At 43.7% G+C, this 68,839-nt stretch overlaps 1 protein-coding gene across 1 annotated transcript; it reads left to right on the top strand.

The window, feature by feature from the left end:
* Positions 1 to 18,187: 18,187 nt before the first annotated feature.
* SERPINC1 (serpin family C member 1) lies at positions 18,188 to 50,823 on the top strand. Its single transcript, XM_082265124.1, has 7 exons — positions 18,188 to 18,339; positions 27,376 to 27,749; positions 35,348 to 35,563; positions 38,583 to 38,720; positions 42,673 to 43,069; positions 44,316 to 44,380; positions 50,505 to 50,823. Exons 2-7 carry the CDS (start codon positions 27,378 to 27,380, stop codon positions 50,679 to 50,681), a joined length of 1,365 nt encoding a protein of 454 aa, XP_082121250.1. The 5' UTR covers positions 18,188 to 18,339; positions 27,376 to 27,377; the 3' UTR covers positions 50,682 to 50,823.
* The last annotated feature ends 18,016 nt before the right edge of the window (positions 50,824 to 68,839 follow it).

Below are 68,839 nucleotides of genomic sequence, written 5' to 3'. Positions count from 1 at the left end.
TGAATATGGCCAACCCGGGGCCTATATAAAAGGTAGGGGCCTGGAGCTGCAGCTCCAATAGCCCCTACGTTAATCTGGCCCTGAGGAGGAGGACGAGGTAGCCAACACTGCTTCTTTTCACAAATTTTAAATGAGGGTACACCCCAAAAGAGTGAGAGAGAGCAAAAATGGAACAATGGGTGGGTAAGGTCGGTATCCATTGCTATTCTGCACAAGGTACGGAAAAGTCCTGTGGGATCCATGCCTGGTTCATTTTAATGAACGTGAGCTTGTCCACATTGTCTCTGGACAGGCGGCTGCGCTTGTCTGTTATAACGCCCCCAGCCGTGCTAAATACCCGTTCAGATAATACACTGGCTGCAGGGCACGCCAGCACCTCCAAGGCGTAAAGGGCAAGCTCAGGCCATGTGCCCAATTTGGAGACCCAGAAGTTGAAGGGGGCAGACCCCTCATTCACTACATGTAGGCGTGTGCACACATACTGCTCCACCATGTTGGTAAAATGCTGCCTCCTGCTAAGACGTTCCATCTGAGCTGCTGGTGCTGCTGTTTGTTGTGGCGTGCTGACAAAGCTTTTCCACATTTCGGCCATGCTAACCCTGCCTTCTGAGGTGCTGGCGGTGCCCTGGTTGCGTTGGCGACCTCCTCCTCCTCTGCCTTGTGCTTCCACTGCGGCCCCGCTGTCAGATGGGAATGCCAGCAGCATGGCGTCTACCAGCGTGCGCATGTACTCGCGCATCTTGCGATCGCGCTCCAGTGAGTGAATTAAGGACGGTACGTTGTCCTTGTAACGGGGATCCAGCAGCGTGGCCACCCAGTAATCAGCACAAGTTAGAATGTGGGCAACTCGGCGGTCGTTGTGGAGACACTGCAGCATGTAATCGCTCATGTGTGCCAGGCTGCCCAGAGGCAACGAAAGGCTGTCCTCTGTGGGAGGTGTATCGTCCGTGTCCTCTGTATCCCCCCAGCCACGCACCAGTGATGGCCATGAGCTGGCCTGGGTGCCACCCTGCTGTGAACATGGTTCCATCTCCTCCTCCAGCTCCTCCTCCTCCTCATCCTCCTCATCCTCCAGAACTGTGCCCCTGCTGGACAATTGTGTCCCTGGCGTTTGTGTGTGTAGGAACCCACCCTCGGAGCCCCTTGCGAATGACTGCCCTGAAAGCCTTGGAAATGTTACCTCTTCATCCTCCTCCTCCTCCTCATCCTGTGCCACATCCTCTTCCATCATCGCCCGAATTGTTTTTTCAAGGAGGCATAGAAGTGGGATAGTTAAGCTGAGAACGGCGTCATTGCCACTGGCCATGTTGGTGGAGTACTCAAAACAGCGCAACAAGGCACACAGGTCTCGCATGGAGGCCCAGTTATTGGTGGTGAAGTGGTGCTGTTCCGCAGAGCTACTCACGCATGCGTGCTGCAGCTGAAACTCCACTATGGCCTGCTGCTGCTCGCACAGTCTTTCCAGCATGTGCAAGGTGGAGTTCCACCTTGTGGGCACGTCACATATGAGGCGGTGAGCGGGAAGGCCGAAGTTACGCTGCAGCGCTGCCAGGCGAGCAGCAGCAGGGTGAGAACGCCGAAAGTGCGCACAAACGGCCCGCACTTTCTGCAGCAGCTCTGACATATCGGGGTTAGTTTTTAAGGAACCTCTGCACCACCAAATTCAGCACATGCGCCAGGCAAGGGATGTGCGTCAAACCGGCTAGGCCCAGAGCTGCTATGAGATTTCTCCCGTTATCGCACACCACCAGGCCGGGCTTGAGGCTCGCTGGCAGCAACCACTCATTTGTCTGCTGTTCCATGCTCCTCCACAACTCCTGCGCGGTGTGTGGTTTGTCCCCCAAACAGGCAAGTTGTAAAACTGCCTGCTGTCGTTTACCCCTGGCCGTGCTGAAGTTGGTGGTGAAGGTGTTACGCTGTCCGGATGAGGAGGCGGTAGAGGATGAGGAAGCGGAGTAGGAGGAGTTAGGAACAGGAGGCAAACTGAAGCGCCCTGCAATCCTCGGTGGTGGAAGGACATGCGCCAAATTGCTATCCGCCTCAGGCCCATCCGCCACTGCATTTACCCAGTGTGCGGTTAGGGAGATATAACGCCCCTGACCGTGCTTAATGGTCCACGTATCGGTAGTTAGGTGGACCTTGGCACAGATGGCGTTGCGCAGTGCACACCTGATTTTTTCCCCCACTTGGTTGTGCAGGGAAGGGATGGCTTGCCTGGAAAAGTAGTGGCGGCTGGGCACGACGTACTGTGGGACAGCCACCGACATAAGGTTTTTAAAACTGTGCGTCTCCACCAGACGGAATGACAGCATTTCAAAGGCCAATAATTTTGAAATGCTGGCATTCAGGGCCAGGGATCGCGGGTGGGTAGGGGGGTACTTCCTCTTCCTCTCAAGTGTTTGGGAGATGGAAAGCTGAACGCTTCCACGGGACATTGTGGAGATGGTTGTTGGTGACTCAGGTGGTGGTGTTGCTGACAGATCGTCTGTTTGCGGGGTGGCAGGTGCCGGTATCACTACAGATGTGGCTGGAGCGGCCGAGACTGCAGCAGAAGAGGAAGCAGGATGAGCCAGAGACGTTTCTTGGTTTTGAAGGTGTGTACTCCACTGCAGCTCGTGCTTTGCACTTAGATGCCTGATCATGCAGGTTGTGCTCAGGTTGAGAAGGTTTATGCCTCGCTTCAAGCTCTGATTGCACAGGGTGCAAACCACTTGTGTCCTGTCATCAGCACATTTTCTAAAGAACTTCCACGCTAGAGAACTCCTTTGAGCTGACTTTGGTGCGCTCGTTCCCTTGCTGCGTTGGGCAGTAGCGGGCGTAGTGTCTAGGGCACGACCGCTCCGCTTCTGCACCCTGCTCCCTCTTCTGCTGTGCTGGTGGCTCTGTGCGACCACCGCCTCTTCCTCCAAACCACTCAGGTCACCTGCATGACGTTCATTCCATGTGGGGTGGAGGACCTCATCGTCCTCCACATCATCTTCCACCCAGTCTTCACCCCTGCCCTCCTTGTCGGTCTCCACAATGCTGAACGCCGCAGCAGTTGGCACCTGCGTTTTGTCATCATCAGAGACGTGCTGCGATGATCCTTGCATGTACTCATCTTGAGAAATAAGTGGTTGGGCATCGCTGCACTCAATCTCTTCCACTTCTGGGGCAGGGCTAGGTGGATGGCCCTGGGAAACCCTGCTGACAGAGTCATCAAAAAGAAGAAGAGACTGCTGTATGGCTTGGGGCTCAGACTGCTTGCCTGATTTGCAAGGGGGTGAGGTGAAAGACGGTTGGACATCGGCTGCAGGTGCCAACTGTGACCTTTCTGCAGTAGACTGGGTGGGAGACAATGTGAAGGAACTGGAGGCACTGTCAGCAGCAAACCAATCTACTATCGCCTCCACTTGTTCTGGCCTCATCACTTCTAGGGGCGTATGATGCCCTACCAAATACTGATGCAGGTTCTGTCGCCTACTCACACTTGAGGAAGGTGTTTCACTTGTGCGTGTAGCTGGCACAGATCGACCACGTCCTCTCCTTGCAACAGGAGCTCTACCAGCAGCACCACGACCCAGGCCACGGCCCTTATTTGACGGTCTCCTCATATTTCTGTAATTTAAGATCTTGCCCTAGAAAGGTTTTTATTGAATAGCGGAATAGGAAATATGATCCAAAAAAGTGTATGTATCTCGCACGTACAAAACCACACTAGGCCCCAATTCAATTAGCTGCAAGTACACCATTCAAGTACACCATTTTAAGTACATTGAAGAGATATTGCAGGAAACTGAAGAGATTGAATAGATACTGCAAGAGATTGGCTTGGAGTTTGCAACTGACTCATCTGTATTTTTTGCTGGCTATTGCTTGAGAAGGGGAAAGGAATTTGGTCAGGTGTTTGCTATTTGCATTTGCTAATGAGACTAGCCCATTAAGGTGTTAGAATTGTTGCTGGGGGAGGAGCTGTGAAGGAGTGTGTATATATAGAGAAATACTAATTAGCTGGCCTAATTCAATTAGCTGCAAGTACACCATTCAAGTACACCATTTTAAGTACATTGAAGAGATATTGCAGGAGATAGTCAGGAGGTAGGCTGGAAGGTGGAAAACTAAAAAAAAAAAAAAGGTAAGATTTGTTTGACTTAAATTTACATTTTTTTTTCTCCTCTTTAAAATGGCAGACTTGGTTCAGTGCAGGAATTGTTGTGCATTTATTTCATGTTCCACTCTTTGGAGATTCGGATGCTGTCAGATCTGTAGGCAATTCTCCTTACTGCAGCAGGAAATTGCATTTTTGAAATCAGAGATATTTAAATTATCTGTTAAACAAACTCCAGCTGGGACTGCTGCAATGCCACTGCCACAGAGGACCCCCAGAAATGGCAGATGGGTTACTGTAGGTTCTGGAAGACTTAGAGTGGTGGATAGAAGACAAGTCCCACAGTCGGTGGTTCTCCAAAATTCATTTGCAGCACTCTCAGAATGTAAGGACAACATGGATATGGACTCAAGCACAGAGGGTGAGAAACCATCGACTCCTATGTCTAATGTATGCAAGACTGCAGCCAAGGACAAAAAAGATAAAGTGAAGTCTCAAAGGAAGCAGCTGTTGCTGGGTGATTCAATCATAAGAAGTGTGGAGCTTAAAGAAAATGGTTCTGTGAGATGTCTCCCTGGTGCTACTGCTAGGCGAGATAGAAGACGTATTATTAATATTGTTAAGCAAGCAAAGCAGGAAGGGGACGTGGATGTTCTTGTCCATCTAGGGACAAATGACCTGGCTTGCAATGAAATGTCAGAGGTGAAAAAATCTTTTATCACACTTGGAAATGACATACAGCATTTTGCATCCACCATTTCATTTTCTGAAGTTCTGCCTGTGCATAATGTTCAGAATGATAGGCAGAGGCGCATAAAGGAGTTCAACATATGGCTTAGTAAATGGTGTCAAGAGCAAGGATTTGGCTTTGTTTCTCATGATAGCTCTACTTGGAATAGAAAGGAACTGTACAAAAAAGATGGTTTGCACCTTTCTCTCAAAGGAACAAATGTACTTAGTGAACAACTCCAAGAATTTGCGAAAGAGTATTTAAACTAGGAAGGGGGGGCAAAAGAGTGAAAATACAAGAGTCCAATTGCCCCCCGAAACAATGCCAGAACAGGTCAGAAGCACAGAGGTTAAGAAATGATAGGCTCAGAGTCCTGTCTACAAATGCTCGCAGTTTAGGTAAAAAAATCAATGAACTTGGGTCAATAATGGAATCTGAGAATGTAGATTTAGTGGCTGTTACGGAGACATGGTTTAATGAAAGAAATGACTGGGACAACATAGGTGAGGCCAACATAGAGTCAGTTTGGGTTACGTTGCAGTTTGCTAATCATGCAGTAACTCGTGTAGGTGTGATATATAGACCACCTGGTCAAGTTAAAGAACTAGATGATCTACTAGTTGAAGAAATAGCTAAAATGACAATGAAAGGAGAAGTTATCATTATGGGAGATTTCAATCTTCCAGATATAAACTGGAAAACCAAAATAGCAAGTTCTACCAGGAGTACAGATATTCTAAATTCCCTACTGGGGTTGTCTCTGCAACAAGTGGTTGAGGAGCCAACCTGGAGGGAGGCCATTTTGGATCTGGTATTCACAAATGGGGATTCGGTATATGATGTCATTGTAGGCGAAACCTTGGGATCTAGTGATCACCAGTCAGTGTGGTTTAATATAAGAACTGTGAAAGAGTCACACCACACAAAAACAAAAGTTTTAGATTTTAGAAAAACAGACTTTTCAAAAATGAAATTAGTCATAAATGAGTCCTTATCAGACTGGAACGGATTACATGGAGTCCAGGAGAAATGGGACTACTTAAAAGGTGCATTATTGAAGGCAACAGAAAATTGCATTAGACTTGTCAGTAAAAGCAAAAAAAGGAAGAGACCACTGTGGTACTCAGCAGAAGTGGCCCAAATCATTAAAAATAAAAAGCTAGCATTTTGTAATTATAAAAAAACCCAGAGCAATGAAGATAAGGAAATCTACAAGATTAGGCAGAAAGAGGCCAAGCAAGTTATAAGAACTTCTAAAGCGCAGGCAGAAGAAAAACTAGCTCAGTCTATGAAAAAGGGGGATAAGACATTCTTCAGATATATAAATGAAAAAAGGAAATTAAAACAAGGAATAACTAAATTAAAAACAAAGGACGGAAGGTATGTAGAAGAAAATAAAGGGCTAGCTGACTGCCTTAATGAATACTTCTGTTCAGTTTTTACAGAAGAAAAAGAAGGAGAAGGACCTCCACTTGAAAGGATGACTAATGAATCATTTGATGCATGTGTCTTTACAGAGGAAGACATTCTAAGATTGCTGTCTAAAGTGAAGACAAATAAGTCACAGGGTCCTGATGGGATACACCCAAGATTATTAAAAGAGCTTAGTGGTGAGCTGGCAAAACCATTAACAGATCTATTTAACCAATCATTAGTAACAGGAGTCGTCCCGGAAGATTGGAAATTGGCAAATGTCGTGCCCATTCACAAGAAAGGTAGTAGGGAGGAATCGAGCAACTATAGACCAGTGAGTCTGACATCAATAGTAGGCAAATTAATGGAAACCCTATTAAAGGATAGGATTGTGGAACATCTTAAATCCCATGGATTGCAAGATGAAAAACAACATGGGTTTACTTCAGGGAGATCATGTCAAACAAATCTTATAGATTTTTTTGACTGGGTGACTAAAATAATAGACGGTGGAGGTGCAGTAGACATTGCATATCTAGATTTTAGTAAGGCTTTTGACACTGTCCCACATAGAAGACTTATCAATAAACTGCAGTCATTGAGCATGGACTCCCATATTGTTGAGTGGATTAGGCAGTGGCTGAGTGACAGACAACAGAGGGTTGTAGTCAATGGAGAACATTCAGAACAAGGTCATGTTACCAGTGGGGTACCTCAGGGATCTGTACTGGGACCAATTTTGTTTAATATCTTCATAAGTGATATTGCAAAAGGCCTCGATGGTAAGGTTTGTCTTTTTGCTGATGACACAAAGATATGTAACAGGGTTGATGTTCCTGGAGGGAAACGCCAAATGGAAAAGGATTTAGGAAAACTAGAAGAATGGTCAGAACTCTGGCAACTGAAATTTAATGTGGATAAGTGCAAGATAATGCACCTGGGGCGTAAAAACCCAAGGGCAGAATATAGAATATTTGACACAGTCCTGACCTCAGTATCTGAGGAAAGGGATTTAGGAGTAATTATTTCAGAAGACTTAAAGGTGGGAAGACAATGTAATAGAGCAGCACGAAATGCCAGCAGAATGCTTGGATGTATACGGAGAGGTATAAGCAGTAGAAAGAGAGAAGTGCTTATGCCGCTGTACAGAACACTGGTGAGACCTCACTTGGAGTATTGTGCGCAGTACTGGAGGCCATATCTCCAGAAGGATATAGATACTCTAGAGAGAGTTCAGAGAAGAGCTACTAAACTAGTACATGGATTGCAGGAAAAAACTTACCAGGAAAGGATAAAGGACCTTAACATGTATAGCTTGGAAGAAAGAAGAGACAGAGGGGATATGATAGAAACATTTAAATACATAAAGGGAATCAACTCGGTAAAGGAGGAGAGCATATTTAAAAGAAGAAAAACTACCACAAGAGGACACAGTTTTAAATTAGAGGGGCAAAGGTTTAAAAGTAATATGAGGAAGTATTACTTTACTGAGAGAGTAGTGGATGCATGGAATAACCTTCCTGCAGAAGTGGTAGCTGCAAATACAGTGAAGGAGTTTAAGCATGCATGGGATAGGCATAAGGCTATCCTTCATACAAGATAGGGCCAGGGACTATTCATAGGATTCAGATATATTGGGCAGACTAGATGGGCCAAATGGTTCTTATCTGCCGACACATTCTATGTTTCTATGTTTCTATGTTTCTAATTACTATTGTTTCTACCCCTAAAAGGATGGATGAGGAGTAGGAGGAGTATGGAACAGACAGCACCCTCAAATCTTCAGAAGTATGAGATGAACCTCAAAAACTTGGAAAGGTGGATCTCACACGTACCGACACAGACTATCCCGCAATTCAATTGATCCTCAAAGGTTTTTATTGAATAGCGGAATAGGAAATATGATCAAAAAAAGTGTATGTATCTCGCACGTACACCACCACACTAGGCCCCAATTACTATTGTTTGTACCCCTAAAAGGATGGTTGAGCAGTAGGAGGAGGAGTATGGAACAGGCAGCACCCTCAAATCTTCAGAAGTATGAGATGAACCCCAAAAACTTGGAAAGGTGGATCTCACACGTACCGACACAGACTATCACGCAATTTAATTGATCCCCAAAGGTTTTAATTGAATAGCGGAATAGAAAATATGATCAAAAAGAAAGTGTATGTATCTCACACGTACACCACCACACTAGGCCCCAATTACTATTGTTTGTACCCCTAAAAGGATGGTTGAGCAGTAGGAGGAGGAGTATGGAACAGGCAGCACCCTCAAATCTTCAGAAGTATGAGATTGTGTTCACTGTACCCCACAAAGATTGTGTTCACTGCACCCCACAAAGATTGTGTTCACTGCACCTCAAAAAGGATTTTGTTCACTGCACCCCACAAAGATTGTGTTCACTGCACCCTAAAAGGATTTTGTTCACTGCACCCCAAAAAGATTGTGTTCACTGTACCCCCCAAAGATTGTGTTCACTGCACCCCACAAATATTCTGTTCCCTGTACCCCACAAAGATTGTGTTCACTGCACCCCACAAAGGATACTGTTCACTGCACCCCAAAAAGATTGTGTTCACTGCACTCCAAAAAGGATGTTCACTGCACCCCAAAAAGGATTTTGTTCACTGCACCCCAAAAAGATTGTGTTCACTGCACCCCACAAAGATTGTGTTCACTGCACCCCACAAAGGATTTTGTTCACTGCACCCCCAAACGATTGTGTTCACTGTACCCCCCCAAAGATTGTGTTCACTGCACCCCACAAAGGATTTTGTTCACTGCACCCCAAAAAGATTGTGTTCACTGTACCCCCCAAAGATTGTGTTCACTGCACCCCACAAAGATTCTGTTCACTGTACCCCACAAAGATTGTGTTCACTGCACCCCACAAAGGATTTTGTTCACTGCACCCCAAAAAGATTGTGTTCACTGCACCCCAAAAAGGATGTTGTTCACTGCACCCCAAAAAGGATTTTGTTCACTGCACCCCAAAAAGATTGTGTTCACTGCACCCCACAAAGATTGTGTTCACTGCACCCCACAAAGGATTTTGTTCACTGCACCCCAAAAAGATTGTGTTCACTGTACCCCCCAAAGATTGTGTTCACTGCACCCCACAAAGGATTTTGTTCACTGCACCCCAAAAAGATTGTGTTCACTGTACCCCCCAAAGATTGTGTTCACTGCACCCCACAAATATTCTGTTCACTGTACCCCACAAAGATTGTGTTCGCTGCACCCCACAAAGGATTTTGTTCACTGCACCCCAAAAAGATTGTGTTCACTGCACCCCAAAAAGGATGTTGTTCACTGCACCCCAAAAAGGATGTTGTTCACTGCACCCCAAAAAGGATTTTGTTCACTGCACCCCAAAAATATTGTGTTCACTGCACCCCACAAAGATTGTGTTCACTGCACCCCACAAAGGATTTTGTTCACTGCACCCCAAAAAGATTGTGTTCACTGCACCCCAAAAAGGATTTTGTTCACTGCACCCCAAAAAGGATGTTGTTCACTGCACTCCAAAAAGGATTTTGTTCACTCCACCCCAAAAAGATTGTGTTCACTGCACCCCACAAAGATTGTGTTCACTGCACCCCAAAAAGGATTTTGTTCACTGCACCCCAAAAAGATTGTGTTCACTGTACCCCCCCAAAGATTGTGTTCACTGCACCCCACAAAGATTCTGTTCACTGTACCCCACAAAGATTGTGTTCACTGTACCCCACAAAGATTGTGTTCACTGCACCCCACAAAGGATTTTGTTCACTGCACCCCAAAAAGATTGTGTTCACTGCACCCCAAAAAGGATGTTGTTCACTGCACCCCAAAAAGGATGTTCACTGCACCCCAAAAAGATTGTGTTCACTGCACCCCACAAAGATTGTGTTCACTGCACCCCACAAAGGATTTTGTTCACTGCACCCCAAAAAGATTGTGTTCACTGCACCCCAAAAAGGATTTTGTTCACTGCACCCCAAAAAGGATGTTGTTCACTGCACCCCAAAAAGGATTTTGTTCACTCCACCCCAAAAAGATTGTGTTCACTGCACCCCACAAAGATTGTGTTCACTGCACCCCAAAAAGGATTTTGTTCACTGCACCCCAAAAAGATTTTGTTCACTGCACCCCAAAAAGATTGTGTTCACTGCACCCCACAAAGATTGTGTTCACTGCACCCCACAAAGGATTTTGTTCACTGCACCCCAAAAAGATTGTGTTCACTGCACCCCAAAAAGGATGTTGTTCACTGCACCCCAAAAAGGATTTTGTTCACTGCACCCCAAAAAGATTTTGTTCACTGCACCCCAAAAAGGACGTTGTTCACTGCACCCCAAAAAGATTGTGTTCACTGCAGCCCAAAAAGATTGTGTTCACTGCAGCTCACACACAGAAAAATGGATGTGGATCACTGACACCTGCCTATCTCCTATCCCACACCACACAGCAATATCGATTGTAGTTTGTAGAACACAGTTTCCCTAAAATTCAGCAGCAGCCTCTCCCTAACAGGATTGAGAAGAGATCGTAGATCGGGACTAAGTGCAGACCCCACACAGCAATACCGATTGTAGTTTGTAGAACACTCTGACCCTAAAATTCAGCAGCAGCCTCTCCCTAACAGGATTGAGAAGAGATCGTAGATCAGGATTGAGTGCAGACCCCACCCCCCACACAGCAATATCGATTGTAGTTTGTAGAAGACACTGACCCTATAATTCAGCAGACTCTATCCCTAAAATGCCTACAACTCGCCCTGCCTAAACACTCCGACCTGTCCCTCAATTCTATCCGGACACAAATGGTTTTTTCCTGCCTGTCTTTCCCTAATCAGCAGCCAGCACGTTGATGTGTGCTCTGTCCCTGATCTAAGCAGCAGAATGAAGACGCTGCGGCTGCCTGGAACTTATAAAGACTTGGTCACATGCTTCAGACGGCCAATCACAGCTACTGAGACATTTGCAGGCATGGCTGGGATGGCTTAAGGCACACCAGTTAAACGATTGTTGATTGGCTGTTGAAAGCCCGCCATGAAAAGAGCGCCAAAGCATGCAAAACCCGGAAATAAAACGACCGAACACGGATTTTTACCCGAACATACAGTAAAGTGTCCGTGTCCGTGTTCGGGTACAAAAAATCCAATTATTCGGTACGAACACGAATAATACAGTCCGTGTTCGCTCAACACTACATATGAAGCTTCGGGCACCTCCACAATAGATGTATCAAATCCCCATGGTCCCTCAAACATCTAGTGCACAGGGCAGTGTCACGTCTGCCCATTCTATGCAATCGTGCAGGAGTATAGTGAGCCCTGTGAAGTATATACAGCTGAGACAGCCTTTGTGCCACATTCAAGGAACTCGCCTGTACCGCCTGCAAAGCTTCCTCCGACTGCTCTTCCTCAAAAGATCCAACATCCCTTTCCCAGGCGGCAATCATGTGTAAAGGGTATTAATTCAGAAACGAACCCAGTAACAATGAGTAGCAGTGTGATATAAACCCTTTAAGAGAGTCCACTTCTGACATAAAGTGAAAGACAGGGGTGGGGGACTGCACCCATATGTCCACCCCTCACTGGGCTCTAACTGCGTGCCTAAGCTGCAAATAGTAAAATTTCATATATATAGGTAAATGATACGATTCCCTCAGGTCATCAAAGGACCTGAGGGTACCGTTACAAATAATATGTCTCAGGAGGGTAACACCATGCGACTGCCATCTAGCCCCATGGGGCACCTTGGCCAGTTCAGAATACCTGGAATTATTCCAGATTGGACTGAAACTAGTAAACAATACCACCTGCTGAAGCTGCTGGGCTTTGTTCCATATTTTCTGAATGAGAGCATACGTGGGAAAGAGTTTATTAGATTTTCTGTAAATTTGGGATTCCAGAAGAACAGCCAACCCACCTGGGCCCACTGTATGTGTCATAGGTAGGGCAGCGGACTCCCCCCTCCCGCATCCCATGGACCTAGCTATATGCTGCAGCTGAGATGCCAAATAGTAAAGCCACGGATTTAAGAGTGCCAGCCCCTCAAGATCTTTTGGACACTGGAGATGCTCCAGCTTGATCCTAGGGTTCTTAGACAGCCATAAAAGGGACCTAAAAATTGAATTAATGCGAAATACTCTCAGGGGTATAACCACCGGAGAGTTGTGAAGAACATATAACAACTGTGGCATAAGAATCATTTTGATTAGATTGGCCCGGCCTCCTAATGACATGCGAAGCCTGGACCAAACCCTAACCTTTTTCCAAAATTTACCCAACAAGGGGGTCACGTTAAGACCTACAAAATCTAGCAGTTTAGGAGTAATCTGTATACCCAAATATCGTAACTCCCCCGACACGGGAATTCCCGTATCGGGTGAGGACCTGCCATCAGATGACTTCTCAATAAACATCGACTTCGTCCATTTGATCAGGAGGCCAGAATAAGAGCCAAAGTCCGTAATAACAGACATCGCCTCCACCAAGGACTGGGACATGTCTCCTAATAACAGCATGGTATCATCTGCATAAAGCAGGATCTTTTCCTCCACTGTACCATACCTAAAACCCACAATCTTCTGGTTAGTTCTAATAAGGGCGGCAAGAGGCTCTATAGCCACCGCGAATAATAATGGAGATAAGGGGCATCCTTGCCTAGTGCCCCAATATAGTGAGAATGGGGAGGACACACGCCCATTTTCCCTAATAGCTGCCTCCGGTAAATAGTTGAACTCAGGAAATGTATTCCTCCCCAAACCCAAATCTATGCATGACAACCCACAGGTAGTCCCATTCCACGCTGTCAAAAGCTTTTTGTGCGTCTAAAGACAACAAAGCATGATCGCCACCATTATCTGCCGGAGATTGCAGGTTCAGATAAAGTCTACGAAGATTAATCGAGGTAGACTTCTGGGGCATAAACCCAGCATTATCTGGAGTGGACAATGGAGGCAATCACCTTATTCAAACGTAGCGCCAGCACTTTCCCCGGGGCCCTTTACTCTCATTGCGGGGCCCTTTATTACGGTCCCGCAGCGGGACCCTTTCACATGTTCTGCAGTGGGCCCCCTTCCTGCCAACTTGGGGACTCCCCACGGTGGTGGAATGCCAGGTCCCAGTTGCAAGTGTGACCTTTGCCATCCTGGAAGTTCACCCACTGGTGTCAGTAGTTTTTTTTTTTTTGGTATTTTAATTGTATTATTTTTTTATCATTTTATTTAATTTTTCTACAATGTCACTGACTATGACTCTGTCCTTTCAGAAAAGGAAGGAGCTGGTAAATTACATACTGTATTTACCGACCCCTTCCTGGCTCTCGATTGTGACCAGTGGCGGCTGGTGCTCAAAATTTTTGGGGGGGCGCAAACAGAAAAATGTAATAGGCATTGCTTTGCGGTAAAAAACGCTGTAAAAAATTGCGTGACTTTGAGGTCACAAAAGTGTGAAAGGGGCCTTCAGTAATTAAAGTATAGCGTGCCCCCTTTCAATGCACAGAGACCACTGTGCCCCCTTTCAATGCATAGAGACCAGCGTGTCCCCTTTCAATGCACAGAGACCAGCGTGCCCCCTTTCAATGCATAGAGACCAGCGTGTCCCCTTTCAATGCACAGAGACCAGCGTGCCCCCTTTCAATGCAGTGACCAGCGTGCCCCCTTTCAATGCAGAGATGCCATCATGCCCCCTTTCAATGCAGAAATGCCATCATGCCCCCTTTCAATGCAGAGATGCCAGCATGCCCCCTTTCAATGCAGATGCCATCATGCCCCCTTTCAATGCAGATGCCATCATGCCCCCTTTCAATGCAGAGATGCCAGCATGCTACCTTTCAATGCAGAGATGCCATCATGCCCCCTTTCAATGCAGAGATGTCAGCATGACCCCTTTCAATGCAGAGTAACCAGCGTAAGCGTGCCCCCCCCCCCCGCGCAAGACCAGTGCACTTACCTCCCATCTGTGTCTGTCTCCTGCCTCGCTCTGCTCTTCTTACCGACATGGGTGATGACAGTGGCCAGCCTCTGGGTGAGCTCTTGGTGTCCAGCGGCAGATCGCGGCTTCTTCAGTTCTTCGGCGTGGCGGCTTCTCTTCAGTCCTCCTGGCTCCCGCCTCCTTCCCAGCCAATGGCACGGGGTTTGCCTTTTGGCCAATCAGGAATTGCGTATCGGACGTGCTTCCTGATTGGCCAGGAGGAGGATCCGTGTGACAATAGCGAATTTTCATTCGCTATTGTCACACAATGGGTGGGGTCGGGGCACACTGCTCTGCGCCCCGGGACCACCCTTTGCATCACCCTATTAGAGCCTCTGGCTCTAATCAGGTGATGGAAAAAAAAAGCCCCATTAAGCTTCATGCGTCCGGCGCCCCTGCATGTAGATTAGGGGGCCGGACACATGGATAGGAGGAGTGGCGCCCCCTGCGCCCCCAACACACCGGCCGCCACTGATTATGACACATTCCTTGCAGCAGCCGGCAGGAGAGGGGAGGGAGCACAGTGGGGGGGAGACCAGGGGAGCACACAGGGGCCCAGAGACAGCAGAACACAAGTTAACTGGATAGGAGGAGTGGCAGGGGCAGCATACAGAGGAACCAATCTCCTCCATTTTCCTCCTGCAGCTACAGGAGGAAAAATGAGGACAGTGATTTCTCTACATGCTGCCCCCTGCCGTCCCTCCTATCTAGGTGTACAGGGGAGCCACACAGGCCCCCTGGAGCATGGGGCCGGGTTGCAATTGCAACCCCTGTAGTTACGCCCCTGATCACAGCAGACCACCACCCTGTTGTAAATGGGCCCAAAGTATATTTGTAAAAGTAACTAAAGTACGTACCTGAATCTGACTTGGTATCTGCCCGTGCCCTTCTCTATACACTATAGCAAAGCTCATAACTAAACTGCTTTATTGGGTTGATCTGTATTATATTCATACACCCTTTATGAAATGTATGAGCACGTTTACTTTCTTTCTGCCACTAAAAAGATTGACTCTCCCTCAAAGGTCTTTTTTCCTCCAAATTTAGGACCTGATTTAAATTTGGGTGGCACAGTGGTGGTGGAGTGGTTAGCACTTTCACCTAGCAGCAAAAGGGTCACTGGTTTGAATCCCAACCACAACACTACCTGCCTGGAGTTTGCATGTTCTCCCTGTGTGGGTTTCCTCCAAAACTCCAAAGACATGCTGTGGTAGGTTAGTTGGCTCCTGTCTAAATTGGCCATGGTAGGTATATGTATAAATGTCAGGGACTTTAGATTGTAAGCTCCTTGAGGGTAGGGACTGATGTGAATGTACAATGTATATGTAAAGCGCTGCGTAAATTGATGGCGCTATATAAGTACCTGAAATAAATAAATACATTTTGTTTGGGTAGTCTCTACCTACAGTAGGTGTGATGGTATTTTCTGTAATAGCAAGTCTGGTGAGCAGTTCATTAGCCTAAACACCAAAAGCGGTAGCCTAAAAAGAAAGTATACAACTGAACGTCAGGACAAACTATGATTGGTTATTAATGTACAGGTTCACTTTAAGAAGGCAAAGGTCAAAAATGTACAGCACAGGTTTCCATTTAAACTTGATGTTGGTACCTCACACAGCTAGGTTAGGTCAGAAATAATAAGGCAGGCATAGGCTATTGGTGATCATTTATCCCCTGCAAAGCATCTGAAAAGAAGAATGCACTGACAATTCCTACCAGTCTTAGGGGACAGTTAATTGAATTTGAATAGTCTGATTTTTAGGTTATCCTGTTTACCAGCTTACGTCTGTTACTGAGTAACTAAGCTTTGCTGTTCTGCTATTTACACTGTCAGTGTCCGATGGGACATGATAATCGTGTTTAGGCAAACGTTTAGCTATGTTTTTCACTGCACACTATGAATGCAGTATCAGCATAAGGGCTCAATGTTCTATATAATTCTGAGTGGCTAATCCTGACAATTATCTGTCACTAAAGCTGGCCATAGATGGAGCGATTTTCTATCCTGCAACTTGTAAAATAATCACTTAATTACCCCATCAACACAGTCAGTTTGGATGGGGGAATCCATTTCCTTAAGCCATTGTGGTCCCCAATCCCCAGGAAAACACGATTACTGCTAGCGGCTATAATAGCCACTAGTAATAATCACATGTAAACTTCAACAGTCTGGTTGTACCCAAGTTGATCAATTAATCAACTCAACTACATTCAGCCTGCCCATACATGGTTCCAATCTTGGCCGGTCTCTGCTGAACCAATCGAGATTGGAACAGCCTATGGCCAGTTTTAGAGTACATAGGATAACCAAAAAGGTGTGATGTTTGAGATGTAGTTACTGTTAGATAATTGGATAGCATGTGTGGTACAAATAACTGAACCTCAAGCTATTCAAAAAAATATGATTTTTTTTTTTCCATATCCCACATTTGATAAGATTTTTTTCGTACCACTAGTTTAAATATTTTTTAATGACTTGCTTTTTTCATGTTTGTGGAGTTCTTTGAAGGCTTCATTCATAATACACGAATGCTGTGCCATATCAAAAAAATACCTTTTTTTTTTCTTTTTGTATCTTTTGAAGACTTCAATTTATAAAAAAAAAAAAAAGTTACCTGAAACATAATTTGTGTTTTTATGAAAAGGAAATGTACACTACAGCTACCATGGTCCCCTAGGCAAAAACACATTTTGTTATCACTTAACCTCCCTGGCAGTAATCCCGAGCGTGACTCGGGGTGGATTTTTTAGTCCAGGATCGGTATCCCCGAGTCACGCTCGGGGTAGATGTGCAGAGAGCGCAGCGGTGTCTCTTACCTTCTCCTGGCGATCCAGCGATGATCTCTCATTGCTGTGACCGCCAGCCGAGATCCCCGCCGCTCGTCCGTCTGTGTGATGACTTCCTAGTTCCGTTCCCTAGGGAGGGAAATTCAAAACGTTGCACAAAACACAAACACATTTTATATTATATATATATTATATATAATATATATATATATGTAGATATATATATATATATGCACACACACACACACATATATATATATATATATATATATACCTATATACACACGTGTATATATATATATATATATATATATATATATATATATATAAAATTATATTATTGATTCGATTATAATGAATGCGTTATATATTATATTTATATATATATATATATATATAATATATAACGCATGAATTATGATCGAATCAATAATATAATTTTATTATATATATTATATAATAAAATTATATTATTGATTCGATTATAATTCATGAGTTTGTGTTTCAAATTTATCACATCTGGGATGTCTACTAGAGTCTTGTTTTGGTCAGGTATTACTAATTACTAAGAATTGTAGGCCTATAATACATAACGCCAAATTTCCATGAAAAAAATTGTACCGCTTTTGGTATATAATTCCTGACATAATCATACCGCCAGGGAGGTTAATAAAAACCTCAGCTGTGTTAACTTATGCAAAAATAAAAAATAAATCACATAGGTTTAACCATATAGCAATAGTCCCTCCAATCCCGTTCAGTTTGTGACCAAAAAGTGGCAGCTTTATGGCTAGTGGACATTTCTGTGCTGGCTGCTATACATGCGGACATGCAAACACTATCTTTCTCAGCTTCCGGGTGGAGGCACACCTTGACACCTTTGTCTTGGTTACCAGAAGACCTTCACTCAGTGCTGCTGATAACTAGGATTTAGAATTTCTGTCTTTGCCCCTCAAAATTCACATAAAAATGCACATTGATGATCCAGACATGCATGTTTATGGAGAGATCCTTGTAAATACATTTCAGCAGTTGGATCATACCTATGTCTAAATGTCTTTGACCAGCTTCAGCCAATTGAGAGCTGTAGTGTGTGGTAAAGATAATGTGGTATACATTTTAGGAACGTATTTGTGTCTTCATTGGTGTGTTGACTGCCAGTAACATGATGGTTAAAAATAAGACCCACCTATTGCAAACAAAGCAACTCTTTGCTTACAGTTTCAACTGCCTGGTCATCCACCTTTCACCCTGTGTCCTTGTTCTTGATTTGGTGGGGGTGAGACATTCCGTACTACATGTTTAGTCTCATGTTGTACAAAGAAAAGCATTGAAGAACAGAGCTTCACGCAGGTAAGCGGATCATACTTGAGAACGTTACATTTAGTCTTAAGGTTATAGAGGGAAATTTTCATTCAGAAGAATAGCAATCCTTTGGGATCAATTTTAGCTAACAAACCAGAACTAGGACACTTATCAAAATAGTGAGTTATTTTTGGATATCTGAAAATTAGAGAACTCATTGGAGGATTACAGTTGGTTGACTATAAGATCTTATCCTTGCATCAACTATTTTTAAATTGAGTGTCTTGTCTTATAGGCTCAGCTCACACAGCTAACACACCAGGATACAAAGACAATTTTTTAATAAAGTGACAGTTATTTTCAATTCGGTCCAATGAAATGTAAAAATGACAGGTCCCATGACTAAATTGGAGATACTTATTCTTGTGTGAGTTTCAGGCTCCATTAACCTCTATGCATGTTGCTTTTGGATTGTTTCAGCAGTGCTTTTCGCTGTGCTTTTTTAATGGGGGTGTTTTAGCACAATTTTGCTGCGCTTTGCGGTTTTTTCTTTGACCTTTCTTTACCTTCATTAAAGTACACCTCATGGGAGAAATATGGGGCTGCCATTAGTGGAGACCTGCTAAAAATACTAATTGTCTGGCTTTTTTTTTTTTTTTTTTAATCAATTGCTTTAATGGTTAGTGTACTAAAGCCAGTGGGTCAGTATAATAGATCCAGTAAGCAGAGTGCAGATGGGGAAAGGTCTATAAAAGTCAGAAGTCCTTAGCAGAATACTAGTTTTGGATTAGCTATTTAGAATATTAAAAGAAGAATTAACATGACACCCAGGCCGATATTTGAAAGGCGAGGTCAGCAATGACAGCCATTATTCTCTTGGATTAATGCTGGGATGAAAGTGCCAGTCTTCAAAGACTAAGAAATGCTTCTTGTGGACATGAGTGAAGTAAAACTATGGACAGATTAAAAAAATGATGTATATTAAGGGGCACATGGTGAAGGTATAATAGGTTATACTGCTTTCTTTAGGAGATTTGAACTGGCAAACAAAGGTGCAAGGACAGCCTAGTTAAAACACTTCCCAATCCCATCCTGCCTCAGTTATGTCCTAGTCCAAAGGTCTTCAAATTATGGCCCTCCAGTTGTTCAGGAACTACAATTCCCATCATGCCAAGTCATGTCTGTGAATGTCAGAGTTTTACAATGTCTCATGTGATGTGTAGTTCTGCAACAGCTGGAGGGCCATAGTTTGAGGATCCCTGTCCTAGTCGAACAGGCAACTTTTCATCTGAGAGAAGAAAAAACTTTTCTTTTTGTATTAAGATTCTTTATCTTCTAACAAGTATCTCAACTTGCTGCCGAGCCAGAAGGGGCTCATTTTGTAGCTTTCTCAGTTAGCTGATCCCCAGAATTTCCATGGAAGCCATACTCGGACCCCACTGAGAGAAAGAAGTGGGGCCAGTTTGTAATATGTCCTTGAGCACTGGATTCTTTTGAAGGCTACTTCCTAGACACTTGTGTGTAATATATGCTTTGGCTACAGAGCTTTAGGGCTCAGCAAGTGCACATACACAGCCACTTATTTATTTTAATTTATTTTCCCTCCACTGTTTGTCACTTTTTACTTTTGTGTGTGTGTTTTTTTTCTCACTAGGATAAAGGATGTGAGTCATCGGCTTACCCTGATGTCTAGGGGGAGGGTGTGTGGCCTTCTGGTTCCTTCCTCACTGCCTTCGGACGGGGTCTCTCTTCGGGAGAGCCGCTCGATCTATATTTGATGGTCTGCTTCGGCTGACCTAGAAGAATGGGGTCTGCCGGGCCTTCTGGCAAGACAGACTATTGGAACCCTATGTCCGTGTCGGGAGCCTTGTGTCTAGGGGGATCATGGAAAGGTCCTACCCCTTCTGGGGGCGGACTAAGCATAACCTTAATGCACTTTTTAGTGTGTGTTTCACATGCACATTTTTTGCTCACTCAATGGTTTTTCAGTGTTGTTTTTTGCACCCCACCGCGGATTTAAAAAAAAAAAAACTCAGCTACAGAGGGCTTTACAGGTCCAGGGCCGCAGTGCATCTATCTGATGGAATCCTGTCCCTGAAGACTCTTCAGACTCTATGGAGTGTGCCCACCAGAGGGGCAAAGACTAGTGGAAGCAGCATGTTGTGCCTTTTTCCCCTGTGTAGGAATAATAGGGCCTCTTAGGACCTCAGCTGCTGTGAGTTTGGCCCATGTGTGTGGGGAGCTTGATGCTGCTTCTATTGCTCCAGTTTTTTCAACAAACTTGTGGGGTTCTGGCTGCAAAACCATTGGTCGGACCTGCCGGTAGTAGAAAGGGAAGCTGCATAGTCCAATTTAAAGCTTTAGCTGGCCCTCTACTCATAGGCATGCGCACAGGGTGTGCCAGGTGTGCCTGGGCACACCCTAATCACCCCATGTACATTAACATTATCACTTTTTGTGCTGGCAGGAAGATGGCAAAAATCTCTCTCTTACTAGCTCTGCCATAAGAGAAGTCTTTAGGCACTTGCCTTTCAATGTGCCGGCAGGGAGATAAATGTGCTGGGGTCATATATATGTAGACACACACAAACACGTGTGTTTGAGATTTGGGGTGCACACACTAATTTAATAGGCTGCGCACACCTATGCCTCTACTGTGGCTGCATGAGCCCTATGGCCCTACTGCTCCTGCTCAAGTTTCCTCCCAGTCTCCAATGTGTGTGCCCTCTTCACATACATGCACAGCTGTCAATGCCTGTGCACCATCTCCACAATCCTCTGGATGTTTGACCGGACTCCCTGATTCCTTATAGTGACTTTAGCCACAGATGGCAAATAACCCTTTCTGCTGAATTGTCAGTTTTTGAGTACCCTTTGTGGGTGATTCCTCACTTGTATACCTAGAGTGACAAGCTGGAATTTCAGTCTCTGCCTCCACTCTGCTTTATGTTGTCAAACTTGACAGCATCCTCGCAAAGTTTGGTAAAACTCCATGTTGCCCTGGTATTGCTCCTTTTCAAGGGGTCATAGCTATTGTCTCAGAAAGGGAACATCTCCAGAAGCCAGTGATGGAACGGTCTCATCTCTTCTATTATCTGGGTCTGGTCCTGGATATGTCCCTGTCCAAGGTTTCTCTTGTCCAGGTCAATTTCCCATGTTCAGGCTCTACAGCCAGCCAACCAACCTTCCACTTTTGCATGTGGGGTTAACTAACAAACCAGGGGAAAGATTTGTCATTTTTATTTAAATTTTTTACTAGTAATGGCGGTGATCAGTGATTTTTAGTGGGAATGTATCATTGCGGGGAACAGATCAGATATCTGACTGACATTTTTGACACTTTTGGGGGACCCGTGACATTACTACAGTAATAAGATCAAAGGTTTGAATATGTCCCCAGGGGGTGCTTTCCAACTGTGTGGGGGGGGGAGGGTTGGACTTGCTGGATGAAAACAGACTCTGTGTCTCACGAAGCAAAGTACAGGTACGTCGTTTCGAGGGACAGAGCCGACCTGCCGCAGTATAAGTATGGCAGCTTGTCAGCAAGTGGTTAAAGAGGAGCTCCAGCCACCTTTAAAAAAAAAAAAAAAAGTCAGCAGTTAAAAAAGCGTAGCTGCTGACTTTTAGAAAACAGCCACTCACCAGTCCCATTGTCCAGCTGTGAGCTCCCCCCAGCTGTCTTCATCCTCCGTCCACCCTCGACAGCGCTGGCATCTTCACTATGGGCACCCAGCTGTGACAGCTTGTGCCTTCATTGCCTGGTGCCCACTGTGCAGTCACGCCAAGCTTCTAAGAAAGCTCTCATTGATCTGCCCTTTCAAGGCGATCGCTTGTTTGAGGCTATCCTGGATGACATAATTAAGGGTATCACGGGGGGGAAGAGTACCTTGCTGCCACAGTCAAGAAAAGGAAAAGAGCCTCGCCCTGCTTCTCAGCCCATAGAAAATTATTTTGTTCTTCTGGGACGGAGAATAAGGGAAATCGATCTTTAAATCTTCCCAGGGAGGTTCCAAGCAACCTTGGTCTGGTAAGCCTCGAGCTAGCTTTGCCGGACCAGCAGACAAGACTCCTTCAGCATGAAGGTCTGCCCTCATCCATTATTGGGATGGGGGGGGGACCTTCGCTGGTTTCCAGCTTCGTGGACTTCTTTGGTGAGTTTCAAGGAGATCCGCAAAATGTTTCTTTTGGGGGTACCCAGAAAGGGGAACAAAGCTTATCCTTTTCAGGTATTTTAGGTCCTGAGTCTCCTTGTGTGGATTTAATTCCTGCAAAGGTTCAGGTGATGTCTGAACTACCTAAGGTCCCCCCTATCCCTGTCCAGGGAATTGATTTAGTTAGGTCTGATTCTATTTCTGATCAGGGTGGTCATTCCTCTGCACAAACTTAAGGGACCACTGCTTTCACACCGATAGTTCTCTCTCCCTTTTACCATACAGGTTCTGAGCCTGGGGTTTTCCTCCTTCAATACAGTTCTGTTTGCACAATATTTTATATGCAGCTCATTTAGCGGGTTCGGCTCCACAGAAGGATACCAAAGTTCCTGACGAGGTCACGGGGTCCTCTGATAGACGCCGCAGGCATCCAAGGGCTATGGTAAGGCCAGTATCATCCTCGGCTAAGGCTTCTTCTGCAGTTCCTGCGAGGATCTTCCAATCATCCTACTGGCTGTAAACTTCCCTTGGCGGCTTCCTCTCAGAGAAGACCAGTTGTCCCAAGGGCTGATCTATCATCCTGCTTTACAGTCGATGGTTTTAAGGGCATAGCTATTAAAAGCCAGGTACTGAGGGATAGAGGTCTGTCTGGATCAGTTATCCCTACTATGGTGAAGGCGAGGAAGTTGTCTTCCAGCAAGATATACCATCGTACGTGGAAAGCGTACAGTTCTTGGTGTGAGCCGATTGGCGCTCATCCTCAATCCTTTTCTGTGGCTCGGATCTTAATCTTTCTTCAACTTCATCAGAAGTTGGCCTTGAGTACCATCAAGGGCCAGGTGTCTGCCCTGGCAATCTTCTTTCCGCGAACCCTAGCCACACACTCTTTAGTTCGTACTTTCATTCAGGGGGTTCGACATGTTGCTCCACCTGTACGGTCTCTTTTGCCGACATGGGATTTAAATGTAGTACTTTTGGTTCTCCAGAAATGTCCATTTGAGAATATTTGGGAGATTCCCTTGATTATGTTATCCCAGAAGGTGACATTCTTGGTGTCTATTACCTCGGCCCGCAGGATATCGAAATTGGCAGCATTATCCTGTCTCTGTCCCTATTTACTGGTCCATAGGGATAAAGTGGTTCTTCGTCCTGTCCATCCTTCCTGCCCAAGGTTGTCTCTGACTTCCATTTGAATGAGGACATTGTGTTGCCTTCCTTGTGTCCCAAGCCAGCTCATCCCAAGGAATTTGCTTTGCATACCTTGGATGTGGTTCGTGCGATTCAGGTGTATATGGCAGCTACTGAGTCCTTTCGGAGGTCAGACTTGCTTTTTGTGGTAACGGACGGACCAAGAAAAGGGCTGGCCGCTTCTTCAGCTACCATCTCTAGATGGATCAGACAGACTGTGACTCAGGCCTATTCCATTAAAGGTCAGATTCCACCTTTCCTTGTTATGGCGCATTCTACTTGGGTACTAAGTGCTTCTTGGGCCTTCTGTCATCAGGCTTCAATATCGCAAGTTTGCAAGGTGGTCACTTGGTCGTCCGTGCATACCTTCACAAAATTCTATAAGGTAGATACTTTGGCATCTGCGGATGCTTCTTTTGGCTGCAAAGTTTTGCAGGCTGCTTTTGAAGAGGGTCTGTTCCCTCTTGAGGGGTGTTTTTCGTTAAACCTTTATTATTCAGACGGGGCTCTTGTTGTGACCCGGTTAAGGCTCCTGTGTCCTGGTTAAGAGCTCTTATGTGTAGCCTTTTGGACGTCCCACTAGTTATGATTTATGGAGCGCCCTGTCTGTCAATAAAAGGAAGAGAAAATGGGATTTTTGTACTTACTGTAAAATCCATTTCTATGAGGTCATCGACGGACACAGCACCAGCCCCTCTTTGAAGTTCTCATACTTCTAATACTGCTTGCTGCTAAACTCATTACCTAGAGCAGAGAGAAGGGTTATATACCAGCTGAGGACGACCCATGGGCGTAGCCAGGTGTTTTTTGTTCTGTCTAGTCCTACTCCTGGAGGGGGCAATATAACCCACTAGGTATGATTTATGGAGCGCTGTGTCTGTTGCTGAACTAAGAGAAATGGATTTTACGGTAAGTACAAAAATCCAATTTTCTCTGATGATCATTGATGGACACAGCACCCACCCCTCTGTGGCGTTATTATTCTCCTGACACTGCTTGTAACAAAACTGAGTGGCTATAGCAGAGATAGGGTGTATACCCCCTGGGACTGCCCATGGGTGTAGCCTGAATTATTTTCTGCCTAGTGTCCCACTCCTGTAGGGGGCAGTATAAACCAATGGTTATGATTACCAGGAGTTGTGTCCATCAATGAACATCAAAGAAATGTATTTTACGGTAAGTGAAAAATTCCATTTTTTTCCAGTCTGGTCTGGACCAAAAATTGGCTTGAATACCATTAAGGTCAATCTTGGCCCTTGGGGCTTTTTTTTTTTTTAAAGACCAATCTCTGACTCCCATGAGAAGGCCTTCATACAGGGTGTTGCTCACGTTGTTCACCCTGTATGTCCCCCATTGACCCCATAGGACCCTGGTTCTTTTGGTTCTTCAGAAACTGCCCTATCATGTACTGCTCCACGTTATGTAAAGGCAATTTCACACCATTGTCTGGATGTGGTATGAGCTGTTCAATTCTATTAACTACAGGTTCCTTTAGACAGTCTGATTCTGGCATTCCTAAAGGGCCCCATTGAGGAAGGCCTGCTTGTCACCCACATGTTCATTACCTTTTACCAGGTGGACGTTTAGGCCTCAGCTGATGCCAGCTTCTGTTTCAAGGTTTTTTTTAGGCAACTCTTTTGGGCTTCTCTCTGTTAACTTATGGGTTTTCTTGGACCAGTTGGCATTTCGTTTTCTGTTTTGTCTACCCCACTGTTGGCCTGCTTTTGAATGTTCCTGAAATACTCCATCCTGACTTCCCTAATGTGCGTTTAAGAAAATAGGATTTCTGACTAGCCTAAAAATCCTTTTTTTCACAGTACATTAAGAAATCCAGGTCCCTCCCATCTGTTCTTATTCACTCCTACTGTTGCTTGCAACATGATGGGAGTGGGATGGGTTATAATAGGGATGCCATTACAGCTTTTCTTACCAGTGTCCAGTCCCCTTAAAGAAGCAGCATAACCCAATGTATGCAAATGACTTCATCATGTGCCCCTTTATTGTACTCCAACAAAAATATTTTACAGGAAGTAAAAAATTCTGTTGTTTGGTACGCTATCATCGAAAAATCTTTATCTTCACTTGATCTGCCTGGCAAATATATGAATTCATAGGGATGGTTCACACCACAATGAACTGCACCACAAGACACTGGTTTTCTTGCAATCAGGTACATTACATTATAATCTCATTCAAAATCAATGGGCTTTAGCGCATGTCAACACACAAAAACTTAATTTGCAAAGCATTTTTGCAGCAGACCTCAACAAACATCATGCCTTGTGATATCTTGCAGCACAGGTGCATTGGAGGAGCCAGGGCCAGATTAACGTAGGGGCTATTGGAGCTGCAGCTCCAGGCCCCTACCTTTTATATAGGCCCCGGGTTGGCCATATTCACTGTTACCGCTCTTCTGTCACTTGTAAACACAGAAGTCTGGCTTCTATGCTCGCTTCCCCAGGCAGCTCCCTCAGAACCTCCCCACACAGCACGAAGGCCGGACAAGGAGGGATAGTTGCCGATGCATGGATGTGTTTATGGGCTTCAGAGACAGCATCCCATGTTGAATTAGGCATGCATGGCTGCACCCTTCCTCCTCTGGGTGCATGCCAAGGCACGGCCCTTAAGGCCCTTCAAAATCCTCAGCACCAAGCCCATGATGCTCTTAATCCGGCCCTGGGAGGAGCTATTAAAAATGAATGGCTCTGCAACAAATGCATTTATGTTGCTGCACGTTTTACTTCACAGTACTTAAGGCATGTAACTGGTTCATGCCATAATGCATCAGGGCAGCCATCTTTGGGAAAAGTATTTTCTACATGTACCCTTTCAAACAAATTACTTTTGTCTAACCGTATTTTCTGCTCCAAAGATTGGTCACATAATACAAAAGTCACTACCAGGCAATTTTGAAATTTATTTTTCCAGGTACAAGAAACCCATTTGTGTATTGTGCACAACAGTTAAATTATCTTAAGACCTTACTGAAGTTAGTGGATCAGAATTATAGCCAGGTAGCTAGATTTTTAGGAGGAGGTCAGCAATGTCATCCCTCATGTCTCTGTCAGTAGAAATTATTATCACACCGTAGCACTGTAGAACATAAATATTAAAATCTGTAAATATTTTTTCTGCATTACATTTTTATTGAGGATTATGGCCAATTTCTTAGCTGTATGAAGTTTTATGTAAAATATTTCATATATAATATTTATATAATATATTTAAATAAGAGTTTATTTAAAATAAGAAATCCATTCACAATGAGATAGATAAAAAGCACATGGGATAATCCACAAATGGCAGCCTTGTCCCGTCCAGCGTGATGACGTCACCACTCATCTGATGTGTTGCGCCAATCCTGCTGTTAGGCAACCTCTAACACTATTGCAACATTTTTTAGACTAGTTTTATCACATAGTTGATTGTGTAGAGGATTTGTGATCACAATTTATTGACAGAAGATTTATTGTATATTGATGTATTGTAGGTAATTTCATATTTATTTGAGTGCTACACTTTATTATTTTTGGTTTCTATATGCAGTATAATAATAGTGTGGTGTATGCACTAGTGGTGGCAGATCTTCCTTTTTATATTATATTTTTTCACTTGTTTAATTTTCACATAGGTAGCACAGGGATTTATCTTTACATTTATTATGAATTAATGCTATTAGACTTGCCCATCATGCCAAAATGTTATGTTCTTGATTTATGACTCTGATCAGCTTCTCTTCTCTTAGATATGTATTTTCTACCAGTATTGTTGTTGTCCCTGGTGGGTTTGTCTGCCTCCCACACCCAATATCCAGACATCTGTATTGCCAAACCCAAAGACATCCCTTTGAATCCTATGTGCATCTATCGGAAGGAAGTGTCAGAAGGCGAGGAGAAGCAAAAGGAGACCTCTCCTCCAGAGAAGATTCCTGAAGGTACCAATCCTCGAGTCTGGGAGCTTTCCAAAGCAAACTCCAGGTTTGCTATAGACTTTTTTAAAGTCCTGGCAGACTCCAAGTCCAACTCGGAGAACCTGTTTATGTCACCTCTAAGTATCTCCCAGGCTTTCACCATGGCCAAGCTTGGGTCTTGTGACAACACATTAAAGGAGCTTATGCAGGTGAGTGAAAAATGTGTTGCAATGCACCATATTAGTGTAAAGTGTGGAACAGAGTCTACCCAGTATTCCGAGCTTATAAAGGGTTTGTTCACCTTTACCAAAAAACAGCCTAAGAGCGGTCTGTAGATAAAAACAAACCGTGAAGCTTTGGCCAAAGTTGGATAATTTCTTGCTTAAGATGCAAGCTATTTATGTACCTCTCGAAGCCTGGCTGAAAATCTCCCATAAATGGCATCCCACTGTCCTGTCTTGTTGCTAGGTCATTGCAAAGATGATTCCTGCTGTTTACTGCTCATCCCTACCAACACCGAAGTAAGCGCTTTCTCTGAATCACAACTCCTCACATACGCTTTCTCTCCCCTGTTGCAGTTAGCTTTGATCTCAGCGATGATGCGTGGAGAAAACAGTGGACCAGGCACGTGCAGGGTTGAGCAGTAACAGCTGGGAAGGTCCCAATGTCCTGGCAACAAGCCACGCTTCTCTTCAGTGGTGATTGACAGTGGCTCCTTTTGAGGAGGAGAAGAGGTATAGATTTCCCTTTTGTGTGTCCCTCTCTGTGCTGGCTGTGTGTGCAGCATTCTGTGAAGCTGCACATAGATTTGGAGTACAATGTGGGAGTGAAGGATGTAGTGGAAACTCATATGGGACTCCATAGATCTGGGATGCACAGAGAGAATGGGAATCAAGCAACATGGACAGGGGACAATTCAAAAGCCCTAAGCCCTAAGAAGGCATCCCCCCCCCCCCTCCTTTCAGGACAGCCACCTCTGAGAGACCTTGGCTCTTCCCTTCTCAGGAAACACCACCTCAACCATGTAGATTTAAACCCTCTGTCAGCTGGTGCCCTTCAGTTCTGGTGTTTCCTCCAGTGGTGAGACATAGCCAGGGAGGCTGAGGCTGTGTGGGCCTCAGGGGGGGCCGTGGCTGCGGTGGTCCACTCTTTGTCGCTCAGGGGAGTGCTGCGGAGGTGCGACAGGTCCTCCTGCATCTTGCAGAAGATGGAGCTTCTGGGTGGTGGGTGACGTCCCTTCAGGTGGAGGTGGGTACTTCTGCCGAAAGTCCCGCACCTTCCGGTTCCGGCAGCAGGGGGTTTGAAGAGCGAACCGGACAATAGGCTGGTGCGAGCCGAATGTTGGGGGACAGCTGGAGGCACAGCAGGCTTCGGACAATTCCTGGAGATGTCAGAGGTGCAGGACACAGGGACTGCTCCAAATGAAGTCAGCACCAGCCATTCCAAGGTAAGGAGAACCCTGGTGTGATGTTCCCTTACTTCCCTTACTAGCTCCATGGTGTAGATCCCCCTAGGTGGTCTGGGGGGGAGGGGGGGTGATCTGTGGTGGTGGTTGATCCCTAGCTACACTCCTTATGGGTCATACTGTGGTTTCGTGTGCTGGGGGGCCCAGTATGGGTGCTTAGTCTTTGTCCATTTCTTTTGTGTTATAGGGTTAGGCCTCATCGCCACAAAGCTCCAAGAGAAAATGCCCACCATGCAAGGCTACCATGGGGGAATCCTAGACCAGGGCACTTTGTAAAGAGTGCGTTGAGGGCCTAGTCAGGGACTATTTGGCATAGCAGTGTACTGATCTGACTGCATCTGTCAAGGAGCTTTCCAGCACCTTTCAATCATCTAAGGATTTAATTTTTGAAATTACTTTCCTCAGCCCCAGACCCCCCTCCACCCCCTCCCCCTTTCAGCCAGCACAACAAGAGATTGCTCCACCCCCACCGTCAGTACCCTCCACTATGTCGTGGAAATTAATGGGGTTTGGCGCATAGAAACTTGCTCGGTGTGCTGAGAACTTTGCTGCGCTGCAAAGTGAACTTGTGGATATTAATATGCACAAAGTGCCATTAATCCCTTGTACTGAAAGAACAATGTAGAGCTGTTTTGTATAAAGAAGTCCCAGCACGCTAGGTGACAAAGAGAGAAACAGGCACAAGCTGCTGTATCACGGTCGATGTCAACAGAATCAGTTCTGCTCCAACACAGGGCTCTTGTTTGTTTATAGTCAGGAAACCATGGTTTACAATCGGAGGTGGCGACTATACATCACAACCAATCAGACATGTATACATTCAACAGCTCAATAAAAAGGGGAGTGTATGTTAATGAAAAAGCTGAGCCGTGTGCAAGAGGAACCATGCACTATTGCTAGCAATGAAACCCACGTGTCCAAACACTATACAATGGAACTGGTGTGTATTCTCATAAACACAGCCGCACTAATACATACGCATGCACTCCCGTCATAACCTGTTAGTGAATCCTATATATTATAGTTCATAAAATACATATTTTATAGTGATTATGCTACTGTTCCAGTAAATGAGGCTATATCTGCAAAGGATATAGCAGCAGTATTTCGATCATGCGATCAAGCATAACAGAAAGCTACCAGCCATTATTCCAGCTAAAAGGGCAGATACTTATCAAAACAATAATAATTCCACCTCACAAATGCATCTTCGCCAGTGATTACTGGGGCCCCGGCTGACTGCTATACATTTGTGTGGTGGACTTCGCATTGCACTGCCATAGACCAGGACTCGCCGCTCAGAGCGCCTGCCATTTGGGAGATCATGCGAGTGGTATGCAGTCTGTATTTAATGGAAGGTTTTCACTACCTTTCCTCAATGCTGGTTAAAACCATATTCGTTTTTTTTTTTTTCAAAAAAGGAGGGTCTTTCTGGTACATGAAGTCCTGGTGGAAGCGGTCAAAAAAGGAATGGCAGGATCCCGAGAGAAAGCCTTTGTTTTCTTGGTCCCTTTTCTGAGGAAGACGCGTCAGTGTAGATCAAGTCACCGAAATTCAATGAGCCCTTCTCTCAGATCTCAAGGAAGACAGACCTAGCATTTGAGGATATGGGATCTCTTTTGGATGCCATTGATAAAAGAATGGATTCTCTCCTTAAAAAGAACTGGGATTCTCATTGGGGAATCTTAAACCCACCATGGCTATGACGGTGGTTGACCGTAATCTGTACTGGCTAACCCAGATTAAGGCACACATTGAGGCTGGCACCTCTAAGGAGACAATTCTGTCTTCTTTTCCTACGCTTCTACGGGGCGTGGCTTATATTGCGGACGCATTAGCCGAATCTGTGCAAGTCTGCTAAATCCTTGGCTTAAGACTTGGCAGCGTGATAGCGGGTCCAAGGTTAAGCTTTGCGGGATTCCCTTTACAGGGGGCGACCTGTTCGGGCCAGGCTTTGAAACTGCCCTGGATTGGATAGCAGACAGGAAAAAATAAATACTTTCCTGTCAAGCGTGGATGCAATGAACATTTTAAAAAGAGGTCTTACCCTCAAAATAGTTTCTGCCCAGAGGACCGAGGGGCAAAATAAATCTTGGGGCCAAAAGGTTAGAGGCCCTCCTGAACAGCCCATGAAAACTCAATAACGAGCTGACCACGGTGGGAGGAAGATTGGGGACCTTCCTCCCACAGTGGGAAGCGGTCACCTCCAGTCAGTGAATTTTGGGATCGTAAGGAGGGGTTAGCATTTGGTTCAAGCCCCCCTCCACGCAATATGTTCATCACCTAATTAACAAGATGCACGGAAAATATGTCAGCCTTACTTTCCTCCCTGGAAGAGCTGGAGGAGCAGAGGGTAGTGGTGAAGGTACCACCGAAGGAGATAGGCGGAGGGTTTTATTCGCATGTTTTCGTCGTACGAAAACCTTCAGGCATGTGCAGACTTATCCTGAACCTAAGACCCTTAAACGCCTCAGTTGCTTACAAAAGATTCAGGATGGTTTAGATCAGTGTTTCTCAACTCCGGTCCTCAGGGCACACTAACAGGCCAGATTTTAAGTATTACCTTGGGGAGATGCAGACTGGAATACTGCAATCACTGAGCAGCAAATTATATCACCTGGGATGTATTTCAGTTTTCTTGCAAACCTGGCCTGTTAGTGTGCCCTGAGGACTGGAGTTGAGAAACACAGGTTTAGATCATCTCGTTAAGGGCTATCCTTCCCCCAAACTGTTTTATGGCCTCGACAGACCTGAGAGACGTCTACCTGCGCATTCCCATATCAGTAGGGTGTCAGAAGTTTTCTCAGGTTGGCCATCAGGATGGTAGAGGGCGCGTTACATCTACAATTTCGGGCCCTTCCGTTCGGCCTGTCCTCTCCCCCCCCCCCCACATCTTCACCAAGGTCATGGCAGAGGTCTTGGCTAGAGCGTTTCAGTTATTGCCTACCTGGACGATCTGCTCCTGTTTGCCCCTTCTCAGGAACAGTTGTCTAGGGACCTACTTGCATCAAGACGATTCTTGGAGAGCCTGGGGTGGCTCCTGAATCTGGAAAAGTACAGTCTAGTGCCCGCACAAAAGGTCACCTTTCTGGGCTACGAGTTAGATTCCACACTTCAGAAGGTCTTTCTTCCTTTGGAAAAGAGTCAGAAGATATGAGCCATTTACAGAGCAGTCGGCCTATATCAGTAAGACAAGTCATGTCGGCACTGGGGTTGCTAATGGCTGCAATTCCCGGCGGTACAGTGGTCAGGACTTCACTTGTGTCCTGGGGGTGTGGGGCGCTCTCTGGATTCCCTTGTGTATGTACCTGTATGGAGAAAAAGATTCCTCTGGTGGTAAAGGGTCTCTCGTGGGTCCAGTCAGTGTCCAGAGTCACTACGGACAAGTGGCACAGGTTGGGGAGCATACTTGGACTCCTTACTGGTAAAAGGGTCCTGAAAGAGTGAAGATTCAAGGCGATCTTAAAACTGGAGAGAACTGAGAGCAATCGAGCTGGCTCTCAGAGCCTTCCAGACAGAACTCCAGGGACACAATGTGCAGGTCCGCTCGGACAATTCTGCGGCAGTTGCTTATGTCAACCAACAAGGGGGGACAAGGAGCAAGCCTTTGTGGCCTCTGGCAGAAGGAATTCTTTAGTGGGCCGAAGCCCGGGTGCTCTCCCTGTCGGCAGGTTCATCTAAAGGGAGAATTGAACCATTTGGCCAACTTCCTGAGCAGAAAAACCTTAAAGGAAGGCAACTAGACCCTCAATCAGGATGTCTTCAGATTGATCACTCCGAGATGGGGAGTACCATGCATGGATCGTTTTGCCTCTCAGCAGAATACGAAAACGTGGCTCCTCTTCTCCCTGAACAGGTGGGACGGGGGCTTGGAGGGAATGTGCTCGCTCAGAGCTGGCATTTCTCCAGATGATATGCCTTACCCCTGCCTGTACTAATACCAGCGGTCCTGAGGAAGTTTCAGATGGAGGACACTACTCTGATCCCCATTGAGCCACATTGGCCCAGGAGACCGTGGTTTTCAGTCCTGAAGGGTCTGGCCGTGGAACCCCCCTGAATTCTACCAGTTCCGGAGGACCTTCTTTTTCAGGGTCCAGTTTTCTATCCCCAGCGCTGGAATCTTGAAGCCTGGCTTCTGAGGAAGAGTTGCTGAAAAGCAAGGGGTTTTCAGGTCACTTGGTGGCGATGCTACTTAGTAGCAGGAAAAAGGAAACACGGGCCATTTACCTTAAGACCTGGAAGCGTATTAATAGCTGGTGTGCAGAGAGCTCCTTGGATGTAGGCAGCCCAGTGGAAGTGCTGGATATTCTGCAAAGTGGGGCAGATAAAGGTTTAGCTGTCAGCACCCTAAAGAGTCAAGTCTCGGCAATAAGTGTCTTTTTAGAAGTATCACTAGCCGAAAACCCTTGGGTGCGTAGATTCTTTAGGGCCTTAAACAGGCAGAGACCAGTGAGCAATCCACCCTTTTCCTATGTGGGATCTATCTGTGGTTCTACAGGCTCTCTTAGGAGAGCAGTTTGAACCTTTTAAGTCTTGTGCGGTGAAGTTTTTAACCCTCAAGACAGTTGTTTTAGCGGCGATCACTACCACCAAAAAGGTTAGTGAACAGGAAGCTCATTCTGTTAGAGCTCCTTTTCTACATGTTTTTCTGGATCGCGTTGTGTTTAGGACAGATCCAGCTTTCTTACCAAAAGTGGCCTCGAAGTTTCACAGAGACCAAGAAATCGTTTTACCAACTTTCTGTTCGAATCCTGTCAGTGAACAAGAGAGTAACTATCATAAATTAGACGTTAGAAGGTGTGTCCTTCAGTACATGGATCGTACAAAGGAATTTAGGAAGTCTGATTCCTTCTTTGTTCTATTTGCTGCCTCTAGTAAGGGTTCTAAAGCCTCTATGCATTCTTTAGCCAGATGGCTTAGGTAAGCCATTAGCCAGGCCTATGTTTTAAGCGGGAAGGAGGTCCCGGTGGGTATCAGGGCACATTCCACTAGGGCTGTGGTGACTTCCCAGGCGGAGAAAGCTGGTTCTACCCCAGAGCAGATCTGCAAGACAGCAACCTGGTCCAGTTTTTCGACCTTCACCAAGCACTACAGGCTGGACCTGTTGTCCGCTAAAGATCAGGCATTTGGGCGCAAAGTCCTTCAAGCGGTGGTCCCACCCTAGGGGTAAGTACTCGCATATCCTCTCAGAGGTGGCTGTCCTGAAAGACGAGAGGGGAAAAACAGAGTTTCTCTTACCGGTAACGTCTTTTCCAGGAGTCATTCAGGACAGCATCGTTACTCACCTGAAGAAGGTCTGGACATAAGACAGTCAGAAGAATGGAGCTTTTTTTTTAAGGTATTTTTTTATTATCCTTTTTTTATTGGTACTATAATACCACTTGTACATATTAATAACATGTGGGTATAGTTCATTCCCATGTGTTATTGTTTTGTAATGTCATTCTATACAAGATACACACTGATAAATATTGAATACTCACTGCAACCTTTCATTTGTTGTTTGTAGCCTTGATGAAAGGGGGATCCTTTTCACTCCTGAAACACATTGGCGTTTTATGATATGATATTCTAAATAAATAAATCTGGAATTTACAGGTTCTAGTTCTGGCGCTTTCCTCTGTGCACATCTATGTAAAAAATATAGACAATTTATATCATGTATGGCTTGCTTAAGATCTTATATTGGACATAAACATGAGCAATTTTTGGCAACCAAAGCTTTGATTGGAATAAAAAAGTGAACTGAATTAGGCAACCTACTGCCAGGAAATGGAATTGAAAAAAATTTTTGATTGTGTTTTTTTTTCAATCCAGTAATTCCCTGGAAAAGTCAACAAATACTATTTAGGCCTTCATGCACACTGGATGTTTTTACAGCCGCTTCTATGGGCGCCTTTTTTTCCCCTGCCTCTAAACGACCCTCTATGTTGGCTTATAAATCCATACACACACAGGCTTTTAGAGGCAGGAAAAAAAAAAATCCAACTGCCAGTGCATCCAGGAGCAGCAGAATTTGGTCAGAAAAAACGCTTGACACTACTAGAAGCTGCTAAAAGATGATAAACCCGCCAAAACACTAGTGCTTGAGCATTCATTGATTTCAAGGGCAAGAATAAATTATTTATTCTGGCCAATGAAATTAATTAACGCCCAAGAGCTTGACGCTTGTAAAAGCTTTGAACACTTTTACAAGAGTCAGGCATTTTTTCTGCAAAAACGCTGCTGGCTTCTAGATGAGATTAAAAAAAGTCCTGCGTGCATGAGGCCTCATATAAATGTAAAGTGATTATTTCATACATAGCCAGTTAGCATCCACATAATAACCTCTCTCTGTTGAAGGTCTTCCACTTTGACCAAGTTTCTACCAGGACATCTGATCAAATCCACTTCTACTTTGCAAAACTGAATTGTCGATTGTATAGGAAAGCAAACAAATCATCAGAACTGACCTCAACTAACCGTCTCTTTGGAGAGAAGTCACTGACTTTTAATGAAACATATCAAGAGATTAGTGAGGCAGTGTATGGAGCCAAACTGTGGCCTCTAAACTTCAAGGTAAGTTTGGATTAATCTCTTAAAATATATTAAATATTTTGTGCTGGGAGACTTCTTCCATTCTCACATATTGCTGGATACACCTACAACATCACTACAGGCTATTGTTACACCACTAAGTAGGAGTGGAATACCAAAAAAAAAAAAAAAAATGCATGTTGAGGTCTGTGAACCACTGATGGCTTATGAGAAAATGTTGGTGGTCCCCAGGGCTTCTGCTGCAAATCAACATTGTGGCAGATGTATACCACCCAATGTTGTTTCCAGTGTTGTTCTCAATGCACACTGACAGTCAAACCTGTCGGCGTGCATTGATACCCCATGTCTCCTTTGTAGTTCCGTCCTGTGAACTCAGAGGGAGGCGCTGGGAGTAGTGCAGAGAGCGGGAGGTGAAGAAGGAAGGGACTTCCAATTGCAGTGCTGATCACAGACTGTGGGAGGTAGTATGGAGCTCAAGCACATGGCTGGATAAGGAGGTGAGATCCAATGAGGAGTCTGTGTAAGGCAGCAGTGAGATGCAGGGGGAGGGGGGCAGAGAGCCTGTGCATTGTGTGTCCAAGGCATGTAAAATTCATGTCGGTAGTTTGCGGAATTCAAAATTGTAAGTTTAGTGGTCTGAGAAGTTCGAAAATGTTGGGGATCACTGTTATAGTGTATGCATAATATATTCACTGCAAAAAAAGTTATTTTTTTCTGTAGAGAAGGAAGATGAGCTGTTTCCTTACACTTTGTCCCCTCCCACCCCCATAATGCCGCATTTACAGGTTGTGTTTTGGTTACATCCCACTACCGATATGTCCTTTACTTAGCGATGTCTCATGTATACTTTGGTTTTAGACTGTGTACCAAGGTATTCTATTGTCAGCACAAAAGAAAATATAGCACGGTTTTAAGAGGAAGTAATGGGCTTTTGAGTTCAAAATAAAACAGCTATTTAGACACCTATCCTCTAGTACAGTATTTTTACCAGACCAATAGAATGCGAACATTAAAATATTTTTTAGTGCGAAGTTAAAGCATAGCTCCATTTTTGTTGAGAGAAAAAAAACTTCCCCTCTGGGTGATCTATGTACATTGCAAGGATTATAACAACCTTTGTTTCAGATTTCTACCTTTTGTTATTCGGAATAAATCCCTGCTCTCTGTGCCCCTGTGCTGAGTGGGTCTGATGGGGTGGTTTCATAACTATCAATGAGCTGTATAGTTGCAGAGCACTAATGAGAAAATCTGCTGGGTCTGCATCCCTTTAGAAGTGTTCCTATTGGGAGTATCCCACCAAAAATTACATTTTTGTTGCAGGGGATGCCAGAAATCTGACTTGTATCTTAGTGCAGACTTCTGGGAAAACTGCTGAGCCAATCACACAAGCAGGAAATGTTTCTGGGGTGTAGTCAGTATACATTCTGTGTACAGAACAACTCCAGGTAGCCATATTGCATTGTATTGTCAGAAAATTGCAGCGGCTGCAGATTAAAAAGGAAAGGTCATTTTTCAATAACTTTTATATAAAAATATGACTTGTGTCGCAGTTGTATACGCTATATTATTTTTTTCTTTATTTGCTATTTTTCCCCCCACGAGAGTGGAGTTACCCTTTAAGGTTGCAAGGTAAAATTAGTATAAATCCCTGGTCCCTGGCATTACACCACCCCTTGGTACTAGCTTGGGCCCAATATATATGCCATCATTATAATTACATAAGTAAAACAAACAGGGTAATTGTATCTAGTTAGATAAAAGTTGTATTGTCAGGGCAGGTGTTAAAAAGAAGACAAGGTAGGTGATAAGATGAGATTGGTGCCATGTAGCAGATGGGTGCAGTGTAGATATAGAGTGTGCTAGCAAGGCAATTATAAGAAAGCCTAGAGCAGTGGTGTATTTTGGTTTTGTGCTGCCCTATGCAAGACTAAAATTGGGCGCCCCCCATGTAAATTTGGCCCACTCCTTCCTTTTAGACGGATGTGACTCCCTCCAAAATTTAAGGACTACAAGTCCCAGCATGAACCCCTGAGATCTCATGAGAAAGGGTGGGAGAGAGAGGGGGGTGAGATACAAAGAGAGAGAGGGGGTGAGAGAGAGAGGGGGGGATGAGAGAGAGAGGGGTGGGGAAGAGAGAGAGAGGGGGTGAGAGTGAGAGGTGGGGGTGAGAGAGAGAGGTGGGGGTGAGAGAGGGGGGATGAGAGAGAGAGAGAGGGGGAATGAGAGGATGAGAGAGAGGGGGGATGAGAGAGAGAGGGGGGTGAGAAAGAGAGAGAGAAGGGGGGGTGAGAAAGAGAGGAAGGGGTGAGAGAGATGGCTCTAGCAACCAGTGGCTAATAGAGTCTCAGGTGAAGGGGGGGGGGGCTTTTTTGCTGCCCCCCCCCTGCAAAGTGCTGCCTTAGGCCTGGGCCTTGTTGGCCTAGGCCAAAATACAGCACTGGCCTAGAGTTGGTGTAGAAGGTTGAAACACAGTAGACCTTAATAAAGAGACCAGGGCTTGTGTGGGGGGAGAACAGGTGCTATGGTCAGGGCAGGTGTAAGAACAAGAAACAGTGTAGGCTAGGGAATAGAAGAAGGACCAAGTTAGGAGGTTAAGTAGAGGCCTTGGAACCCTCTACAGGTGCCATCCACTACCTTCATAAATCTGCCTTACTTTTAGCTGTAACCTATGCTGTTTGTTCTTAGACTCTGAATAGTATGAGGAAGAGCCAGGGTAGGTGTAGGAACTGGGGGCAGGAACGTATAGGAGAAAGAGGCAAAGCAGCCAAAGGATGTGGTTAACAGGCCAGGAAGGAATGGTTGAGGTGGTAGAAAAGATCTGGAGCATATAACTGTGGTCAGGAGACAGTAACACAGGAAAACCCTGTAAAATAAGCTTGTAAAACTAAGGTAATGTGGTAATAGATGCTAAGGATGATTTGGCCAGTCTTGTATAGTCATTTGGCATGGAAGTAGGTTGGAATATTATATACATGGAGCAGTTTTATTGTTAATGATTCATCCTTCATTCTTTTGTTCTCATTGTTGCATATGTCTTCAGGAGAAAGCTGAACAATCCCGGGAAATCATCAATAACTGGGTTGCCAATAAAACAGAGAAGCGAATCACTGATGTAATCCCAGAAGGAGCCATCACTGCAGATACAATCCTAGTGCTGGTGAATGCCATCTATTTCAAAGTGAGAACACGTCCCATGGGTTCTAGGGAAGAGTGTGGTTTGGGGTTTGATTCCTTTTAAGTTCAGTTTGGTTAAAATATTAGGTTAGGAAAGACATCTTGTTAAAAAAAAAAAAAAAAAGTTTAGGTCATACTGAGAAGCATAGTATGCTTGTAGGCAACACACTTTTGGGAGAAACAAGGCAAGGTCCTATTGGATCATGACTGTAAAGCCCCGTACACACGCACAGATTGTTGGCCAACCGATCGGCCCTCTTTTGTCCAGTGTTGTTTGTTGGTTGAAATGTGCTCTAGACTTGCACTGGACTTTTGTTGGCCAACAAAAACCAACTTCAGAAGAGATGTCATGTGCTGGTTTACTTTCCGTGTGTTTTTTCTTCTCTGAGCATGCCCAGTCTTGCTCATCAGATTTTTGTCTGCCGAAATCTGTACTGACTGAGGAACAATCGGCCGTTCTTTGTTGGCCAACAAACATTTTATAGTCTGCACACCAGATTTTTTTCGACCGAAAATTCGCAGTTGGTTTTCGGAAGCATCATACTAACAAGCCTACAATCGGCAGATCGGACGTTGGCCGACAATTTACGGCCAACAATCTGTGAGTGTGTACGGGGCTTTAAGCTTTTCTTTTCTGATTCCGAACTGCTTAGCTATGACTTGCTGATGAGCAGGAGTAGTGTTCTCTTTTGTAATCCCAGAGCACTGTGCAAGGTTGATAACACTGCTTGGGATTTTAGTGTAACAGAGGTAGAATTTTTTTACACTTCACCGCAAAGTGTAAAAAGTGTTTTTATGTCCCTTGAAAATTTTTAAAAATGTTACAATGTTGCCAACTATGGATGAGGTTTATTGAGTATACAACTTAAATATTCATATATAATAGTAAAGCTCTCTAACCATCAATTAAAAACAAAACAGAAAAATTATATAAGGATGCAGAATATAAAAGTGTGAACAATAAATCCAGGAAAAATTCTTTCAACTGTGCATATACTGTAGCCATAAAGGGATGGACATGGCCAGCAACAATACTAAGGTAGGCTGAGTTGGTACTAAGGAACCCAAAGTGTGCCAAGAAAATATCACCTACACCATTAGATTACCAGCCTGAATCATTGATACAAGGCAGGATGGATCGTTGCTTTCATGTTTACGCCAAATTCTAACCCTACCATCTCAATGTCGCAGCTGAAATTGAGACGACTCAGACCAGGCAATGTTTTTTCAATCTTCTTTTGTCCAATTTTGGTGAGTGAGTGCGAATTGTAGCCTCAATTTCCTGTTCTTAACTGACAGGAGTGGTGCTCGGTGTGGTCGTCTGCTGCTGTAGCCTATCTGCTTCAAGATTCGATGTGTTGTGCACTCAGAGATGGTGTTCTGCAAACCTAGGTTGTAACAAGTGGTTATTTGAGTTACTGTGGCCTTTCTATCATCTCGAACCAGTGTGCCCATTCTCCTCTGATATCAACAGGGCATTTTCGTCCACACAACTGCTGCTCACTTGAGATTTTCTCTCTTTTGGACCATTCTCTGTTAATCCTAGAGATGGTTGTGTGTGAAAATTCCAGCAGATGTGCAGTTTTTTAAATACTCAGACCAGCCCATCTGGCACCAACAACCATGCCATGTTCAAAGTCACTCAAATCCCCTTTCTTCCCCATTTTGGTGCTCAGTTTGAACTTCAGCAAGTTGTCTTCACCACATCTAAATTCCTAAATGCATTGAATTGCTGCCATGTGATTTGGCTGATTAGCAATTTGTGTTACCAAGCAAGTGAACAGGTGAACCTAATAAAGTGGTCGGTGAGTGTATATCCAGTTAATTTAATGTAAAAAGTGCATAAAAAAGTGTCCTTTATCATACAAACTGTGAAACAGTCTGATTAAGGCTCCATGTACACGGGACGTTGTTAAAAGTCCCTTTGAATGCTGGAATTTTTAGGACGTTTGAAACGTCTGTTCGGTCGCGTTTGTACCCGCGTTTAGCGGGCGTTTGCGTTTAGAACCGTTCCTAGAGGTCAAAAAAATTATTCCCCTTTAAAATGGAAAAACGCGAACGATAAGCGCGGGTCATTGCGTTCGGTCGCGTTTTTGCGTTTGAAACGCCGGGAAACACACGTTCGAACGCAAATAATTGCGTTCTAAAAAAAGTCCCTGAACGCAACTGCCTGCAAATGACTGTAAAGGACCTGGTGTACATGGACAGATAAGATAAAATGTAGATGGGTTCAAGGGCTTCTAAAAAAAATGCCCAACTGCTCCTAAACGGCCATTTCCAGCGTCCCGTGTACATGGAGCCTAAATAACATCAAACTCACAGCAAACTTTTGCGTATGCAGTAAATCTTTACCAGAAGCAGTGACTCTTCAATCCAGTAAATTGACACCCACCACCAATGTGCACTTATAGGTGTACTCTTACCTCCTATGCTGGACCTCACTTTTGTAAAAAGGGATCTGCTATTGCTTTTAAAATACAAATTTCCACTTGCAATTTTGCTATTTCCTCCACAGACTCAGAAGACTTTTTTATGTACTTTGCTTTTATGCACTTTATTACATTATATGTGTAGCAAGGTTTCCAGGCCTGTGGCCTGATGTTGGTCTGCCATTGTTACCGGTTACCTCTCCAGCCCATGTGAGCTGCAACCCTGGGTGTAAGAACTGAGACATTGACAACTCTGGCATCTTTGTTTGTGGTTTCTATTGTAGATAAGGGGATGGGAGAAGGGAATGAGTGGGATAGTCCTTTAGGCTCAACTAGGTACAATTTGGGAAAAATGTCTGTCAACGCTGCTTTGACGCTAGCCGACGCTAGCCAACGCTCACTGACACTTAGAACACACTGTAACTTGAAAGAAGTGCTGAATCCTCGACTCTAGGTCCAGAAGACTCAGGGCTATGGAGCATAGAACTGCTGACACTGCTGCACTGCAAAGTCATTGACTACCCCCTCCAGCCTGACACCGGCTAGAGGTAGCTTGTGGTGAATTCCCGTATGGCTGCAACTCTCAACTGATACTCTGTACAATTCAGGGCCCAAACTGCAGACGCCCCCCTTTACACTTTTAGCTCTTCAGGGTCCACTGACTATGTACCCCCTTTGCTACTTCAGGGTCCTCAACCTAGGTACCCCCTTTACAACTAGCTGACACTGGCTCACAAAACCTCCTCTGGAGTGGTCTCCTCTAACTCTTCAGGCAGACCCCCAGGGCAATCCTCAGTACTCACGACCTGTGTAGGTTTTCCTGGGACTGGACCCCTCTCGCTCTCCGCTGGTTCTCGGCACACCGGATCCCCTCAGCTCAACTCAGCACTCTCTCTGGATCCTCAGGCGACACCCCGAGATATCCTCTTCCTCAGACAGGGGGAAAGACAGCCGTTCTCTCCCTCCTGGGACTCTGCTCCTGCCAAAGACACTGAGCCATGCGCCCTTCAGACTTATATCCTCTCCCAGAATCCTCTGCGGCAGAATCTGCCTCCTGGGGTAGTTACAAGCCTGAATCTATCTCTAATTGGGTATCCTCCACTGCCCTATCAGGAGCCTCCTTTAGAACCAGTGGGGAGACTCCCCTCCTCAGAAGACACACTTGGGAGTCATGACAACCTACCTGACAAAAAGAAACATGGCCCTGCTGTTAGGCAGACAAGGCCCACTATGCTTTTACCTAGCACCTACCTGTAGGGTGCTACATATGGACTGGATATTTATGCACCATTGGAAGTATCAATTTTTCACAGATTTATTAATGATAGCACTTTTTTGTTCTGTATTATTATATATTTTTCTGTTTTCCATTTTGATTGACGGTTAGAGCACTTAACTGTGGTAGCTGCTTTTACATTTATTTAAACTTCTTTTTTTTTCTAAACTGCGCTGGGATTTTTTTATTATCTTTTTTTCTTATATATTCATATAATGAAAGCTTCAGCTAACAAATCTGATCACCTACAGGGATTGTGGAAGTCAAAGTTTGATCCAAGAAATACGGTCATGGAAGAATTTCATGTACCAGAGAGTACAAAGTCCTGTGAAGTCCCAATGATGTATCAAGATGATAGGTTCCGCTATGTTTCCAATATAAAGGATTCTGTTCAGGTCCTTGAAATGCCCTATAAAGGTGATGACATCACAATGGTGTTAGTGCTGCCCTCAGAAGGAACTCTCCTAGAAACAGTGGAACAAAGTCTTTCCCTGGAGAAGCTAACAGAGTGGCTGGACAACATGCGGGAACTTCATTTGAGTGCCTATGTTCCCAGATTCCGAATTGAAGATTCAATCAGTTTAAAACAAAGTCTTGAAAAAATGGGCCTAAAAGACTTGTTTAACCCACATTCCGCAAGGCTTCCAGGTTAGTTTTTTTATTCATTTTCACTTGTCGCATACAGAAAATAAGGCAACCGTTATGTTAGCTAAACCATTATGCATGAAAAAAGAGCATACTAGAAACAAGTAACATTATAGTGTCAGGTTTTTTGCCTTAACCACTTGCAGCCACCTCCTGTAGTTTACTGCTACAGGGCGGCTCCTCTGTGCAGAATCCCAAAAATGAACGTGATTTTCATTTCTGGGAAGAGGTGTGGGCACCCACCTGCCCTGGCTGTGCCGTCATTCGCTACAGCACAAGACAGCAGGTCATGGCCAATGTATTATGGCCCGAACCTACTGATCAGCTGAGCGAATGATAGAAGAGAGTCCTGTGTTGGTAAAAATCCAGTGAGGAGGGAGCGGAAAGGCGGGTCCGAGTGGTGATGTGTGTGTCTATAGACACACACAGCTCAGCTCTGAAGTGCCGAATATAAACTTGAAAGTTAATATCAGCCAAGCAGATTAGGTGTCTGGGTCAGCCAGGTGCAGTTTTTGAAAAGGCTGTAAGTAATGTGGGTGTGAGTGTACTGTATGTACATATAGGTGTATGTGTTGTTGCATATTTGTGCCTGTCTGGTTCTTTTACTGCTGACCCATACATGCCATACGTTACACACTCCTGAGCCCTATACCCATTTATGACCCCTTGTACTCTGTATGACCGGAGTTTGCTTTTTACTCTAGTGGGGCTTCTTCTTTAGGCTGTTGTGCCTCAAGATTTTGCATACTTTTAGAGGGTGCCAAGACTGGAAAAAGGTTGAGAAACACTGCCCTACAGTTACCAATTCTCTCAATCAGAGGAATTCTTGTATTTCCTGCCTGTATTGTTGCCGGAACACAGTACTGATTACTGCATGTTGCTGATGTTATTAAAGCACACAGAGCAGTTGCATTGTTTGATAAAGGAAATAATTTGTTTGGGTCAGCTTGGCCCAAACAAACTATTTAAGGTGTAGTGAAACCTGGAACCTTTCTAGCCCAGATTGCAATGTCCCAATTTACTGTGTTGTTAATGGTGGTGGAATTTATCTTGCCATTGACTTTTTCACAGCAATCGATAAAGATTCCTATTACACCGTTTGATATGGTACGAGGTGTGCCCTGTGTATGATAGTTCTGTATAAAATATGATTTAAAAAAAAAAAAAATCATAGCGACGAGCAGAAATAAATGTTAAAATTGTTAGAATGATGGGATTATAACATTTTCTTTTTATTCTACTCTGACAGGAATTATTGCTGGTGGAAGATCAGATTTATATGTATCAGATGCATACCATAAAGCATTTCTTGAGGTAAGCTCTTAATACTTAAGATACAAAACCTTATGCAAACCTTTCGGCATTTCCTGTCATACTACAAAATCTGTTCTGTTTATTTGATAAGATTGAAAAGATGTTACAATTTTTATAAATCCAGTCACTAAAATCTCATATAAGCTGTAACAGTATAGCCCACCTTCTGCAAAAACTAAATGAGAAATAAATGCACCCACATTTATGGAAAAAGTGCATTTATTACAGTACTGTGCAAAAGTTTTAGGCAGGTGTGAAGAAATGTTTTAAAGTAAAAATACTTTAAAAATTATTATTTTATTTTAAATCTAAATCAAATCAATACTTTGTGAGACTACTCTTTGGCTTCAAACCAGCATCAATTCTTTACAGAAATCTGATAATCTCGATACAGAAAATCTGGGAGGAGGGAAAGGAACCTACATGGTGTGCGAGTGAGAGCAGGGAGCAGCAGCGGCGCCATCCAGCTATGAGGCGACGGAGCTCTGTACCATAGCTGTCTCGCCTCTCTGCCTCCTTGCCTCCTACCTTCTACCTCCTTGTTGCATTGTCTCATGGTCAGAATCTGGAAGGCCTCCTCGGCTAGTTAGCTGCCGCAAGAGTCATTGATCTAGACAGCACCGGGTGGCCTAAGGGGAGTGACCTCCCCACCCCCCCTAAACCAACCCATTGTCAGTTGATGTCCAGTGCCTGTTGGGAGCCTTGCAGTCAGACCAGCTGCGGCAGAGCTACACCACTGAGAAGCTTCAGGGGCCATTCAGGAGGGGAAGGCGACGCCGTCCAAGTCTCCAGCCACCCACCTGGCTGCTGTAAGTACCAGGGACCAGTAAACTGCCCAGGAGCAGTGGTGTCATGTAATAGCGGCACGAGAGTCCAGGACAGCACCCTTCAGGAGGAAAGGAGATGCGGGCATCCCCTTAAAATCGGACCTTGGAGGCTGTGGGGAGAGCCATCAGGATAGAGGAGGACTGGAGCAGTGACCAGGAGGATCCTGATGGGATAACAAGGACATCCATCAAAACCCCAAACTGTACCCCCCCCCCCCCCCCCGCTGACTCTAAAATGCGGTGAGACCTATTTGTTGTTTTTTTTTCTTTGTTTTGTGTTTTTTTTCTCCTTCTTTGATTTGTTTTTTTTTTTTTTTCTCTTTGGGCTTACTCTCTCTTTTTAAAAATGCTTTTGTAAACTATGACCGCTGAGCCCACGAAACATTGTTGGAGATAAATAACTACCTGTTGTAGTAATTTTCTACCAATTGTGTGATTTGCTAAAGAGTCTGGAAGCTCCTAGGGGGGACAGAAAACATATATCAAAAAACATGGCAAGTCAGCGAGAGGCGGTGCGGCTGCTAAATCCCCCAAAGTGAGCGCTAGCCCAGGCAGAATCAAAACATTTATGACACGAGGAAACCACAGAAAAAATATCCCTAGAGAGAGCACAAGGAACCCGCTCAAAACAAATGGAAGTAAAGGAAAAGAGCGGTCAAAACAAGTCATCACTAGGTCCTGCCACCGCAGAGCAAACTAGAATAGAACCAAACCTGGGGGCTGATGTAGGGTTGGATCGCAATGCAGAGCAAGTAGCAAGCGACCAATTGCCCACAAAGGGGGAAATAGCTGTCATGCTTGCAGCATTAGAAAAGTCTCTCAAAGTAGAATTAACAACAATTCACAATGACTTGGGTCACTTACTAACACGAATCGAAGACCTAGAAAAGAGACAAGATAGTTACGTACAGACAATAAAAGATCTAAAAAGAGAGATGAAAGAGCCAAAAACAGAACACAGAAGTCTTGCTTATAAAATGGAAGATCAAGAAACTAGAAGCGGGAGGAAGAACTTGAGAATACATGGTTTGCCAGAACCGACACAAGGCGAGGACCTAACTGACAAAATGAGAAAATTTTTTTAACCCACTGTTGGACAGAGGGGAGGTAGACCAGATAATGATTGATAGAGAGTACATTGGCTCAGAAAACAAAAGGCATTCCAGCGGATACCCCCAGAGATGTATTTATAAGATTCCAGAGCTATTTAGAGAAGGCCCAGATCTGGGAGAATCTGATAAGCAAGTCACCCATAAATTGTGACAGTGCAAATATACAGATCTTCAAAGATCTATCACAGGCCACGTTAAGAAGGAGACTATTGAACCCACTAGTGAAATTGATGCAAAAAAATAAAGGAATACGGTACAACTGGAGCTTCCCAGCCTGTCTTATAGGCACAAGGGACGGTCGTACGGCAAGACTAAGCTTCCCCGAGAAAAAAACTGGACTTTTGTGGAAAATTGGAAATTTCCATACGAAAAATGCCAGGCTGGTCTGACGAAATTGTAACAGAGGAGATAATGCAAGAAGAAGAACTGTGGCGTTTGGCCTCAAAGAAAAGAAACTGAATTGGGAAGCTGACCAGCACTGCGCCCCGAGCCCACCCAGTTGCGTGACCATAGTGAATGAAAATTCGCTATTGTCAGACGGATCCTCTTCCTGGCTAATCAGGAAGCGGGTTCTGAGACCCATTTCCCGATTGTCCGAAAGGAGAAGCCATGCCATCGGGCATGGAGGAGGAGGAGACGCAGAAGACGAGGAAGAAGCCTTAGTATTAAAAAGAGATAAACTAAGAGGGCTACTGGAGGAAGAGATAAGACGTAACTTTAATAGTCGCGTGGGGAAATAAACCAGGAAAATGTTTAGCAAGAGTATTAAAGAGTAAAAAATCAAACAATTATATAGAAAAAGTAAAAAAAGAGCAAGGGGGAAATGGTTCATTCAACAACAGATATAGCCAAAGCATTTCAAAGCTATTATAAGGCCCTATCTACCGTGCAGCAAAGGGAACCATCTGAAGTAGAGCAAAATAGAAAACAAAGGATACAAAAATATATAAAAGAATCAAAACTGCCTAAAATATCATCAGATAAGTTATTAGCCTTAGAGACACTAATCTCCCAGGAAGAGATATTAGAGGCATTAAAAAATTAGCCGATTGGGAAAAGTCCATGCCCGGACAGATATACTATCCATTATTACAGAAGGTTTAAGGAAATATTAGTCCCAAAACTTTGCATATATATATGAACAGAATAGGAGAGAGGGGGAAGATGAGAAGAGAATCACTGCAGGGCCCACCTAACAGTAATACCTAAAGAGGGAAAAGATGTAACTTTGTGCTCTGTTTACAGACCAATAGCACTGTTAAGCGCTGATACAAAATTATACGCAAAAGTCTTAGCGATTTGATTAAAAGACCTAATGACAGAGTGGATCTTTTGTGGATATAGGATGACTCAAATTCTTCTGTCTCTATGTAATCTCAGACAGGCTCCATTATGTTGAGATCAGGGCTCTCTGGAGGCCAAATCATCACTTCTGGGAATTCTTGTTCTTCTTTACACTGAAGATAGTTCTCAATTACATTAGGACACCATTGAGGCCGTAGATGCATGTGAAAGACACATCATGTTTACCTCCCTTTTTCATTGGATGATGTCCAGCCGTGCCACCAGCACAGGACTGGCATAAACCAGTGGGACCCAGGTATACCCATCTACTGTCTGGGGAAGTCTGGCCAGAATTGGTCTTCATGGAAGATGTGGGAACAAGGCTAAACGATTCAACTATGCACCAAAACATAGAAATTGGGGTGCAGAAAAATGGCTGCAGGTGCTATGGACTAAAGAGTCAAAAGTTTTTAAATATTTGGCTGTAGCAGGAGGCAGTTTGTTCACTAAAGGACTAGACAGTGGTACAATAATGAGTGTCTGCAGGCAATAGTGAATCATGTTGTAGCTTTCTTGCAAGTTTGTGGCTGCGTTTCTGCAAACAAATTTGGAGATTTGGTCAAGATCAACGGTGTCCTCAATGCTGAGAAATACAGGCAGATAATTATCCATCATGCCATTTAATTATATTGAAAACGGGTTTCCAATGCACCAAAGTGGACAGAAAAACGTACAGTACAGTGCTTTGAAATTTTCCACATTTTGTCATGTTACAACCAAAAAACGTGAATGTATTTTTATTGGGATTTTATGTGATAGGCCTACACAAAGTCAAAGTCCAGACCTAAATCCAATTGAGAATCTCTGGCAAAACTTGATAATTGCTGTTCACAGATGCTCTCCATCCAATCTGACAGAGCTTGAGCTTTTTTGCAAAGAAAAATGGGCAGAAAATTCACTTTCTAGATGTGCAAAGCTGGTAGAGACATCCCCAAAACGACTTGCAGCTGTAATTGCGGTGAAAAGTGGTCCTACAAAGTATTGACTCGAGGCTGAATACAAATGCACACCACACTTTTCAGATATTTGTAAAACATTTTGAAAACCTTTTCACATGTTCATTCCACTTCACAATAATGTGCTACTTTGTGTTGGTCTATCACATAAAATCCCAATAAAATACATATACTTTTTTGGTTAAACATGACAAAATGCGGAAAATTTCAAGGGGTATAAATACTTTTTCCTTTTTTTTTGTATACAATAAAAACTTTTTCAAGGTACTGTACAATGCCCCTCAACATACAATAGTGTGTTGGACCCAGCTGTAATGTAAATGTGCTTTGGAGGTATATTGGAGTGCCATTTAAAATAAATGGCATCATAACACAACCGTGAGCATAATATGCATTAAAACAGGGCAATGGTATAAATTCAGCCTTGCATATCGGCATGGATATCGCACCACTTCCTTCAACTAATTCTCTCTAAAACTGAGCTGATAATATTCCCCCCCCCCCCCCCCCCCACCCGTGCCCCTCTCCATGACTTTGTTATCAAAATCCATAATGCAACCATCAATCTTTCCTCATACGCCAGGTTACTAGATGTAATCCTGGACTCTAACCTTTCCTTTTAGCCCCAAATCAAATTGTCAAAAGCTTGCAGACTTCCCCTCCGTAACATCTCTAAAATATGCACCTTTTTAACCAATGAAAGTTAAAACCAAGCTACTCATTCACTCCCTTGTTATCTCTCACCTTATCTATTGCAACTCCCTCCTCATATGCCTATCTCTCTATAGGCTATCCCCTCTTCAGTCTATCATGAATGCTGCTGCCAGACTGCTCTACCGTCCAAACCACTCAGTGTCTGACACCTCTTTCCGCCAATCCCTACACTGGCTCCCGATCACCCAGCGAATTGAATTCATAATACTAACTACAACATAGAAAGCCATTCACAACTCTGCCCCGAGCTACATCACCATTCTTGTCTCCAAATATCACCCAAACTGTCCTCTCCAGACCTCCTGCTCTCAAGCTCCCTTGTCTCCCATGCTAGTCTCCAGGATTTCTCCAGAGCCTCTCCCATCCTCTGGAACTCTTTACCTCAATCTGTCTGGCTATCTCTTATCTCTTACTCAGGCAATCCATTAAAACTCATTTTTTCCGGGAAGCCTATCACGCCTCCAACTAATCTTTTACCACTTTCATCAGCTCATTCCCCACAGTTATAACCTTTTGTACCACCTGCCCCACCCTATTAGAGTAAGCTCTTCTGAGCAGGGCCCTCTTAACCCTCTTGTATTTTATTGTATTGTAACTGTATGGTCTCCTTTTTATATTGTAAAGCGCTGCATAAACTGTTGGCGCTATATAAATTCTGTATAACAATAATAGTATAGCTGCTTCCCACAGCAGGACTGCTGCTATTGGTAAGGAAGCAGTGGTCTCTCTGAAGAGGTCATTTCCCTCTCCTCCTTTCTCTTAATGACACACTCATAGAGCTCTCAAGTGAATAAAGCCAATGGTCTCTGATTATGAACCTTCCAGTTTAACCAGTGCTAGGACATACAGAATTCTGATCTAATTTCCTTGATACCATTTTGGCAGGTGAAGGGGAAATCCGATGTTTGGCCTTATTTGCATATTACTGGCTATGAGGGAGTTCAGACTTGTACATGTTTAATCGATACAAAGGTATTTTTCCTAGGACAATAAATATGGGCAGGATAAATACTCTTTTCCCACAAGAGCCCCTTTGCTGCTCATGTCCCACACCGTCTGCTATACTGTAAAATCTTATCATGTTAGGCCCATTCCATGTTTCTTCCATAATTTCAGGCTTATCCATTACCTTTGTAGCTGTGTTTACAAAGACATATCTTTCATTATCCAGGTCAATGAGGAAGGCAGTGAAGCAGCAGCCTCGTCAGCTGTGGTTATTACAGGCCGCTCGTTCCCAATGAAACGGACCATTTTTAAAGCCAACAGGCCTTTCTTGGTGTTCATTCGAGAAGTCGCAATCAATGCTATTATATTCATGGGCCGGGTATCCAGTCCTGACTGTAACTAATGCTGAATTATGATCATCATGGGATGCACTTGGAAATTCTGCTCTCTGTCATTATTTAAGGCACACTATTCATGTATTGGATTCATGATTTATATTAAAGGAAACCTGTCATGAAAGGATATATAAAAGTTGTAATTACTGAGCTGTACATTTGAATCTGTTTGGCTGTCATGCTGGTCTTCTAGTTTCACTACTTTCTGAGTCATTGACCAAAATCAATGAAGCCAATGAAGTAATGCCCTCTGATCTGTATACTTGTTTGGCTTTATCAACTCAGAAACTAGAGGACCGGGTACACAGCCAGACAAATAAAATTTTCATGAAGTCAGCAATGGCATCTCCACATATTTCTTCCCTGAAACAGGAACTCCAGCAAATGGTTTCCCTTAATTTCAGATGGAATGGGCATCAGTTGCTAAAATTTACTTTCACTTCCTTTATCAACAAGTTGTGAGGAACATGTTTCCACTAGGGACTCAGACAGCACTTGTTTTTAGTAATGCAAGCAATGGTCAGAACCTCTATCATGGTTTTTTTTTGTGATGGTGTGGCAGCTGTCTGTTGCCCAGTAGAGCCCTATTAGGGCTCCTGGGAAAGTCAACCTGTATAGAAAAAGAGGACGAGGGCGCCATTGGTCCAGATAGGATTTTTTATGTCACAATAAAATGGTCTATTCACAATTGACAGCCAACATGTTTTGGGGATCATATAAATTCTCATTTTACCATGGAATAGATTTATTGTGTAGGAGCAATCTAGACAGTTGGTTAATCCTATAATTTAATTCCTTATAGATTGTAATTTTAAAGTTTCTCAATAAGGTTGTAACTTTAAGTTCTAAGCTTTATATTCCAATGCTACATGATAAACATAAAGCAACATGAAAGCTTTGGTTTCTTTTTAATTAAAATAACAAAGATGTCATACTTACCTGCTCTGTGCAATGGTCTTTCACAGAGCAGCCCCGATCCTCCTCTTCTGGGGTCCCCCGCCAGAGCTCCAGGCTCCTCTTCTTAGGCAAGCGTCCCCATGGAAAGCTGCTTTCAATGAGTGCACCCGTGCATGCTCCCTCCTGAGCCACTCTGCCTGTGTCTATTGACAGAGTGGGCAGCTCGGCCCTTCCCCCCCCCGCTTGTTTGGCGCAGCATTTGATTGGCAGCAGCGGGAGCCAACAATCTGCCCAGGGAGACAGCGGCGAGAGCCACTGCTCTCTCGTGCACATCAGACTCCAGTAAATATAAGCAGTTGGGTGGGGGGGGGGGGGGGCTGGGGGGATTTTGCAGCACAGAAGGTTTTTCAACTTATTGCATACAATAAATTAAGATGAAAAACCTTAAGGCAGGGGTGTCCAAACTTTGGCACTCCAGCTGTTCAGGAACTACAATTCCCATCATCCTAGTTATGTCTGTGAATGTCAGAGATTTACAATGCCTCATGGGATGTGTAGTTCCGCAACAGCTGGAGGGCCATAGTTTGGACACCCCTGCCTTAAGGCTTTAGAACCACTTTAAGTCCAGATGAAAGGGGGATTTGTGTACGACATCCAAAACCAGTTGGCTGTCAACTCCTAAAAGACCCTTTTATTGTGACAAATAAAAAATTTAAGTCTGAATCGATCCCCAAGGCTTGGTGCTCTCATCCCTACTCTCCATACATATTTTTATTGCTGACCACTTCCCCAATTTGTTTTGGCTGGAGATCCACTGTTCACCGATGGTATTGGTTCTCTCTGTGTGCTTACCATTCCATTATTGTGTTCTTTCATCATGAAACCTCTCAATCCTAATGAAAATTTAATTATTCAAAAGTAGGACAGTTTGTACAGTATAGCAGAAATGAGTGGAATCTAATGTGCTTTGAACAGTTTGTTTAATCTAGGGGCATACCCTAGTTTACCCTGGAGGATGATAAACAAATTATCCTAAAACGGATTTATGCTATATACAACCTCAGTTAAAATGTTCAGATATGTATATGGCTTTACCAAATAAAATGTAGTATAAAAAAAAAAAAACATGCTTCACCTGTGAAAATCATACATGATAACTGTTGGCTGGTATGTTGTGTTTGTGTATAACTCTGTGTGAGTCATTTCTAAAGTGGTACTTGTATTTTATAATTCCAAGATGGGAGTTGCATCTCCTGGTCTGAAATCTATATCCAAGGGTCTGATATAGGGTTGGGTAGGGATCACAACTGTACACTAGGTGCATGATCTGTGCTCCATTAGCTGCAGTGGAAGGTAGGGAAAACATCAGGGGTCTAATAGGCCCCTGATGTCTCAATAAAGAGAGGCTGTTATTACAGTGCTTTCACATAGGGGGCTATTGCTCCACTATGTAATTGCAATAAAGTTAAGTGTAAAAAAAATAAAACCCAAAGTACAAAAAAAAATAAAAAAGGACAAAAACTAATTTTAAAGACCCCTGCCCCCATGTACACACACATAAGAACATAAATGCGCCAAGGTATGAATGCTATTGCACCACACATAAGGTGAACAAGAGAAAAAACATGCCAACCACAGACAGTGATCGCACTGAAGATATTACGGCACAGCTCACAGCTGATAATGTAGGAAAAGAAGTCCGGACTGCCACACTACTGTAGAAATCACATTTATTTAGAAAATTGCCAAACAGGGTAAAAGCATCGAGGAAATGGCACAGGAGGAGCAAGGTCACTGCTGCTGTTTCCTTGGTGCTTTTCTAAATAAAGGGTAGTTATACAGTAGTGCGGCTGTCCTTATTTCCTTTTTCCTCTACATGTGAGGTATCGCTACGAACCTCCGAATAAGGGGAATCATTTTTGCAGGCATAATTTTTTAAAGTTTTTTCTAAACTGATAACCTGTAAAGGCTTTCATCACCTATGAACAATTTTGAGTACAGAGTTTTTTAATGCGCAGTTTTAAGGTATGACATGTTTGATATCGATTTACGCATCGCAACCTCATCTTTTATATTTAAAAATAATATTGGGCAATATATTGTGTTTGTGTGCACTAAGATTTACTGTGTTTTTACTGAAATTTTGCATTTGAATAACGTGTGTGTGAATATGTGAAATTGCAGCCACCACCATTTTATTCTCTAAGGTCTGTGCTTTCAGAAAATATGTAAGATTTTGGGAGGTTAACTAAGCTTCAGTCCTAAAATGTACATTTTAATGTGTGCAAAATGTAAAATAAAATGGCCCTGGTAGCGAAGTGGTTAAGCTGTATGTGGTGTTACAGAAAAGTATGATTCTTCATGGACCGCATCAACGATATCGTATTCTGCCATCACATATTTTAGATGTGTCATTTTTATTTTTATTTAGCTTGTCTTAAATACAGCAGCATCACCCAATCTGATTAATTTCAAATTAGGAAAAAGCTTTGGCAGCAACACCTGATTTTTTTTTTTTTTTTTTCTTCAAGCAGTAACAGGTCTAAATTGATAGTGGACATATACGTCACTACAGATCTAACATCTATAGGAAATAAATAAAAAAAAAAAAAGCTAAAGCCCTCAACCTCCTACAAATTGGCGAGTAGCACAACAATACAGAGACCCTGCAGTAGTTTTTTAGGCTTGTTTGTGTGTGTCAGCAACAATTGTTACACAGTCATAACACTGTACTGTAATTTGTATTGTAGAAAACACTTGCCTTGGGTGACACATTTTGGGCTCTTCTACCTCGATACATTAACCGGTTGCCGACCGCCACAAGTACATATACTGTGGCGGTCAGACCCGGCCAGGCAAAGTGACGTACCGGTACGCCACTAGCCTGGGAGCCAATAGCGGGCAAGCGCGCGCCGCCGGAGGCGCGCTCCCGCCTCGGCTCGTTCACGGACACCTCCGTGCGTGTGACCGGCGGACCCGATGTCCGCCGGTCACTCGCGATCATCCGCTGTGAAGGGAGAAAGGCAGGCGGCTTTGTTTACATTTTTTTTACTTTGTAAAAGCACTGATCTAACGGTCCTGCTATGTAGGACCGTTGATCTGTGCTGTTACACACACAGCCACATCCCTGCACAGCTAGAAGCACGCCCCTAAGGACACACTTAACCCCTCCCTCTCCAATAAAGTTAACCCCTTCCCTGCCAGTGTAATTTTTACAGTAACAGTGCATATGTATAGCACTGATTACTGTAGTAATGTCACTGGTACCCCCAAAAGTGTCAAAAATGTCAGTCAAGGGTCCGATCTGTCTGCCGCTATGTCTCAGTCCCACAAAAAAAAAAAAAAAATCGCAGATCGCCGCCATTACTCGTTAAAAGAAAAACAACAAAAATGGCAATAATCTTTCCCTTAGTTAGTAAACGCAATAACTTTTGCGCAAACCAATCAAAATATGCTTATTGTGATTTTTTTTACCAAATGTAGGTAGCAGAAAACAAATTGACCAAAAATTTAAAAAAATTTTGATTTTTAAATTTTTTTGGGGGGAATTTCATATAAAAAAAAATGTGAAAAATATTGTTATTTTTGCAAAATTGTCGCAATTTTTTTTGATTATAGCGCATGATCAAAAAATCACACAGGTGATCAAATACCACCAAAAGAAAGCTCTATTTGTGGGAAAAAAAGGACGTCAAATTCGTTTAGGTACAGCGTCGCATGACCGTGCAATTGTCCGTTAAAGACACGTAGTGCCGAATTGCAAAATACCCCCTGGTCAGGAAGGGGGTAAAATCTTCCGGGGCTTAAGTTTAGCATTAACATAAACTGCCCCATACAGACAAGGTGCTCCAGTAATTGAGAATACACTGTGCCGTTTATAAAATTTCCAGGATGTGGGCAAAAACAAAGTGGACCCTAAGCCATCTTCTTTAAGGACAACTAAAGTGATAAAATGAATGGCCATGTTGTTGTAGCTCAAGGTATGAGAAAAGGGCTACAGCATTGTGAGAATACTAGTGGGGTTGTGTGCCTGGAGATTCTTTGTGAGAAAAATAGCACTGGAATCAGGAAGCTCCTGTGATGCTGGTGGAGAACACCGAACGACTGCTGTGTTCTGGAAATAAGCCAGGATGTAGGACTACGTTTTGTCCAGGCTTATTGGGTATGTCATTTAAATAAAAAATATTTTTACAAACCGCAGTGTATTTTAAATTGAGCTTTCTGTCTGCATTGGCCAAGGTATGTAAAAAAGTGAACTTCACTTTTAAACTACCACCGTGCTGCTGGTCAGTTGTTTCTGAAGTGTCTCTGGGAGAGTATGCCTATCTTGGATTTATGCCTTTTCCCTCATCAATCTGCACAAAATTGCCATGTATTTCCAAATTTGAGAAATCCCTACAATATGTTTTTTAATGTTCTTATCCACACAGCAAACCTATAAAAAAAAAAAAAATGCTTACCTTTTTAGATGTGGCCTCATGGCTGATGGCAAGCATTTATGAAAACGTTCAGACTGTCTCGGTGAAAAGACGTAGGAGAAGTTGAGCTTTCTTATTAACATACAAGCCCAGCTTCTAGTTTACAACTGATATTAAGATCTCCCAGTACATTGCAGATAGGGTTAATTATGGCAAACACAGATTCTCCAGTCCTCTAATAAAGAGCATTAATAGGATTTTTTCAGTGCTTGAATTATCAGAAAATAGATTTTAAAAATCATAAGCATCAGTTTTAAATTGAAGTTATGCTATGTGAATGAGACAAATGTAACAAATATAAAGTAGGTGCTATCCCAATTTGGCTTCAAAAGTGTAAATGCAATGTAATTTGTAAAAAAACTCATCTGCATGTACATTTTGTTCGAATAGGGCAATAGCAAATGTTCTTTAGGCTACCTTCTCTTATGAATTTTCTCTTCTGAATTATGGGCAGTTGTAAATGACTACATTGTGACCACTAGATGAAGCTGAGAAGCATAGGAAAAACATACACTGCATCTGGAAAGTATTCACGGCGCTTCACTTTTCCACATTTTGTTATGTTACAGCCTTATTCCAAAATGGATTAAATTCAATACTTTCCTCAAAATTCTACAAACCATATCCCATAATGACAATGTGAAAGAAGTTTGTTTGAAATCTTTGCAACATTATTGAAAATAAACTGAAAAAATACAATGTTCATAAGTATTCACAGCCTTTGCTCAATACTTTGTTGGAGCACCTTTGGCACCAATTACAGCCTCAAGTCTTTTTGAGTATCATGCTACAAGCTTGGAACACCTATTTTTGGGCAGTTTCTCTAATTCCTCTTTGAGATGTTTCATCGGGTTCAAGTCTGGGCTGTGGCTGGGCCCCTCAAGGACATTTACAGAGTTGTCCCCTAGCCACTCCTTTATCTTGGCTGTGTGCTTAGGGTCATTGTCCTATTGGAAGATGAACATTCGCCCCAGTCTGAGGTCCAGAGCGCTCTGGAGCATCAAGGATGTGTCTGTACATTGCTGCATTTATCTTTCCCTCGATCCTGACTAGTCTCCCAGTTCCTGCAGCTGAAAAGCATCCCCATGGCATGATGCTGTCACCACAATGCTCCACTTCTACACCTGATATTGGCCAGGTGATGAGCGGTGCCTGGTTTCCTCCAGACATGACGCTTGCAATTCAGGCCAAAGAGTTCAATCTTTGTTTCATCAGACCAGAGAATTTTGTTTCTCATGGTCTTAGAGTCTTCAGGTGCCTTTTGGCAAACTCCAGGTTCTCCTCTCTCCACAGAGCAATGCTTGAGCTCTGTCAGAGTGACCATCGGGTTCTTGGTCACCTCCCTGATTAAGGCACCCCCCCCCAATTGCTCATTTTGGCCGGGCAGCCCCCCGCTCTAGGATGAGTCCTGGTGGTTCCAAACTTCTTCCTTTATGGATGATGGATGCCACTGTGCTCATCGGGACCTTCAATGCTGCAGACATTTTTCTGTATCCTTCCCCAGATCTGTGCTTCAAAGCAATCCTGTCGGGAGGTCTACAGGCAATTCCTTGGACTTCATGGCTTGGTTTGTGCTCTGACATGCACTGTTAACTGTGAGACCTCATATAGATAGGTCTGTGCCTTTTCAAATCATGTCCAATCAACTGAATTTACCACAGGTGAACTCCAATCAAGTTCTAGAAACATCTCAAGGGTGATCAGTGGAAACAGGATGCACCTGAGCTCAATTTTGAGTGTCATGGCAAAGGCTGTGAATACTTATGTACATGAGATTTTTTTTATTTTGAATAAATTTGCAAAGATTTCAAACAAACTTTTTTTGTTTTGTCATTATGGGGTATTGTTTGTAGAATTTTGAGGAAAATAATTTATTCAATTTTGGAATAAGGCTGTAACAAGAAAATGTTGAAAAAGTAAAGCTCTAAGAATACTTTCCGGATGCACTGTATGTATTGTAAAGAAGAGATACAATTTAACAATTTTAGAGACTGCAAGAGGAATTTAGCATATTCCTTCTTGTGTTTTCTAGAATTGTTTCGTTGTATCTCTTGGTACAAGACATGTATTTCCTATTCTCCTTCGCTCCATCAACATGAAGATCAAGCTAGTATGCAGAATGGTATATCTGGGGAATATATGTGAACAGGCTGGCAGTAGTCGTTGCATGTAGGCTTGTGAAAGAGGGTTGTCTAGCCCAGTGTTTTTTAACCTCTTGTCAGTCAAGGTACCCTTTCAAAGAGAAGTATGGGGTGTGGGCTATTTTTCTAATTATACTTACCTAGGTGGATGCAGCATCGGTCCAATGCTGCATCTGTCCCCTGGCGCCTCTGCACTGAGAACTGAGCGATCAAACACTGCCGATCGCTCCGTTCTCACATATCCCCGAGCAGAAAGCTGCCGCCTGTCAGCATGGGTGTCCGCAGAACTTTTTTCAGGGAGGCCATCATTTTAAGGTCACCCAAAATGTATCCTGTTCCCTTAAAGCATGTTATACAGCACAGTGCTTGTGCTGTGTAATTTGGCCCCCCCATATCACCTAAAATACCTGGCTGATCCTGCCTGGCTATGTCCTCCTCTCTGTAAACTGACCACAGTATAACATGGCTGCTGAGCCCTGACACCGTGGTCAGTTTACGTGCCTCCTTCATTCGCAGCTCACCTGTCCTTCTCTGTCCCCCCTCCCTCCCTGCCTGTCTGCTCCTGTGTGTGTGCCCCTCCCCTCCTGCTGCTGTAGTTTCATTTAAAGTTTCATATCCTATCTTGTCTACAGTCTTTTTAATAGTTTTGTGTGCCCCTGTGTTTTATAAAAATAAGCCATTCTTTACAAGTTTTCAGAGTGCCAATCACCGCTGACGTGACCCGCCATTTCTCCCCTCCTCCTCCCCTCCCGACTGACTAAAGCGAGGAGTCCTCATCCCCACCCACTGCAGGCAGCTGTCAGACGGGGAGAGGAGAGAGCCGACGGGTCACGTGAGCGGCACTCAGTGCTCTGAAAACTGGTAAAGAACACCTTATTTTTTTAAAACACATACACAGATACAGGGGCACACAAGATTATTAAACAGACCAGACAGGATAGTATAAAGTGGCTTAACAACCACTTTTTTTTTTCTTTTTTTAACATATTTTTATTAACATTTTGCGAATATACAGAAATAAAGGAAAACATTCCAGAAAAGGAACCCATCACAAATCCGTACAGTGATATTCCAAACATGACAAGTGTTGTGACTGGATGGATCAGAACTAAAAACTGGGGAGGGGGAGGAGTGAGGAAAGAGGGGGAGGGAAGGGGAAGGAAGCTCACAAATGTCCGAGTGAAAACTATTATTAGAGGGATCTTGTGCGATTAACGAAAGAACAGTTGAGGGATTCTACTGTTTGGTTTGGGAGACAGGAGTCAATAAATGCACACCAGCGAGTGCAAAAACGTTTGTAAGACGGGGGTGGTTGAAATCCGTGGAAAGTTTTTCCCTGTGGAGCAGTTGGGTAAGATCTTGCTTAAGTAGGGGAATGGAGGGCCACGAAGACGAAGTCCAGTGCCTCAGAATGGCTCTCCGGGCAATAAGGAGACATAGGGAGGATCCAGTCCTTTGGAAAAGAGAAGCCAGGTGGAGAGCGTATCAGAAGTAGTTTGTCCCAATATCCGAAAATTAAAAGGAGGGGGTCTTTTGGAAGAGGCAGCAGCATCACACTATAGGTGATGCTGCTGCATGATTTGATCCCAGAAAATAGAAAAAAAAGGAGCACGACCAAAAGCGATGAGCGAGAGTGGGTCTCGAGGTTTTGCAATAGGGGCATTGCGCCGATTCCGGGTAACTTTTGTCCAATAGAAAGGGGATTTAGGCCCTGTGGAGAATTTTCATTTGAGATTCTCTCCATTGTTCACAAGGGATGAGCCGGATAGTTTTGTTGAAACCGCAAAGCAGCTTGTCCATAAGATTAGGGTCAGGAAAATCCTTGTGCCTGTTGATTGCTGAAGAGGCGGCTAAAGGAGGACTGGTGGCCTTAGATAGCTGTTTATAGATTTCCTGAGATGTTCTAAGACCCTCCTTGAAGAATTTGGTCCAAAAAGCATGGCTTGAAGCGCAAGTATCCAGGCATGCAGGAGGAGTGTATAAAATTTGAGCATTGCCAGTAATAGAAGGTATGGGATAGCGGCAAAGCAAATTTTTGTGCAACTAATTTGAGCGGGAGAGGGGCCCCAGTGTCTTCCCGACACATGGAAGAGAACATTGCAAGTCCTGCTGTGTGCCAATCATTGAATACAGAATATTCCATGGCAGGGGTGAAACCGGGATTGCCCTGGATAGGGGCATGCCTAGACATAAAGGGGGGTAGACGAAGATGTTTGCGAGATTCCCTCCAGGCTATTACTGTGTCCCTAAGAATCAGATTCAATCTCAGATCTCTGGGAATGATGGTTAGTTTGGAATGGAGAAGAGCTGATAATGAGTAAGGGCGTACCATGGCCAATTCCAAAGCAAAGTTGCAGTAGCGTGAGGATTCCGATATCCAGTCCAGTCCAATCTTAAGCAGTGCAGATAAGTTGTATAGTCTGATGTTAGGGAGACTAATACCCCCTTCGTTCCTGGGAAGGTGCAGTTTCTTCAGAGTGATGCGGGGTCTTTTCCTTTGCCAAATTAATTGTTGAAGAGACTTGGTTACCATCTGGATATCAGCATGTTTCAATAAAAGAGGTATGGTTTGCATTGGACAAAGCAGATGGGCAAAGCTGACCATTATAAAGAGGTGGCACCGTCCCAGGTGGGAGATCTATCCAGCTTTCCAACTCCGTAACAATTTTGCGGATAGGAGGAGGATAGTTTAAAGAGTAAAGAGATGAGGGGAGTTTCCCTATGCATATGCCTAAGTACGTGATATGGGATTTAGCCAGAGCAAATGGGGACACGGTTGACCATTTTGGGCTGGGGGAACCGCCCAGAGGGAGAATTTCGCTCTTACTGTAGTTTATGTGTAAACCAGAGTAAGTTCAGAACTCGTCAAATGTTTGCTTTATGATGAGCTTGTCGGCCTCCGGGTTGGCGGTACAACCACTTTAAAGTGGAAGTTGAGATTCCAGGGGGGGGGGGGCACTTGCCCCTACTTGTGGATGCCCATGCCTGTCAGTCAGCAGCTCCCTGCTTTTCTCCCTCTCTGCTCATTGGAGCGCTGGGCTGTGAAGGGATGGAAAGCGGCTGGCTCAGGCTCTCAGCGGCCCGCTGAGCTGGCTGTCAGTCCAGACACCTGGCGGACCCAGACTTCATTGTCGTGATGATGATGCAGTGCCTGGACCGACTTCTGTGATGTTAGCAGAACATGGACTTCAGTCCGATCTCTGCTGAAAATGGGTCAAAGGATTGCAAAACAAATTGCACTCCTGTGATCCATAGAAGTATGGCCAAACGAGCTTTGGCTATACTTCTCCTTTAAAATTCTTCACCACATTCTAAATTGGAAAAAAAAAAAAATAATAATTGTAAAGAATGCAGCAACATCCACACACGTAGGGCTCGAATGTTAGAGGTGATTTATTCTTTTAAAGCAAATCCATATTTGCACACTGGTACTAGTAGTAATGTCTTTTTCTTTCAGTCAGCTAATGTGACCCCAGTGTTGATTTGTTCTACCAGCTGGTCTGTATACCGTTTTTGGGCAATTTTAAGGCATTATTCCAAAGCACCCCTGATGAAACTTGAAGACACTCCAGTTGAAAAAGGCTGGTCTAGCCTGTCACTAATGCTAGAGCCAAAAGAGCTATTTAAATTGATCAGCCGCCCATAACCAGTGTTTTTTTTGCCTACAGCGTTACCTGTGAATTTTGACTTCCTGTTACCGACCCAGCTAAGTAAGCGACCCATAGAGTCGTGAAACGCGTTAACCGTGTCCATGTCTGTTCGATGCACCGTTGTTGTTTTCTATGAATGGGAATAAACACTTCAAGTTTATCTACCTTTCAGTACGGTCACTCTTTCTCTTTGGATAACTGACCCAGCTTGCCTTGACCTGCTCCTGATATCCACCTGGAATAAACCTGGCTTGCCTGTAGTCTACACTTCTGCCTGCTCCTTCTGTTCCTGACCTGCTTATCTGTCACACACTCCAGCCTGAACCCTGACCACGCTAATGCTTATGTACTTATATTTTATTAGATAGTCTGTTACTGTCCCTGCTTACCTGACTTTGCACTAGTCCTAAGTTTTTGTGCCATGGTATTGACCAGCCTGCAGTCTCTCGGATGACACTACTACCTACACACCTGCCCCAGGTCCCAGCCTATGCACCAACCTGACCACTTGTCCGCTAATCCTGTGGTTGGCACTCGCAGCTACAGAGTTCCTGCCTACTGTTTCTCTGTCCAGTCGCCTGTCCATTATCTCCAGATGGTAAGTTATTCAGCACTTCCTGATTCAGACATTCCTGTCTACCTGTATTAGCATCTGACAACAACTACGAGACACTGCTGCCACTCTGTGCCCCTTGCACCACTTGTTCACTTTACCAGTGGCCCAGGTAAGTGACACACTCAAATTTGTAGTGTAGCAATGCAATACACCTGTCTTATGTTTTCACGTTTTAGGCGGAATTCACACAACGTATGCAATGTTTCCTCTCCAGCAGCTGTCTGTGGGGCAGTATGATGTGCAATTCAGTGCATCACATACTGCTCCAATTTTATTTTTTATTTTTTTTGGTATTCGTACAAACTTAATTTAAAGTGCACAAAACGTACCCTTCATGGCACTGTATAGCAGGGCAATGCACTGTGCTGCAGAACAGCGCCATGCGATTCTGTACAGTGTGCTGAGATAAAGATTCTGTCGCGGAACGCTGCAGCGCAGCCCCTGGCTACGTTGCAGTGTGAATGGGACACACTATGTGTGAATACAGCCTGAGCCTATTCTACATGGTATCATAATGTCCTGGTGGTGGCCAATATTTTACCAAGCCATGTGTAAAGGGCTATAGCTCTGATAGTTTTTTTAAACTGGGTATACAGTTATATGGCAGGGGGTTGCAGTGCACTTGGGATTTTGGGATTATGGCACCAGAACCTTTCAGACTTGTAAAGCCTGCACACCGCACTCACTTCTCCTCCCAGCAAAGGCTTGTGATGCACACCAGCACCCTCCAACTTTCATCCCCCTGTTAGCGGCAGCTGGGCAAGGCGCAGAAACCAGAAACAATTCAGGTCATGTGATGCCTCAAGTCAACCCAACAAGTGGTAGGAATTCTTAAGTGTGGAATTGAGTACCCCGGAGCAGAGAGACATCCCAGGATCTCGTAGGACTGCACAGAGGGGTAACATCCTTTAAGCCCGGAGGGCTTTACAAGTCTGAAAGGTTCTGGTGCCATACGGCATACAGAACCCACTGCATCTGGTAAGTGATTTAATTCACTCATTTATAAACAAATTTATATGATTGATAAAATACTTACACTTTGGAATTGAGGATACACCTGCCATTAAGGACAATTTCACTTTTATTATTTTGGAACACAGGAATCATCTTAATATTTATTTGGAGCACAGCAGTCACTTTACACTTGATGGACTTCTTTTTATGATCATATATATAATTTAATATTTTTTGAAACCGAAGCACAGAAGTCACCCTAACACTTGGGATAACCTTTGGTTATATGTTTAATTAATTTATTAATTGTTAGCACAGTAGTCACTTTTTATAAATTGTGGACTTTTATCTGCTATTTATATATTTATAGAGCGGTATTTTATCACTTATCATATGTTTTTACTCTCTATATAGTGAATGAATTTGTATTTATATATTGATGCTGTGTTAATTTGCACTGATTTGCACACCTTGCACTGATTTACACCACCAATTTAGTAGGATTTTTAAAGCTGATGTATTGTGGTTATCTGATGCTTTGATATACATATTTAGAATTCAGAGTTTTAGGCAAGCGCTGTATTTGATCTTTTCTTGAGATCATACAAAATTTAGGTCAATCTGTTGTTATGACCTGCATGCTAAAACACAGGTTTATTCTAAGTTTTCTATCAGGGACTTTATGCCTCTGTACATGTGTGATACGCAATGTATAGCGTTACCATTTACAAGAGTTATGCGATGTAAAAACCAAACACAGCAGAGAACCTTGCACTCACATATTTTTTTTTATTAATCTTCTTGTGCCAATTTCACCCCTGTGAGACAACTGGATACAAAGTTCCAAAATAAATGATAAGGATATTAAAAGATATAGTCTTCTCCTGGTCTAGATGGATACTGAACTCAAGAAAAAAAAAAAATCTCTCTATTAAACTTGCTCAGTATCCATGATGTGTGGAGTTAACATCTTTCAAACAAGATTACATGAAAGCATACATTTCACAGTTGTATAGGATTTCAGGAGTCCGATAAAAACCGTGTCCATTATAAATAAGTGATAATGTGGATGAAAGGATTCTTATAAAACATTCTCTTTTACTCAAACACAAAAGCTTCAGTCAGGCAAATAAAATATAATTTAAGCATTCTTATGCAGCGATATATATGACGTCCTGAATAAATTATTTGCATTGTCCAGACTTCCTTAGCATGCAATGTCAATATAAAGGAACAATAAGGTTATTCGCTATAGCCTAGTGTAGGGTGACCCACTGTTTTTGGAGGCTGTACATCAGAAAGCACAGAATACAGTATGATTTCAAAGTGATTGATAGTGAAAATGTTCCATAACGTCTAACTCACAAATTGGAGGCTTGCGAATATGAACTGCGTAGTAGTGTTATACTGGTCATAGATTTGGGTATCAAACTGTTATGTACTTAAGAGTGTAGAATGCATTATAATGGTGGTAGATATGGTAAAAGAAAAACTTTCCAGGTCAGCTTACCTAAAATACCATGTGACTGACTTCCTCCCCTGGAATCTATGGGTTCTAATGCTCATTTAATTTAGGGGTAATGCAACAGAGAGGAATACTTTACTTCATCTTTGGTCCTGTGGCAGCCAGCACTTTTTTCCCACTCTCACCTCAGAATGTAGGTGGCCCCTTGAGGACATCAGGTACAATGCAGCACAAGCTAAATTTTGAAGTCTACAGAGGGGCAGCTTCACAGGACCGGTTGTCAATACTAGAACCAGCAGAAAAGAGGCCTACGGTACCAAGGAATAAGGTAAGTAATACCCCCTTGTATCAAACAAGCAAATGAGGGAGGTAGTTGTGTAATCTTTTGTAAACCAACCAGGTTTAATCATTAAAGCAGATCTCACCCAATCAGTAAAGTCTCAAACATAAGCTTTATTATGTTAATTACAAAAACTATTTTCCAATGTGCAACTTTTCCTAAAGGATCAGTTCACTTTTAGGGTGGAAAATGTTACATGTTCCAGCATCTGCACCTCACCCCCCCCCCTTTCCTGTGACAGCGGGTTGGTGATCCTCCTCCCATATCCGCTGTCACTAGTTAAAAACAGCACAGCTGTCTGGGGCTCCGCCCGCACGGCCATGTCATTCATAGGTTACTGCCAATAAATGCCTACAAGTACTGTCAGCCATTGCGGCTAACTGCTTGTTTTTTTCAATGAGCTGCAAAGACTCATAGTGCATTGATTCTTCTTCCTCTCAGGTAACACTCTCCCTGTATGTGGTATGGGCAGACAGCTATGCTGAGAGTCTGCGAGAGCTGGACATTGCACCACGAACTACTGATTGCGGGTGTAAGGCTCTGCAGGCTCCTTGCGAATAAATGCCTACAAGTACCGTCAGCCATTACGGCTGACGGCTTGTAGTTTTCAATGAGCTGCAATCATTGGTGAGCGTCCTCATAGTGCATTGTTCTTCCTCCTCTCTCTCCAGGTAGCTGGATATTGCACCCGCAAACTACTGATCGCGAGTGCAAGCTGCTTTGAAAAAAAAAAAAAGTGCATTTTATTCATTTATTATTAATATTTTTTTTTTTTTTTAAGGTGAACCTATCTTTTAAAAGAATGCCTGGTAATCCTTCCATGAAGGTCCTTGTTCAGACAATTCCTGTTATGGGATAGCAAATGACTCCCAATTGTGCACCTGCCTTGTCAGCATCGCATGGAGACTACAACCAGATGTGCGCATACCCATATTGTGCAGGCATGGTCTACCTTTGTCACATATTTGCCAAATGATGTGCAACCAAAACTGGCCTAAGTGCATGCAGACAGGCCTGCTAAAAGAGGGAGAGGAGAGCAGCAGCAATGAGATGCAGATAGGGATAAAAAAAAGTATTTAAGAAAACCAATATGCCAACTGCTTGGCATAGACAGCACCTTGAAAAAGAAATGTCACCCAGTTAAGCTGGCCATAGATACTTTTTAGCTGAATGAAAAAAAAAAAAAAACAAGATGGAAGGTGGATGAAGATATCCATCCACCCCCTACTGAATAAGTGTATTCTGACAGCGCTGTCAGAATACACTGATCACTTGAGAAAACGTTTCCAACCTGAGGCAGCCACACATTGCTCGAAATTCGGGCAGTCCCTGCTGAACTGGATGAATTTCAACCCTTGTATGGCTTGCTTTAGGGTTTCAATCTACTTTATGGCCTCCACCAAGTCAGATCATATACCAATCACATGCAGCCATTTGTGGTCAAGAGGACGGTATGATCACTTCATCAATCAGCATTATACTGTATTCAATGCTAGCCCATTGGCCAGTCCAATTACTTGATAAGCCCTTCTTAGTCACACCATTGGGGTAAAATCTTTCACCCCGTCACCAGGAAAACAAGAAACGTAATGTAAGAGCTCTGCAATTAATATAAACTGTCCCTTGAAAAAAAAAAAAAAAAAAAAAACACACCAGTGACAGTCGGCAAGCTTGCCACAATTGGTTTGGTAATGGCACACATACAGTATATGACCAGTTTATGGATTTTGCATACATTATAGTCAAGGAAATAAAAGAAAATGAGTAAAGGTTCAAAGCTGTTAAAAGAAATGTTATACAGATATTGCCATACTTGTATATGGCTCATTCTCGTGTTGATCCTCATCCATTCTATTCTCCCAGACAGACAGTTATAAAATTTCACATCTTCACTGTATACGATATCACTGGGGTGCCGGCTCTAAACTCAGTGTTTGTAAAATGTGTAAACCTGAACTATATTGTAAGGAGAGGTAAAAACTGATCCAGTGTATTCTGGCAAATGGAGTGGAGTTTTCTTCCACTCCACAATGAAATGTATCTGGATTATCACGTCACAGTGGCTAAATTCACAAACTTCAAATGCTACAAGTTTTGATAGATGAAAAGAAACCAAGACACCCCAAGAATCCCCATAAAGTCTTCTGCTATGCCCTCACCTTCACCCCCTCCGGTAATTGATTACTATGCAGGGAAGATCAAATCAGATTTCATTAGATGGGAATGTCTCCACTCACTCACTCCCTCCCCATAACTTCAGTCTAGGTTATCGCTGCAATCAGGGGCAAACTCTTACCCCAATGCCGGCCATACACCCTGCAATTTCTGATCTCCTACTTAAACAAACCACTTACTTTGCATCTTATCTTTTACTACAAACCTGTTGGTAGATCTAAAGATTGTTTAATCACATTGAATGGTGTAAGGGCCGCATCACATGGGTTTCAGCTTGTATAAGAGCAGTGTGAACAAAGGGTTGACAAAGCATTAGCAGAGCTTTCAGTAAGCTTTGTTGAAGCTTTTTAGGGAACCATTCAGCTCTGGTTTGTAAATGTTGATCACAAATCCTTACGGGAGTGTTCATTGCCACATTATGCAAGCTGCTAGCAGGCTTCAGAACTTCTTGAAGCTTGTTGAAAGCATGCTAGCAGCTTGCTTAAAGTGGCAATCAACACTCCTATTAGGATCTGTGTTCCACATTTACAAACTGGAGCTGATTGGTACTTTAAGGCTGGGTTCACAGTTGTTCAATCACAGATATGGCATGTGATTCGCAATGCATTGCTGTGCAGGTCACATGCAATGTCTGCGCAATGAATATTCAGCCGTACAAACTGTATGGCTGAAATCGCATTGCATCGCATTCGCACCAAGGCGGTGCAGGACCCTTTTTTTGGTCTACACTGGAATTGGATCGCATGGGTGTTCACACCTATGCGATCTGATTTCTGTACGATTTGACAGTTCGCACTGTGATTTGTAAACGGATCTGGGGGTGTCACTAACTTTACATTGACACCCCCAACGGTTTGCAGATCTCAGTGTGAACCAGTGTGCAATTCAGGTGTGATGTGAGAATCGGCACTGAATCGCAGGTTTTCCCCGCATCGCACCAGTGTGAACCGGGACTTAAAGCTTCAACAAAGCTTGCTGTTCACAGTGCTCTTTTACATGCTGAAGCCCATGTGGAACAGGCCTAAGGCCAACTATCTCCTCTCCTCGCTGTAATGAGAATATCATATCCTTACTAAAAAAAACAATCACAAACCTGCCAGAGACAATTCTAAAGGCTAATGTCCATGGAAGACCTTTGCCAGTTATTTAAAAAAAATTTGATGGAAACAAGTGACATCTGCAGATGGGTGGAGAAATTAATATTTATATATTGAAGTAAATCACCTTTTTTTATTTAAGTAGAACTCTAGAAGAACATAAAGGAAAATGACCAGCACTTTTAAACTTTTTAGAAAGTAAAGTTTCAGCTCAAAGCAGGAACCGTTACAAAGTACCTGGTATAACCATTGTTAGCTGGAGAAACTCTGTGCGCCCCTCTGGTTCTGTATTCTCTTTGTTACTGATAATTTTATTTCCCCCAACTTTGGTGATAAGCCCCATTTATTCCTGC

This window comes from Pelophylax lessonae, assembly GCF_965119305.1.
Source record: "Pelophylax lessonae genome assembly, chromosome: 8".
Classification (NCBI taxonomy): Eukaryota; Metazoa; Chordata; class Amphibia; order Anura; family Ranidae; genus Pelophylax; species Pelophylax lessonae.
The sequence above is the reverse complement of the archived record's forward strand: the minus strand, read 5'-3'. Positions and strand labels throughout refer to the sequence as shown.

Bases quoted from the DNA above. Each gene is read 5' to 3' on its own strand.
- SERPINC1 (XM_082265124.1), top strand. From the start codon at position 27,378: ATGTATTTTCTACCAGTATTGTTGTTGTCCCTGGTGGGTTTGTCTGCC. The intron at 27,750-35,347 runs GTGAGTGAAAAA...TCTCTGTTGAAG, and splicing joins CATTAAAGGAGCTTATGCAG to GTCTTCCACTTTGACCAAGT. The intron at 43,070-44,315 runs GTTAGTTTTTTT...CTACTCTGACAG, and splicing joins ACATTCCGCAAGGCTTCCAG to GAATTATTGCTGGTGGAAGA.